Genomic DNA, 71,930 nt, shown 5'->3' on the forward strand with positions numbered 1-71,930 from the left:
GAGATCCGCCTGTCTCTGCCTCCCGAGTGCTGGGATTAAAGGCGTGTGCCACCACCGCCTGGCCCAGCTTTTTTTTTTTTTTTTTTTTTCGGCCCAGCTTCTTTTTATTTATGCCCTGAAGTCTTATTACCAGTTTTGAGGAAGAGTGTGTAGAGGCCTGTTTCATACATAGGTAGTCTTGAGACTGCCCCAGCTTAACTTCCATATTTAGAGTTGCCTGGTGTCATTTCAACTTGAGTATTCTGGGCTTCCCACAATGCAATTCAAGTCACTTTTCTGTACTTTGGGATTCATCTTTATTTTGTACTTATTACCTTTTATCTGCAGTAGGCTTTCACTTTTCCAAAATTTTCTCATACTCAAAAAGGAATAGAGGCAGTTGCTTACGCCCCCCCCCCCCCCAAAAGACCCTCTTAACAAATTCCTTACTTGGCTTCAATTTTGAATTCCTGGTCTTTCTGCTTCTGTCTTCAAGGTCATAGGCAAGTGTTACAAAACCTGTCTTCTACTATTCTTTTGTAACTATTTTTAGGAAGTTTTAGCATGGTTTTGGTTTGTGTGTATGTGTGTAAATTTGTTTAGCTACTCTTGTGGCAATTTTTTTTGAATCTCTAGACACATTAAATTTGAGACAGTATTTCATTTCGTCCAGGTTGTCCTGGAGCTTTCTTTGTAGCCATTGTGACCCTGAATGGATCTGCCTCCATCTCCCTAGAGACTAGTATAAGGCCATAAATATATATATGGTGGTATACATATATAAAAGCAAGCACACGTACACACATAAATGAGCGCTGATACTCTGCCTGAACCTAGTTTTTCCAGGTGATGACACTGCATTCAGTAATTTAGGAAACTCATGGGTCTTTTGATTTCAGAACGCAGACAGGAAATTACAAAGAAATGGGAAATGACATAAAAACTTGTTTTCATCACGAGTCCTTTAATGTCATGGTTTAAAACTTCACATATAAACATTTGCAGGCGTTTCACCCTTCACATCTGACAGATTTTGTGGAGATGCAAAGCTAGCACAAAGTTTCAGTTTGCACCTAAGTCCTTTCCCTGAGAGTCGACATTTCTCACTTTATCCCAGGCTTTCTGCATGCTTACCAACTACTCTGGTAACTACTCTGTGATTATGCTGCATGTTTTCTCTTAATATTTATTGTACTACTCTACCCAGCTCCTCTTTTTTTTTTAAAATATTTATTTATTTATTATGTATACAACATTCCTTCCATACCTGCCTGCATGCCAGAAGAGGGCACCAGATCTCATTATAGATGGTTGTGAGCCACCATGTGGTTGCTGGGAATTGAACTCAGGACCTTTGGAAGAGCAGGCAATGCTCTTAACCTCTGAGCCATCTCTCCAGCCCCCTATCCAGCTCCTCTTTAAGACAGAATCATGCTCTTTGACTCAGGCTGACAAACCTGAAGCAGTTCCCTACCCCAACCTTCATTGGCTGTCATTACAAGCTAGTCACCACAAAGAGTGGGTCTAGCTGGCTATCTCTTGCCTGAGGTTTCAAGTGTGGTATTAGAGGTGTGGGCCAGCATGTTCGTTTAAGAATTGGAAAGCTAGTAAAACTAGGCAAATGGTTTTCCTACAGACAGGTTGGGCTCAACTAGTTTTGGAACTTGTGCAGGTAAAACTGGTGATCCTGACTGGACTGTAAACTCCAAATGCTATCTTTGTCCTGCCCCCTCGTACTTGAGGCTGTGTGGTCATTTTTATTTATTTATTTTTTGGTTTTTTGAGACAGGGTTTCTCTGTGGTTTTGGAGCCTGTCCTGGAACTAGCTCTTGTAGACCAGGCTGGTCTCGAACTCACAGAGATCCGCCTGCCTCTGCCTCCCGAGTGCTGGGATTAAAGGCGTGCGCCACCACCGCCCGGCTGTGTGGTCATTTCTAAAACTATTTCGTTTTTTGTTTGTCTGAGAAGACTAACTCTGCATAACCCGGGCTGGACTTTAACTATTTTCTTGCCTTGCATACGCCTTCCAAATTCTAGGTTTACAAGTATACACCACCACACCCGGCTTTCCTTCATATATATATATATTTGGATCAATTCTACAAGTAGTTGCTAGCTTCTAAACTGAATATTAAGTAAGGGTACCGCAGTCTAGCATTTACAGAGCACTTTGTGGCGCTCAGTTTGAGCCTCACAAGTTCTTCCTAGCAGGGGCCCCGAGGTCACGAGCTGGTCTGTTTAGGTAGTTAACGGTGCAACCCTTGCAGGCTCAGAGCAGCAAGGAACCCAGTCTTTGGCCTGTGCCCAACTGACGCTCACTCGGTCTGGATGGAGGATTCGGCGCCTCTCTGGAGCAACGTAAGGCGTCCAGCGGAGCACATTCCCGATGCCATTTCACTCTGGGACTCAGATCAATTCTCATCGAGGTGCTCAATACCAAACTCGTCTGCGAGTGTCTTGGACTGGGCAGGGCCAGTGCTAGAAAGGACAGCCTCTTCCGGGTCGGTCTACTGAAGTTGCTCTTCTGCAGAGCTAGGGATAGGACAACGCGCGCCGGCCCGCTTTACGGCAAAGGTGTGCGCGTTTGCGACAGGATGACGCAAGCAAGTTTTGGCGGGAAAAGCTCTGCATTTGGATTCCCGTGGCAGCTGGCAAAGGACTGCTTGTTGACAAGAGCGCCCCGAACGGTGGAAGAGGACTCCAGAGAAGGACTCAGAGGTCTTGATTAGTGTGGACGGGCACGGTGAGGGAGTGGTCATGACGACGGGAGAGATGGGAGGGCCTCCCGAAGTGCGGGGTCGAGCTGGTGGCCCGCAGCTCTCCGGGGTAAAGGGACCAGAGCCTCCGGGGTTCGCACACCTTTCCGGCTCTAGGGGTCCCTGCCTTCCGCTACTCTCAACAGTTTGGCCCCGCCCCCTTCCCTCTGGGTCCTGGGGACTCGTGCCGTTGGGGTGGGAATTGGAAGTGAGCGGGTAGGAGGAGGGGCTGCCCCGGCGGTAATTACTGTAAGTTACTCACACTTCTCCCCCTCCCCCCAACCCCGCGCTCCCGGCCGCAACTCCAACTCCCGGTCCTTCACCGGGAAGCCTTTGTCTCAGCCTCCGATCCCAGCAAGTATTCAGTTTTGCATAAAGGCGGAGGACAAACGTGGCTGAACAGGGATTGTGATATACTGGACAAAATGCCTAAATTTAGGATTGTGACTTGGGTAGAAACGGATGAGATGTAAGGGGAAACCACAAAGTCTTGCGGAATCATGGTAGGAGGCATGGCTCAGTGGCATTACAAGTGATGAGAGTTTACACTCACCCCCCTTCATTTTCTGGGATCCTACATTTTGCAGCCGCTGTCCTGGGAGCCATGGCAGTGCCTTTTGTGGAAGACTGGGACTTGGTGCAAACTTTGGGAGAAGGTGCTTATGGAGAGTAAGTTTGAGCCCTCATTTAAATCTTTTATTACATTTATTAGAGCGTGTGGAGGTACTAGGATAACGTGTGGGAGTTGGTTTTCATTAGAGTTCGGAAAACTGAACTTAGATCAAGCTTGACCGCAGGTGGCTTTACCTGCTTAGCCGTCTTGAAGGCCTCCGTAGTTTAAATTTTACCTTCCATCCGCTGTGAATAATAAATAAAAAATCCTTTATTTCTAGTGGCAAAGGGGATAGATGTTTGCATTTGTAAATCAAGGCTCTTAGCAAGTGAATTTACAGATCCACACCCACCCCGCCTTTCTTCCGACTGGGGATTGAACCTCGGGCGTCCACACACTTGCCGCGTGAATGCTCAGTCCTTGGAACCGTCCTTGACCTTAAAAACAACAACAATAAAAATACCCAGATTTCTTCTTTTGTTTTTGTTCAGACCAAAATCTTGTTAAGTTGCCAGGTTTGCCTTGCGCTGCTGCCTCCCTGGTAGGGTAGGTGTTATAAGGCTGCATTAACCCAGCTTTTTTTTTTTTTTTTTTTTTTTTTTTTTTTTTTTTTTTTTTTTTTTTTTAAGATTTATTTATTTATTATGTATACAACATTCTGCCTCGATATATGCCTGCACACCAGAGGAGGGCGCCAGATCTCCGTACAGATGGTTGTGAGCCATCATGTGGTTGCTGGGAATTGAACTCAGGACCTCTGGAAGAGCAGCCAGTGCTCTTAACCTCTGAGCCATCTCTCCAGCCCCAACCCAGCTTTTTTAAAAACTTTCTTTTCCTTGAATTGTAAGAGTTAAGTTAGTTTTTTCTCTATCAAACCACGCATCTTAGAATTTAAATGAGATAATGAAAAGTCCCTGGAGACATCCTGACTTATTTCATTCATCACACTTGTAGTTCCTGGCTGTGTTTTGTGTCCTTGAGCAAGCTTTATTTGCTTACCTACCCTGCAGCTCACTAGGTAAGGACTTTTTGGAGTATTTTTGGAATTAACTGTAGTAATTCACATTTCCTTTCATTTCTTTTGAGAACAAGGCAGAACCCATCTCACTGTCCTCAATGAAGAAAATGTTGAAGGAAAAAAATATTTTGGAAAGTTATATTTAACCTTTTAAAGATTTCTCTTTTTAAGATTTATGTGTGTGTATATATATATATATATATATATATATATATATATGCATGTATGTATGTATATATATGAGTGTTCACATGTTAGTGTACTACATGTGTATAGTGCCGACAGAGGCCAAAAGAAGGTGGGATCCTTCTCAAATGGAATTACAGATGGCTGTGACCATGTGGGTGCCAGGAATTGTGCCCAGAACAGAAGCAAGTGCCCCTAACTGCTGAGCAGTCTCCAGCCATGTACCTCCACCTTTTTGTTTTTTGCATCAAACTTCGAAGAGTTCTGCCTATCTCTGTTTCTCAGTGCTGGGATCAAAGACATGTTGCCACACCTTGCCTGTTCTGTTTTTTTTTTTTTTTTAAATAAAGAATTTCTTGAACTTGGATCTTTTGCTCTTGTCTCCAGAATGCTGGAATTATAGGCACGCATCACTAATCTTTTGAAGTTTTAGGAGAAATAGAATTCAGGTGTGAAAATGTTTTAACTCTCTCCTTTTCTTTTTAAGAGTTCAACTTGCTGTGAATAGAATAACCGAAGAAGCTGTTGCAGTGAAAATTGTAGACATGAAGCGGGCCATAGACTGCCCAGAGAATATTAAGAAAGAAATCTGCATCAATAAGATGTTAAATCATGAGAATGTAGTGAAATTCTATGGCCACAGGAGAGAAGGCAATATCCAGTATCTATTTCTGGAATACTGTAGTGGAGGAGAGCTTTTTGATAGAATAGGTATGGAAAAGATTTAAGATAATTATTTTACTGAACAAGTTTATAAATCGCATGTGTGTGTGTGTTTGTGTGTGTGTGTGTGCGCGCGCACACACGAGTGTGAGTACATGCTCTAGTAGCGTGTATTGCTAGATAGAAAACCCTGGGTCTTTCTGTAGACCCTTCAAGTGGTTCACTACTAAGCCACATTCAGTTGTACTTCATTTTATTATTTGTTAACTAATTAAGTTTTTCAAGACTGTTATTTTATGTGCATTGGTGTCTCTTCTGTCTCATATGTGTGGGGGTTTTAGATCCTCTGGAACAGGAGTTACAGTTACAGCTGCCATGTGGGTGCTGGCAGTTGAACCTGGGTCTTCCGGAAGAGCAGCTGCTCTTCTTAACCACTGAGCTATCACTGGAGCCTTCCGTTGTAGTTTTTGGTGGTGTGTTTTTTCAAACGACGTTTCTCTGTGTAGTCCTGCTTGTCCTGGAACTCACTTTCCAGACCAGGCTGGCCTTGAACGCAGAGGCCTGCCTGCCTCTGCCTCCGGAGTGCTGGGATTAAAGGCTGCCACCGCCCAACTATCTCACCTTATTTTAATGTTAGATAGCTATTTGATCAGTTTTATTTCTACGTTGATTATGCAACAATAAAACATGACCAATAAGAGGTATTCTTGAGTCTGTAATATGAGAATTTTATGATTTAAATTTGTTAAGTAGTGAAATTGTACTAGATTTCCTTGTTGGTAGTTGTACTGAAATATTGAGGAAAACAGGAACTGTTTACAGTTTGTTTATTTACCTTAGGATGTTCTATAGTTTGTGTACTCCGCATGCATGATGCTGTAAGAGGCCTGAAGAGGCACTGGATCCCCTGGAGCCATGTGGGTGCTGAGAATCAAATCCTGGTCTTCTGAAAGAGCAGCTAGTACTCTGAACTGTTAAGCCATCTCTCCAGCCCTGAGTTTTGTGTTTAGAAGAAGTAGAGGGAAATGTGAAGGAAACCAATCATTGGAGTTGGTATAAGATTAAAATACTTTGTTGTTTTTATGATTTTCCTACGATGTTAGCTAATTTTAGCTATTTAGCAGCTAGATGGATTTGAGTCATTTAGTAATATATTTGTTATTAGGCTTGAATCTTTTGTTAGTATAAGTTTGTTTGCTTTAGTACAATATAAATGAGATGAGGAGTAAAAGCCTTAGTATATGTTTTCAGTAGACTATCAATGATTGTTTCTTCCAGAGCCAGACATAGGCATGCCTGAACAAGATGCTCAGAGGTTCTTCCATCAGCTCATGGCAGGAGTGGTAGGTACCATAGCTTCTTATACTGTGCTCAAAATTAACAGCAGTCATAGGTGAGTTGCTGAGTTCTGTTTCTACCCCTACTCAGGTCTATCTGCATGGAATTGGAATAACTCACAGGGATATTAAACCAGAAAACCTCCTCTTGGATGAAAGGGGTAAGAGTCCACATTGTTAATGTTATTTATTAAGTTAGTTGTATAGGCCTGATCAAGGTTTCCACATTACTGAAATCCTGGAACCCCTCCCCACTTCAAGAAAAGTCTAAGAATTTATGGGAATCAGGGAGACTTCCTGTATTTGGACTTCAGAAGTCTAATGTTATAGTTGTAGATGAGGTAGACAAATACCCGGAATAACGGATGGCTCTTACAGTCCTTCTGCAATGGTCCATGAATGTCTTATAAATGTATCCATTGGGACTGGGCTCTACAACTCTGCCCTTTGGTTTTCCATAATGGTCTTATTCTGTTGTATAGGGAAATATCCTTGATGAGAGGTGAGGCCACACTTACCTTTGGGTAGTAGTTAGGGATTATGCTGGCTTAGGAAAGTGGCAATTGTAGGCTCTCCTCCAAGATCCGTGGTTTCCCTAACCCCGTGTAGTTCACAAGGTTTCCACTCCTGGGCATGATTTCTCTCTTGTTGAATGGGTCTGAAGTCCAATTTGAGCGTCAGGGTAGCTATACCATGACTGCACTCTTAGGGTTATTGTGCTCTGCTGGTGGTGGCTGTGGTTCATAGGCATCATAGCTGGGTAGAACTGTCTGCTGCTTCCCTCCTTTGGAAGCTTGCATAGTGCCAATAAAGGCCTTCCACAGGATTTAGGTTGCTTCCAGCTCAAGGGCCTCAGGGCCCTGTGCCTTGTGTATTTAGCCACAAGGACTTGCTTATCTCCTACCTCTGGGGACTTGCTTATCTCCTACCTCTGGGGAGCATCTAAGGGCAGGAGTAGTAGCAGTAGCTTGTGATGTTTTGGGAGTCTCTTGGATACCCTGACTAACAAAACTCCAAAGAGGGTTGGAGTTTTGCTGGATGGTCTTTGGCTCCTAGAAGGAGAATACCACATTTTTTATACCACATTTGTGTTATCAGTTTGTTGGTTATTTGCTGAGAGCCTTGTTCTAAACGGGTCTGATGACCTGGGATGGATGTTTGAAGTTGGCAAAAGAAGAAAAGTCTGACCACCTGTTTCAAACAAGTGGCCCCGGGTAGTCTGAGCCACTTTTATTGATACAGTTTCAATAGTTTGCATGAACAGTTTTACAATCATATTTGTTTCCTTAAGTTTCTAATAATAATTACAATAGTTGCCAGTTTGTTCTTATTGTCTTCCCTTTTAGTCCCTAGATTTCCCCACCAGTAATAGTTACCTACTTGATTGGTAGCCTCGATAGTAGAAGCATAAGCAGTATAGTAAGCAACAAAGGAAGTTTTCTAACCAGGCACACCTACAGGTGGAACAGTGTGCTCAGTTGGCAGCATTTGCGGTTACAGCATCATGCAAAGTGAGGGAAAGTTTTGCCTCTAATGGTTAATGTTTACCTTTAATTAAACTTAAACTCTGCCAATCAACTCATCAGCCGAGGATGAATCACTGCATTCTGTATCTTACACTACTCTATCTCCTGTAGGGGATATACCTGATTTCTTTATCATCCTGAAACTCCACAACTAAAAGGCTTACTCTTAACGTTGTTCTCATATCCCCTTCCTCTCAGCTTCCTATGGCATTGGCACAGCTATAAAAATAAGGGCATTATGACTTTCTATGATTCCACTTCATTCCCTGTTCTTGGACTTTTCTATTAACGCTTGGTATTATCTTTATTTGCATTACTATTAGACTCCTTTGTTTAGAATCATTCTCTCCAGGACAATTCTGCAAATGTGTAATGTCCTGAATTACTGTGACTCTTTCAAATTCGTCACAAGGTACAATGGAAAGGCAGCATCCTGTTGAGAATCCTGAATTCATAGTCACACTTGAAATATCAAAGGTTTTAAGAGGTGAATCAGATCCACTGTATATTTTTAACAACATCCCCCCACCCCCACCCCCAGCTCACCCAGAGGAGAATCATCAAGGTAAAGTTTTCCTAATAGAATAGCCATTTTATGTATGGCCCTAAGTCTGTGTAAGGAAAGCGAGGAGAGCAGGCAGCACATATGCTCTGGGGTCATGCCCAGAATTAGACAGCAAACTACCTATCGGCCTTGCCAGAAATGGGTTAAATTTTCCAGGCCTTGCCAAAAAGAGAACTTTTGGGGGGTGGGGGAGAATGGGTTTTTCTCAGTCTTTGTTTCCTGAGGTTTTTATGTATTCTGGATATTAATTCTCTGTTGATTATGATTGTATATTTTCAGACACCCTTGTTGTTATTTAAGCATCTTACCCTTTTTGAAGTTTTCTTCTTCCTAGTCTCTGTGTGGGTTTTCTCTTTACCCAGCTGACTGTTTCTTCACTTCTGCAGAAGCTTTTCAGTTTTATGAAGTCCCACTTTTCAATTATTAGCCTTAATTCCCGGGCAAATGGAGATGGATTCAGAAAGTCCTGCATCTGGGTTGCAGAGGGTAGGCACTGCCTATGTTTTCTTCTAGCAGTTTCAGTGTTTGGGGTTTCACATTTAGGTCTTTGATCTATTTGGAGTTAGTTTTTGTGCAAGGTGATAAATAGTCCCATTTTTCTGCACGTGAACATCTAGTTTCCCCAGCACCATTTTTTTGGTGATACTTTGTTTCTTCAGGGTATGTTTTTGGCGTCTTGTCAAATACTAAATGACTGAAGCTCATTTTTATGTTCAGGACTTGGGTTTTGTTATGTTGGTCCACATGTCTGTTTTGATCACTACAGCTCTGTAATACAGCTCGAGACCTGTAGCTTCAAATCCTCGAGCATTGTTCTTTCTGCTTGGGATTATTTTGACTATCCAGAGTCTTTTATGATTACATATGAATTTTAGGATAGTTTTCTCTATTTCTGTGAAGAATGAGATGGTGACTTACATTGTAATTGCATTGAATCTGTAAATAGATTTTGGTAAAATGGTCATTTTCATAATATTCTACCAATCCACGAGCATGGAATGTCTTTCCATTTTCTTTTTTCTTTTTTTTTTTGGATTTTCTAGACAGGGTTTCTCTGTAGCTTTTGGTTCCTGTCCTGGAACTAGCTCCTGTAGACCAGGCTGGCCTCGAACTCACAGAGATCCGCCTGCCTCTGCCTCCCGAGTGCTGGGATCAAAGGCCTGCGCCACCACCGCTGGGCTTATCTTCCCATTTTCTAGTCTTTCTTCATCTCTTTGTTCAGGGATTTAAGGATTTTATTATAGAAGTCTTTTACTTCCAGCCAGGTGGTAGTGGCACACGCCTTTAATCCCAGCCCTTGGAAGGCAGAGGCAGGTGGATCTCTGTAAGTTCAAGGCCAGGGTGGTCTACAGAGTAAGTTCCAGGAGACACTCCAAAGCTACAGAGAAACCCTTTCTTGAAAAAGCAAAAACAAAGCAATGACAACAAAAATGTTTTTCACTTCTTTGGTTATTAGTCAGGTTTTTCTAAGAAACAATGATAGAATGAAATAGTGTATATTTGTATATTAATAAGGGATTCATTACCGTGGCTTCACGCTAATGAACTGTGTGTGGTTCAGCAGTTCAGTAATGGCTGTATTCTGATGGAATGACTCATATCCAGTAGTTGTTGATCCACAAGACTTGAAGTCTCAGCAGCCTCAGTTTGGTGTTAGAGTCCCAGGGAGGGCCTAGAGAGCTGCCAGTTTTCAGTTCATGTTGGAATCCCGTTCTAACACCAGCTAAAGAACGGCTTAGGATAGATGAGCTCTGAAAGGCAAAGGCGTATGTGTGTGGTGTTTTCCTGCATCGTGTCTGCACCACGTGCCGGCAGTGCTAGTGGGGAACAGAAGAACTGCAGTACAGAGGCGCGTTAGCTGCCATGTGGATGCTGGCATTTGAATTAGAATTTTTTGGAAGAGCAGTCAGTGATTTAACCACGGAACCATCTCTTTAACCCTGTTCTTTTTTTTCTTTCTTCTTTCCCTCCCTCCCTGTCTGCCTCCCTTTTTCCCTGTCTCCCTCCCTAGTTTATTTATTTATTGGTTTGTTTGTTTTGGGTTTCTCTGTAGCCCTCCCGCAATTTGCTCTGTAGACCAAGTTGGCCTTGAATGCAGAGATCTACCTGCCTCCGTCTCCCAAGTGCTTGGATTAAGCACCATTCAGCTATTTTGTTTTTAAATATAACTTTATTAATTTAAGAATTTCATATAAATGTTAAGCTGAATGTCTGGTAAGTGCATCTTGATTGTGCTGTTATTCTTGTATATTTATTTTGTTTCTACTTAGTATTTGTTAGTAAGTTAAAGAAACAAAATCCCATCATAATCTAAAATCTTCCCTTCTGTTCTTTCCTTCACAGACATGTTATATCTCTAAATCACATCTCTAAATTTAATTCATTTCTGTTGTTTTTAATTAATTAAATGAATTAAATTTTTAATTCATTTCTGTAGTTTCTAACTTAATATTATGTTACAGACACGATGAAACAACCAAACTCAAAAGATGCTATGGTAAACCATTAGTATTCAAAACGACTGCTACTTAGAAGTAGTTTGAAGTTGTAATCTCAGTGGTTGGTCTAGATTTTATCATATATAATTATTAAAAAGATGTAATTACAACCTATATCTCTCAAAGCTAAATATAGGTAACAAATACACTGGCTATAAGTTATGTGGTATGGACATTTGTTTGTAACTTAAAATAGAAGAAAAACTCAATACAAAAATACTTAAAATGAGATTTGTTATGCTACTAGCCTTTTCTTAGATATCTGATTCTGTATGAATGCCCAGACCTTGTTTTGTTAAGTATTTCCATAGTTTTCATTGTATGAATGTATTTTAAGATCTTGTTACTTATTTAGTGATGGATATTTATAATTAATATTATTACAATTATTCTTACAGTTGTGAATTTGTGGAATTTCTCCTGTAGGTAGATATGGTTTTAGCAGTGAGAATTGTTAGTTAAAAAAGTGAATGTTTCACAGTTTGTGACACCTTGGCCACGCTTCTTTCAGCAAGGTTGTATCTATTGATAATCTTTCATAATAGGTAGGCTTCTCTAACTCCTTAGTTAGACCCTTTGCTATGGCATTCTATGATGTTTGATTTTCATAGCCTGTATACCATGGTTTATTATCAGTCTTTCTCAATGATTTCATCTACCATTTGCATTACTAACATAGAACCTATTACTTGCATGCAGTGGATATTCATCAGTATGTTAAAACAGAAAGTTTTGTGCTGTTTGTGTGTGATAAAGATGGGAGGATAGAGTAGAAGCTTGTTCTTCTGGCTTGTTTTGACACGAAGTTTCTGCTTGTATTCTCAGATTTGATGCTTTGACATGTTCTTATGGCTTCTCAGTTTTTAGTTTAGTTACATACATACATACACACACACACACACACACACACACACACACACACACACACACACACATATTTGCCAACTGACATCATTTGCCATTGAGAAAGCTTTGCTGATGACTTCTTACCTTCCACAGCTGTCTGTGAAGAATTTTGCTCTACCCTCTTTCTAGATTTGTTTTCCAGGAGGGCAGCCACAATATCTTTATTTAACCTGGTGCAAACTGGTTTTTGTGTTGATGATATTTCTTTGTTTAATAAGAAGATGAGATCTTTGCCAAGTTTAGTATAAATGATGGTGCCTTTTTTTTCTTTTACACATACATAGATTTGCTGATTTTTCAGATGGAGAAATTCTATAAGCCTTAAGGGAAACCAGTGTTATTTCAAGTAATTCCTATACATTTACAGATTATTTTAAACGGTGCTGGTCTTATTTTCTTTTGTCTTAGATAACCTCAAAATCTCTGACTTTGGCTTGGCAACAGTGTTTCGGCATAATAATCGCGAACGCTTACTGAACAAGATGTGTGGTACTTTACCTTATGTTGCTCCCGAACTTCTAAAGAGAAAAGAATTTCATGCAGAACCAGTTGATGTTTGGTCCTGTGGAATAGTACTTACTGCAATGTTGGCTGGAGGTAAGGCTATCTAATTATGAGAAACTTTTTTCTGAAAAATCAGATTTCTTATACCAAAATAAAAATGAAATAACCTAAGGCAATCTAATTCTGTAATAGAAAGGATGTGAGCCCAGCCTTTAACGGCAGAGCTCTGCAATAGTATTGTTAGTGTTAATTACTTTGGGCTACAGTAACAGTACCATACAGTGAGTGCGTTGTGCACAGCAGACTTATCTATTTCATACAGATCATGAAGGCTTGAGGTCTGAGTGATGAAGGTGCAAGCATGGCCATATCCTGAGGCCCTCTTTCTTTTTTTTTTTTTTTTTTTTTTTTTTGGTTTTTCGAGACAGGGTTTCTCTGCGGCTTTGGAGCCTGTCCTGGAACTAGCTCTCTAGACCAGGCTGGTCTCGAACTCACAGAGATCCGCCTGCCTCTGCCTCCCTAGTGCTGGGATTAAAGGCGTGCGCCACCACCGCCCGGCCTGAGGCCCTCTTTCTTGGAGTTGACCATCTCACTGATGTGTCTTCATAAGGAACCAAATCTCACTTTTTATCTTTTTAAGACTTTATTATGTAGACATTGTTCTGCCTGCATGTATGTCTAACACTAGAAGAGGGCACCAGATCTCATTATAGATGGCTGCAAGCCATCATGTGGTTGCTGGGAATTGAACTCAGGACCTCTAAAAGAGAGGCCAGTGCTCTTAGCCTCTGAGTCATTTCTCCAGCCCCCCAAATCCCACTTTTGAGGGCTTTCCTTCTCATCCTATCACCCATCTCTGGGAGTGTGAGAGTGAGTGATTGGCTGCAGCATCTTTCCTTTGTTGATCTCTGGCTGGCTAGGTTGGTGTTGCCTTCCTCTTCTGAAGTGGACTGGGTTGAAGAGGACCACTTCTCTTGAGGAGAGTCAGCCTTCAGTCAAGTGTATATGAGTAGCTGCCGTCCCCTGCTAGAACCTCCAATCAAGCTCTCACATACGTTATCTTGGGGGTTAGGATTTCAGGAAAACATTTAGAGGGGAAACATGCATTTAACCTGTTATAGTTAGCATATTATTTAACTACCTTGAAACTTGTAACCGAGAGAGAGATTCATTTTCATGAGGTATAGCTATTCAATGAAAATCAACACTTCTTTTAGGGTTGCCAGAGATTGAACCCAGAACCTAACACCTATCAGACACGTACTCTGTCATTAAATAAATCTCTAGCCTTCATGTGAAAGAGTAGGTTCCTATGAACTTAGCATGAAAACCTTATTGAATCACTGTGGAAGAAACTTGTATTCTTTTTATGTATTGTTCATTTATTCTTTTGTGTGATTGTTTTTCCTTGAAATCTTTATTACATAATTTTGTGAACACTCAGAAAACTTAATCTTGTTTTATTTTTAGAGTTGCCGTGGGACCAGCCCAGTGACAGCTGTCAGGAATATTCTGATTGGAAAGAAAAAAAAACGTATCTCAATCCTTGGAAAAAAATTGATTCTGCTCCTCTGGGTAACTGGTTGTTAGACTGAAAGTATTGATTTTGTGGGTAATAAAGTCTCTCATGCTAGCTGATTTTACTCTCCCTGCCCTGCCCTGCCCTCCCCTTCCCTCTCCTTCCTTTCTTCCCTTCTTCTTCTTTTTTTCTTTAATGTAAGTGACCCATAGTCCTTTTAGCTAACTTAGAAAATGTAAGTAAAACTTAAGAAAAAAATGGTTGGGTGTAGTGGCACACATCTTTAATCCCAGCATTCAGGAAGCAGAGGCAGGTGAATTTCTGTGAGCCTGCCTAGCCTACATAGGGAGTTCCAAGCCAGCCAGGACTGCATAGTGAAAAACCTCACCTCAAGAAAGCGGGAAGGAGGAAGGAAACAACTCTAATTGTGGCATTGGAAATATCTTTAAAGGTATTCTGATATATATGCCTATACTTTTATGTGAAAAAAAAAATATAGCAAATGTATACTATATATGTATATATTAGTTATAAGTATATACTTTTGCAAAAATTAAACCATAGTACTTATATTTTATAACTCAGTTTTGATATTTAGCATTTCCCATAACAGTAACTACTTTGATTATAAGTCTTGATTATACTTTTAAAGGCTGATGGTATTCATTATATGGACATGTCTTCCTCATCCAGTTTAGAGATTAGGGTTTGTTTATTTTATTTATTTTTGTTTGTTTTTTGTTTTTGTTTTGTTTTGTTTCTTTTTTTTTCCTCCAAGACAGGGTTTCTCTGTATGACAGCTCTGGCTGTCTTGGAACTTATTCTATAGACCAGGCTGGCCTCGAACTCACAGAGATTCGCCTGCCTTTGCCTCCTGAGTGCTGGGAGCCACCACCACCCTGTGAGATTTAGATTTTTTCCTTTAATTTTATTTTTAGTGAAGAGGTATGATAAGCATCATGTTACTTGATGCTTGTGTATATCCTTTATTTATATAAAAATTTTTCCTTCTTTCACAAGCAGAACTGTACAGTTCAGAGAGTATGTATGTTTTTAAGTGTTATTGGCTTATTTTACAAATATACTTTTTAAAAAGTTTGTGCCATTTTATTATTTATTTACATTACTTTTTCATTGTTATATTTTGAAACACTGGGTTTCACTATGTATCCCTGACTGGCCTGGAATTCGCTGCATTGACCAGGCTGACTTTCATATTCACGGAGCTTAGGATTACATTGTATGCCGCTGTGCCTGGGGAAAGTAATTGTTTTTAACCAATAAATCTGTAACTGATATTGCTTCCTAAGTTTTATTTTAAACTTAATAGTGCGTTATTAACTTTATCAGTTTGCTTAGTTTTTCTTAATCCTTTGGGGGTTTTTCCAAAAAGGCATTAATATTATTTGACCATTGTGTTATTTACAGTATTTCCTTGAACTTGTCATTTATTTTGATTGTGCTGCTTATTTTAATATGCAGATGTCTTAAATTTTTCATTATCTAAAATCTTGTCATTGTGGTTTCTGGCTTATATTGCCAGGTTTAGAAAAGTCTTTTAAACTCTGAGTGTGTGTGTGTGTGTGTGTGTGTGTGTGTGTGTGTGTGTGTGTGCGCGCGCGCGCGCGCATGTATGTTTCTGTCTATATTTTATTGTTGTTGACCTTGGTTTTGAAATGGTTTTATTCAGCCCAGGCTAATTTCTGAGCTCAACTGTGTCATTATGACCCGGATCCTCCAGTCTCTACCTTTACATACTGGCATTCAGATGCTAACATCTGATAATAAGATGCCTTTTGTTTTTGGAGACAAGGTCTATGTCAGCCCATGCCGGCCTGAACGGCCTGAACCTGACTGTGGCAGTCCTCTCAGTCTCCTGAGTGCTGGGACTTGATGTTGGGAATGGTATGAGTTCTTTTTAAAATTAATCTATATGTCCCAGGCTGGCTTCATTCTTAAACATCCTGCCTGTGTATCTCAAGTGTGCCATGTGCCTAACATTTAGGTTTGGTCTCATCTGCTTAACTCTTTTACAAATGCTGTCTTGTTTTGTTTTCAGCTTTGCTTCATAAAATTCTAGTGGAGAATCCATCAGCAAGGATTACCATCCCAGACATTAAGAAAGACAGATGGTACAACAAGCCACTTAACAGAGGTAAAAGATTAAAAAAATATGCTCATTTTTCTCTGTGAAACATGCTTAGCAAAATACCACAAACCCATATCTTAACTCTGGTTTGCTGAAAGAAAGATTTTAATATCTAATAGGAAAAGCAAATTCAAAATTTTGTTCATTAACACCTAAGAAGAATGCTATAGCTCAATGCTTTGACACAGTCTCATGAAACAAGGAAGACTTTTCTTCATAAGGAAATGACATGAAGTCTAAATTTTGAAGATTAAAAGGAGCTAACAGGCGAGGCGTTTTTGTTTAGTTTTGTTTTTCAAGATAGGGTTTCTCTGTAGCCTGTCCTGGAACTAGCTCTTGTTATCTAGGCTGGCCTCGAACTCCACAGAGATCCGCCTGCCTCTGCCTCCCAAGTGCTACCATTAAAGGCGTGGGCCACTACCATGTTTGATTCTGTGCAGAAGCAGCAGCATTTGGACATATCTTAGATTTTGTACTTTGAGTGTATTTGAAGAACTTGAAAAAGGTCAGCTTGCTGTGACATGACCTTGTGTTTGTTCTTTTTTTTTTGGAGCTGAGTAAACTTTCCAAGCGTGTGTGTGTGTGTGTGTGTGTGTGTGTGTGTGTGTGTGTGTGTGAACTAAGCTTCAGATACCAATTATGGGGAACTTAAACCATATTAAGCTAAGTGTGAGGAATGCTATTTAGATGGAAAGTGGAAATGAAGAAACAGAAAAAGAACCGAAAGGTGGATGAAACATTTGTAGAAGTGAGTTATTAGAGACTAGGAATGTTCCATTACGTAGAGGTTCTGTTGGATGGGTTTAACCTTTCCATTGGAGTCTATGATCTGGTAGTGATCTTTTTTTTTTTTAAATATTTATTTATTATGTATACAATATTCTGTCTGTGTATGCCTGCAGGCCAGAAGAGGGCACCAGACCCCTTTACAGATGGTTGTGAGCCACCATGTGGTTGCTGGGAATTGAACTCAGGACCTTTGGAAGAGCAGGCAATGCTCTCAACCTCTGAGCCATTTCTCCAGCCCCTGGTAGTGATCTTGGTAGACAGCTTTCATGGAGAGTATTGAGTGATTTCTAGACTCCACAATCCAGTGATGATGCTGTAATAGACCAAGAATCAAAGAAAATTGTGTTAGACAGTGCCAGTAAAATGTTCTACTGAGTAGAGGGAGAGAGGACCGTAGTCTACAGTCGAATGAGGAATTTATCTTTAGTTCTTCTGTGAATTTTTTTTTTCTTACACCTTGCTCTGTTTGAAATCCAGTTCATCCAGAGGATGTTGTGGATGTTTTCTTTCCCTCACCTTCATGCCCTCGGGTCAGGAAGAGGGGCAGGTAGACGTCTCCCTGATGGTTCACTCTCACTTTGTTTATCTTCCGTTCATCTGAAGTTCTTTCACCTCCAGGAAAGATCTCATCATAGTGTGCTACCCACAGTTCCTACATGATTCCAGTCATTAAAATACCATCGTCTCCCCACTGGATTGTTGTAGGAGCCCCTGAGTGCTAAAATTAGAGGCCTGTGCCTGTGCTTCCGTGCCACAATACTAAATGTTCATGGAGCTTGGCAAGTGAAATATTCATTTAGATGATCTTTTCAGTATCCTGATTTCGTAAATCCCTGAGGTTTCTTCCTTTAGTCATCTTTAGACACTTTACTGTGGTTGCCACTCTAGATTATTTCTGTTCTCCCCTCCACCCCTTTTTCCTCCCCATGACTTCAACAATCCATTGACTGTTAACTGGAATCTATGAATCTATTAATTCTGTCATTTGACTGGTTGTTATCTCCCTGAATGCTCAGTGGTGAGATTCTGGAATGGTTTTTACTTTTTGTGTTTTGTTTTTCTTTTCTTCTTTTTTTTTTTTAAATATTTATTTATTATGTATACAATATTCTGTCTGTGTGTATGTCTGCAGGCCAGAAGAGGGCACCAGACCTCATTACAGATGGTTGTGAGCCACCATGTGGTTGCCGGGAATTGAACTCAGGACCTTTGGAAGAGCAGGCAATGCTCTTAACCACTGAGCCATCTCTCCAGCCCCTTGTGTTTTGTTTTTCGAGACAGGGTTTTGCTATAGCTATCGAGCCTGTTCTGGGCCTAGCTCTTATAGACCAGGCTGGACTTGAACTCACAGAGATCCACCTGCCTCTGCCTCCTGAGTGCTGAGATTATGGGTGTGTGACACCACTGCCCAGTTTGAAAGACATACTTTTTAATTTACTTGAAAGGGGAGTGAGTAAAAGAGTATCAGGATTAGGGTTTCTGAGGAAGATGTGTGTGTGTGTGCACGTGTGCGTTTACACGTGCATGTGCATGCATGTGTGTGTCTGTGTTTTGAGGAAGGGATAATGGACCCATAATACAAGTATCAAGCTTAATATTTGAGGGGAGGATGCAACGAGAACTAGAGGCTTAAACAAGTCTATTTGTAGATTTGATAGTGTCATACTGAGTTACTTTAGGTCTATAGCATTTTTTTCTAAAAGGAGGATAATATATCATGCTAAATAATGATGAAATGGAGTGTAGTATTGATAATTCAGAAGAGAAGTTTTGAAATAATCCTTTTTGAGGAAATGGGCATAAGAAGTGGCATGGACTGTCACAGCCCAGCTGAGGAATGGGAGTTTAAAGTGGCTTCATTTTCTGTGTCGCGACTGTTCTTGGTAAAGCGTCTTCAAAGGAAGAGAATATCGGAACAGATTTAGTATTTGCTGTCATAATCATGAGTTATTTAAAAATTTTAAAAGTTCTAGTTATTTAGCTAGTCCTTTGTTGACTATCGTGTTACAACCATTAAAGATGTCATTAAAATTATGGCCTCAGTGAAACACTAATGTAACATTTCTTATAAAATTGTTTAAGAAAAGACTTTATATTATTTTATGTTCAGTAAATGGGTTTAGATGTGGCTTTAATGGGTTTAAATGGGTTTAGATGTGCCAGTTGGGTTAGTTAATACTTTCATAGAAGATTTGTGTTTATTCCTTTTTAGGAGCAAAGAGGCCCCGAGCCACTTCAGGTGGTATGTCAGAGTCATTCTCTAAGCACATCCATTCCAATTTGGACTTTTCTCCAGTAAATAGTGCTTCCAGGTAAGAATTACTAAAGTTCAGTAATTTTTTTGTTTTTGAGATAGGGTCTTACTTGACTGAACTAGAACTCGGAGGTGCAAACTGGTTTGAACCTGTACTAATGCTCCTGTGTCTGCTTCCTAAGGGCTGAGATTTCAGGGGTGCACCACCATGCATTGGCAGATTAAGCTTTTTTTCTAAACATGTAATTATTTCCAATAATGAATAAAACGTATATATTTAGCTTAATAATACAAGTAATTTCACTAAAATGGGAATGAGTGTGTGGTATAAGACAGGCCTGGTGGACTTTCTTTAAAGACATTTTTAGGCTAACACTGTAGCACACATCCAGTCAAAGATAACTGCTAATTGAGAGGCTGAGGTAGGAGGAGGGACAGTTCCAGGCCAGTCTAAGTAGCAAGATGCAGTCTTGTCTCAAATAAAACAAAACAAAAAATGCCCACCAAGTAAATAGTTAAAAAGAATGAAATGACCTTAAAAACAGAGAATTAAAGACTTGCTTTTCTTTTTTTGTCTTATTGTCACAGTGAAGAAAACGTGAAATACTCTAGTTCGCAGCCAGAGCCACCAACAGGGCTTTCCTTGTGGGACACCAGTTCCTCCTATGTTGACAAACTGGTACAAGGCATCAGCTTTTCCCAGCCCACGTGTCCTGATCATATGCTTGTAAACAGTCAGTTACTTGGTACCCCTGGCTCCTCACAGGTAAGGAACTTAATCTTTCAGATAAATAACTGTTGCCTTTTATTTTTATTGTCTTAAATCTTAGGTATATGGGATTAATACATTTAGTGATATATATTATTTGGATAAGGAAGAAATAATTAGAGGAGGCCTTTATGAGAGTCCCAAGTGAAGGAGAAGCATTTCAGACTAACTGCTGTAAACTGGTCACATGGGATCTAATGAACTTTCTTTGTTGTAGAATCCCTGGCAACGCTTGGTCAAAAGAATGACACGCTTCTTCACCAAACTGGATGCAGACAAATCCTACCAGTGCCTGAAAGAGACTTTTGAGAAGTTGGGCTATCAGTGGAAGAAGAGTTGTATGAATCAGGTATGTTTTGTTTGTTTTCAGTCTTTTTTCAAACCATAAAAAATTAAATATTTGAGTAAAAGATATCAGTCAATGAGTATTTTGAAAATGCAAGTAATAAATTTAAAAAAGAAACAGTTGAAGGTTTTAGATTTTTTTTTTTCTTTCTAAAACCTCTAAAGTTGGTATTTTTATATTTAAGCTGCAGCTGACAAATGTTCTTACCAACATGTTTGGGTCTTTGCTGGCTTTGGCCGTGGGTTTTCTTTCACACCAGTCATCTTGCCCCAGCGTCTTTCTAGTCTGTGGGCTGGGGACTGAAGTGGGAGTTGTCATATCTCCAGACTGTCACTATCCTCTCATTGTTATTACAACTTTCCAGCCTAGATACAGCTTTTTGTTTTGTTTTCTTTCTCGTATGTGAGATTGATTGATTGACTGCCTTGTACATGTTGGGCTGCACCCCCAGTCTTCATTATATTCCTGTTTCTTTTAATTGTTTCTTTAAGTTCTGCTTTGCTTTTATAAGATTTATTTGCGCTTATGAGTACATGCGTGTGTCTGTGTGCAAGTGTATGTCATTTTCTGTGGAGGCATCAGCTGCTCTGGAGCTAGAATTATAGGTGATTGGGAGCCTCCTGACATGGGTGCTGGGAATGGAACTCAGGTCCTGGAAGAATGAGTGTCAAGTGCTCTTAACCTGCACTCGCTCTCTAGCCTTGTAATTTATAGTGTTCTTCATGCCTCTCTTGTCGTGCAAGGATTGTAGTATGACCTGTTGATTTAGAGGTTTTGTTAAGAATATTTTTTACTCATGCATACATGTAGCTTGAACTTATTATTACTGCCTTAGGTTACTGTATCAACAACTGATAGAAGAAACAATAAGTTGATTTTCAAAATAAATTTGGTAGAAATGGATGAGAAGATACTGGTTGACTTCCGACTTTCAAAGGTATTTCTTATATGTTTTACTTATAGTATTTCCTATTAGTATGGAACTATTTCTGTGGGTTTTTAAATGGTTTTATGATTTTATTTTTAAATGCAGCAGTCCACCCCTCAGCACTTCTGCTTCTTGGGGTTTTTTAGGTTCAGCACAGTTCTGATTAGCTTAATGAGTTCTTAAGTAGTCTTCCCCTATTTCCCAACTAGGACCTCAATTTTCCTTTTGCCTAGAGTAAATATGCACATGTTTTTGTTCAGGCTATATATATATTACTGGCCTAATACTAATTTTGGCTTTAATATTGACTGTCAGTATTTCATGCTTTTTATATGGGGGTCATAGTTATTTAGTAATGGCTCCAAAGTATAAAGGTCATAATGCTGGCAGTTTTATTCTAGAATATTGTTACAGTTGTTCTATTTTACTACTAACTGTGTTCCTTTTACTATGCTATATTTACATATTAAACTATATCATAGTTGTGTATACGAAGGGATGCACATGGTATATAGGCCATGTAAAATTGAATTCTGTGTGGTTTCAGACCCGCACAGAAAGTTTTGAAGTATAGCCACATGAATATGTGACTAGTTATTTGGCATTTATAAATATTCTGTAACTTGCTTATTTTTATTTAGTGTTATAAGCTTTGACTTTTGCCATCTATTTTTCTAATATATCCTTTGATTGTTTCTCTTTTTCCTGACACCTTCCTTAGTATAAGAATCTTGAGGGACTGGTGTAGTGGAATTTCATTTGTATTTTTAATAAATAAAACTTGATTCAGCATCAGAAAAGTAAAACAACCACACTGGCCAGTCTTACAGATCAGGCAGCAATGACACATGCCTTTAATCCCAGTAGCCACACTAGCTTGCCTTAGAAACCAGACGGTTGTGGTGCACGCCTTTAATCTCAGAACTAGAGAGGATAAGACAGGCTCAGTCTCATTCTGAGATTCCTGGAGGCAGGATAACCATTTTTCCGACTGAGGTTGAGGTAAGAGCCAGGGGCTGGCTGGTTTGCGTTTCTATTCTTCAGATTGAACCCCAGTTTCTGTTCTGAGCTTTTATTAATCGTGCTTCAGACTGGGGAAGTAGTGCAGGTTTTAGGGTGCTTGCTTGGCGTGCACTCTCAATTGGATCACCAGCACCGGACAGAGCTATATGTGGCCGTGGATGCTTGTTTTCCCAGCACCCAGTAGGGGGAGGACCCGAAATTCACTGCCATCTGTGGCTACACGGCTAGTGTGAGGCCAGCCCTCCATGGAACTTTGTTCCCCCTGAAAAACTGTTTTTACTTTTTTGGTAGTGTACAGAAAAGTAAAGAGTAAAAGAATAAAGAGTAAAGAAAATAATTATACTTCCCAATAGTTATCATTCATACTGCTTTGGAATACTCAGATTATTTTGATTAATATATAGTATCTCTGTTTAATAAAAGTTATGACTTTTAAAAGCTTGCACATTATAATGTAGTGGAACTCATTAACTTTGTGATAAATATTATGATTTTACTCACATATTATTTTTAGTTTTAAAGCCTATTCTTTGTAAAGCCAAATCAGTATAATGTATGTTTATATGTGGCTCAAGAGGTGGTTGAAGAATAATTCACATTCTTTATATTGGAAATAAGTTGTAGTATTCTTTTCTAGATTCTTGGTATGTAATTAAATTATGAAGGCTTCTCCTCTATTGAAACTGTTGTCATGACCGAGTTTAGTGGCATTTTTGTGATAAAACTGTGACAGGACTTGAGTGTGGCTTTTTAGTTCACAAACTCTACTGCTTATGGAAAGCAACTGGTGTAGGTCCAAAGGTACTAACCCTTGAAACAGCAAAAAAACTATTCTACTTTCTCTGCTCAGTTTGATGAGAAAGTGAAGAGCACATAAGCAGGTGAGAGTTACTTATGTAGCCATTTCCACCATAATATTTGGTCTTCACAAGTGACTGGACTCAGGTTACATTTAATAAATTACTAATGAAGAACCCATAGATTTATATAATAGCTTGCTTGAATAAGTCAAAATGCTACAGATTTATGTGGAATGCTAAGCTGGAATTGTGCATATCTGCAGTCCAGTATTCTCAGAAGACAGGAGGAGGGAATAAAAGACTTGAGGGACACCTCAGATATGCCTGATCTAGACATATCTGAGGGTGTTTGTTTCTAGTGACCAGGACTGAGAATATGATCTTTTGACAAAATCTTTTTTTATATTTTTAAAATATTATTCCTAAAATAGGGTGATGGATTAGAGTTCAAGAGACACTTCCTGAAGATTAAAGGGAAGCTCAGTGACATTGTGAGCAGCCAGAAGGTTTGGTTTCCTGCTACATGATGAAGCTGTCAGCCCTGGGCATTCCTGGTGAATATAGTGCTGCTATGTTGACATTATTCTTCCTAGAGAAGATTATCCGATTCTGCAAACTGCAAACAATAGATTTTGAAGAGTTCTCTTCCTATTACCCAACATCTTCCAATTCTTAGTATGTTTTGCATATAGATAATACTGTATTTTAATTGTATGTAATACTTTGGGGAAAAGATGGATCAAGTTCATTAGGTATTTCTCCGTCTGTGTTTAAGTTGTGTGAATTTGAAACCTATCTGGTAGAAACCAAGTTTTGGGATACATGAGTTTCACTTCTGAAAAAAAAAATTAGAACATTTTGTTTCATCCTAAGAAAACATATTTTCTCTGCTATTTAATTTTAAGGATGAATAAACAAAGACCACGTATAGTTGGTTGGTCCATGAAGTGAGGCCTGCTACAAAAATTGTATCCCAAGATATGTTCTATATTTTCAGTTTGGGTGTATGTGCTGCACAAGGGCTTGGCCTATTCCAGTTACTTAAAACTGTTTTGAATTATAATGATTAAAATTACAAGCTTTTTATTTTTTTTCCCCCTGGTATAGCTAGTCTAATATAAAGTACTGGTTGGTCTTTCAAGCAGTTGAACATAAGCTCTAGTGTTTATCTTACTTTAAAAATTACATACATTTTTTTTTAACACACAACCACATTTTTACTGTACTCTAGAAATAAGTTCTATTTTCAAAATTACTATCTAACTTAGTAAACTTATTGGCCATCGGGATTTTAGATGACACTGGCTAAAAAGGGGATGGCGAGTAAGGAAACACAAGAATAGGCCTGATTCTTGTTCCTCGCCTTTTAGATTCACTAAAACTTTGTTTTCTTCATAAAATGTGCATTAAAATATGAATTATATGATTGGGGTCCTATATTCTTTTTGTAAATAAATTACAATCTTAATTAGTCTGAAGCTAAGAACACTTAAAATTTTATGGCCAAAGTGTATTACATATTGGTATATGCTGACATGCTTGCCTCTCCTATACACAGATGTAAATCTGAGCCTAATTTATTCAGCCTACTGCTTTCCACTTTGGTTAAAACAGGTCATCTTTTTAAGACTGTCATTTGTTCCTTGGTAGTTTTCTAGAAAAGCTGTCAGAATTATCCTCCTAAAGTATAACTTAGATCCCAGTCCCACTCCCAATCGTTCAACTTTTCATCATGCTTAAGATTCCAAGTTTGCTCTGAGCCATACAGGTCTTTGTGATTGTCTTCTTCCTGTGACTCCAGAGCCTGTGTCTATCAAATCATGACTCTACTCCCTGCTGGCCCTTTGTACCCGCCATTTTGCTTTTTGTCTCCATTAATTTGAATTGTTCTGTATTTCACATAGAATTGTTTATTTTTATGCTTTATCTATGTTATGACATAAATCAGGTTTTATTCCTTTCTATGACTAATATTCCACTGTGCACGTGTGTTCATATGTGTGCGAGTGTGTGCACACATAGTAGCTCTTTCATATCATGTATGTGGATTGTTGCCACCTTTTACCCACTGTAAAAGACACTGGTGTGAACATGAATATATAAATATCTGCTCAAGTCTGTTTTTAATTCTTTTGTGTGTATTGAGAGGTAGAATTACTAGGTCATGTGATAATTGTGTTTCCATTATTTTCAGGCACTGTAATATTGTTTGCCATAGAGTAGCTTTGTAAAGTTGAACAATCTGTATAATATTTTGGGGGGGAGGTTTTCAGAGACAAGGTTTCTCTATATAACAGTTCTGGTTGCTCTGGAACTCTGTAGACCAGGCTGGCCTTGAACTCACAGAGTTCTGCCTGCCTGAGTGTCCCAAGTGCTGGGATTAAAGGCGTAAGCCAGCACCACCTGACAATCTATTTAAAATTAATAACAGCTATTTTTTTTTAAGAGATAAGTTCTCACCATATAGCTCAGACTGGCCTTTGCCTTTGAACTCACTGTTTGTCTTAGATTGGCTCTTTTCCCCTCCTGCTTTAGTGGCCCAAGCACTGGGATATTGTAGTATACCTAGCCTAACTTGATTGCAACAGAACAGCTATATTTATAGCTGCATTGTCCTTCCCTTGTAATTTTATTAATATAGAAATTCTATCTTTAAATGTTGTATGCACACTACAATAGATCTGTTTTGTTTATTATTTTTTTTGTTCTTTTGAAGCAGGGTTTCATGTAATCTAGGCTGACCTTTAATTTGCTCTATGTGAACACATGACTTTGAATTCCTCATCTTCCTGTCTCCAGCTCCCAAGAGCTGGGATTACAGATGTATGGTACCATGCTTGCTTTTACAGATCAACATCTTCTACATACTTGGCTTTTAAAAAATTGTTGTTACATTTTTGTTGTTGTTGGTATCCAACCTAGGGCCACATTCAAGCCAGGTAAGCATTTTATCATTGAATTGTATCCTTAAACTCGGATTCTTATAGTTATCTTTCCAGAGGTCTTTCTATCATGGTTCCTTACTGTTGTCTAGTATCCTTTCATTTCAGATTGAAGGGCCATTTTCCGCATTCCTTACATAGCAGGTATAGTTATAATTCGCTTCTTTAGTCCATCCTCTGTGAATGTTAATTTGCCTTCATTTCCAAGGGACAGTTTTGTTTTATCAGACACTGAATTTTCAGTTGATAGTCTTCAGTCATTTTTTTCTTTCAGTGATGTATATATTACCTCCCTGCCTTTTGACCTGCAAGGTTTCTGCTGGAAAATAATGATATTTTTTTAAAAAATCATTTTTGAGGCAGGGCACTATGAGGCCCATGGTGACCTGGGCCTCACTTGATAGTTCATGCCCACACTAAACTTGCAATTCTTCTGCCTCAGCTTCCAGTGTATACCACCATATCCAGCTCTTCTTACCCACCTCCCCCTGCCCTGAACTTCAAACTTCAGTCCTTTATTGTAAATTTTACACAAAGAAAATTATTCTTTTTTTCTTGTCACAGGTTCATCATTACATGGGCAAAGCAGTTCACAAGAAGTATAAAGATTCTTTGAAATCAGAACATCATTTATTATATTTTTCAGTTCCCAAGCCCCATGCCAGCCACTATATTCTTACTTCTTAGCTGAGTTAATCATAAAACAACTTCTGAGGCTCTCACCTCAGAGGCTAACCACCTGCAGTTTACAGAAGCATAGTTCAGTGGGCTTTACTCCATTGTCCTACCTTTCCCATTGTTGTTCCTCACAATTCAGATGTTGATTTATGAGGCCATAGGCTGGCAGCCCTAAAGCCCTAGGTTCTCAGAAACTTTATTCATCATTGCTACATTCCTTTCTGTTTCAGTATAGTTCTTTTGCCAAATTTTAGAAGCAAGCAAAGAACAATTTTTCATTTTCCCCAAATTTCCCCAGTTCTTTCATCAGCCAGGTTTTTTTCTCATAACCTGCTTTATAGCTTCAGTGCCAGCCCGCTCTATCAGATCAGGAGGACTCATATCATCATACAGCGCATCCGTATTTCCAGAAGTCACTGGTTCGGAAAGAGAAAAAGAACATGAAGACAAGTATACTAGTAGAATTGCTATAACCAGAATCATCTGTAACATTGCCAAATGGGGCACATAGGTGTTTCCTCACTGGCCCTCAAGTAACACGCTCATTTAGCTGCCACTGGGTTGCCTGGAGGGAATTGCTTCCTGCATCTCAGGAACCACTGGAGGGCGCTATGCTTTGCCATCTCCAGCACAGGACTCCTCTTTTCTCCCTTGTCTTTATTTTTTGATAGTATTTTGACAGTATATGTGTCTTGGTTTGGTTCTCCTGGGTTATTCTCCCTAGAGTTCTTTGAGTTCCCTGTGTTTGTAGCTCCATGTCTGTCTTCTGATTTGGAAGAATTTCATTCAAATGCTTTCTGTCCATCGTTAGTTGCCTGTGGGATTCCACAATACTAATAATTGCTTGACAGTGTCTTTTAAGTCAGTTCAGTTGTTTACTTCAGCCTTTTCCCAATTCCTTAGATGCAATTTTAAGTGGCCTGTCTTCAGAGTTGCCGATGATGAGATAGGAACGTGGGTCAGTGGTGGAACACCTGCCTAACGACGGAAGCCTTAGACTTAATCCCCAGAACTGAAGAAGTTGCTGATTCTTAATTCTTAATGTTGACCACTTATAGCTCTGATATTGTTTCTTTATGTACTGTTTTCTGATTACTCTTGACTGACATTCGTTGTTCTTTGAACACTCTTGATTTAAAATTTGTTGTCACTCACCACTCACCCCCAGCCTTTTTTTTTTTTTTTTTTTTTTTTTGAGGCCGGGTTCTCCGTGTATCCCTGCCTGTCTGGGAACTTGCTCTGTAGACCCGGTTGACCTCATACTCAGAGATCTGCCTTTCTCTGGCTCTCCAGTGCTGGGATTAGAGGTGTTTGCCACCACTGCCTGGATATAATCTGTTTCTTTAGAGATTGTTTTAGCACAGCCAGTTTTCTGCTCTGTGTGCACTTGTATTCAAGTGCACATACTCATCCATACATACCCATACCCATAATTACAAAATAATAAAAATAAATCTTTACAATTTGTTGTTTGCTTGAAAAACAAACAGTTCAAGTTGCTTTGTCTAAAGCAGACCCCCATCATAGCAAGGCATGTTTTGAGTCTTCAGATCAAGCTGCTGTGAAGGGTTAGTGTCTTCTGGTCTCTCCTTACTATCTTTCCTTTGTGTATATTTTCTCAATTCCTCTGTGTTTTGCTTGCCTTTCATGTGTGTGTACATTTGTAGGTAATTATGGGGGATACAGGCATACACAGGGCTGGCATTTTTTCATGGGTGCTGGGCATTGAATTCAGGTCCTTATGTTTAAGGGGCAGACACTTCACCAGTCTCAGAAGATAGCTTCTCCTGTAGCCTAGATTGGCCTAGAATTCCTGATTGACTTGCCTTCATTTCCCAAGTATTGGAGTTAGAAGTGTTTCTATCATGCCAAGCTGGAGTTACATATTCCTCTGGGCATAACCTCATGTCCAGTTATGTACCTATCTTTAGTCCCTTTCTAGCTTTGTTTGTTGTTTCCCATGGTTTTCTCCCCAACTTGTTTGTCCCTGAGTGAACTCTTAAATTAGGAGAAATAGACCTATCAGCAGCTTCCCAAAGAACTAGAAGGTTGCAAATAAGATCTGTTCCCACAATTGAAGAGCAGGTTTTGACAACCGGACTTTTGCTCCTAAGTATGGCTTGCTGCCTTGTGGGTGGTGCGAAAGCCAGTAAAAAAAAGTATTTTTACTGTTGTGTGCCTTCTACTTACCTTGCTATGAATTGGTAACTTCATTCTTTATCCAATATGAGAAAATTCTAGCTGTTACTTAAATGCGGAAGTGTTGGTAACAATTTAACTTTTGAAGCTTTTCCCTCCTTTTTTTCCCAATTGGATACTTACTGATTTATCTTCCTCACACTGAGTGATGTCTTAATGTGGGCCCCAATACCCTGTTAAAATCATCTAGTTATATATTTTTTCCAGTTATTGTACTCAGCTGTTTGTTTTATTTTGTTTCAGTCTTAAGTTCCTGCCCCACAAATAAGACTCATGACCTTGTCTTGATTCACTGCCTTTTTTCTCCCTTGGCTACTTGTTATATAGTTCCTTGCCTTTTCTATGCCTAATAAGTTATGTAGTAGTTGCTGAATTGTAGAGATTCTGGACACTGTTTTCCTGTGAAGAGTGCTGGTTTTTGCTTTAGTGGGACATAAGAATGGAGGTCTTGTACGACACAGCAGTCTTTTCTGTTCTGTTAGCTTTCAGATACTATTGTTATTGGGCTTCTAGGAATTCAGACGGTCAGTCAAGAATTTGGTCAGAGTAGATTCTCAGTTGGGTTTCTCTCCTGTGACTTTTTTTTTTCCCAGTTCTTCCAATTTACAAGGAACTTGGCCAGCCCTAGCCAGTATTCACTTGAAGCATCTGGTCACTGACTGTTTGTTTATTGCCATCCTGTAATGCGTGGATTGCAAGTTAACCATGCAGAAGTCTAGCAGATCTCACTCAGTGCTATTTTTGTTTATAGTGACTTTTCTCTTTCAGGAGAAATTTTGAAGATTTTAAATTCTTTTTTTTATTGAGTATCTGATATGTATAATTGTGATAGGTTTGGTCTCCATAGGTATAAGCCAGAACTCTCTTAGCTTCAAATATTCAAATAACATATTTGAATTTTTATTTTCCAAATGTCTATAGCTAGTAGATCTTTATACCCTCCTCTCAAAGAAACCTGTTGTGTCAACTCTGTTATCAGGTGTTCATTTTCCTTCTTGTTTCTCTGTAAACCATGTGTCAAATTGCGAATTCTACATTTTAGTTTCAGGCCATAATTTTTAAATTCTGTTTTATCTAAAGATGGGATTATATGTTCAAAAATTCTTTCAGCCTATATTTGTTGTCAGTGGAAACTTATTCAGATGTTTTTTGAGAGGGGCCATTTGTATGAGTGTGTATGTGTGTTCGGGTATGTGTGCATTTACATGTTCTATAATGGACAATTTTATAATGTACAAGAGTTCTTATGCATAGTAGCTCATACTTATGATCCCAGCACATGAGAAGCTGAGCCAGGAGAATTGCTGCAAATTTGAGACCAGCCTTTAACTACACAGTGAAGTTTAGACTAGCCTGAACTAGAGTAAGATATTTTAAAAAAATCATGATACCAAAAAGTTTTAATATTTAAAAAGTGGTAAATTATTTTATTGAAATTAAAGTCTGTTGCTTTGCAATGTGCATTAAGACCAGCAGCAGCTCGTGAGCCTTTAAACATGTGGAAGTGATGGATAAAAGGAGATGAACGTGTGGAGAGAAGAGAGGACTTTTTTGAAAAACCGCCCTGGCTTTATGATGTTTAATGTGAAGACTCACGTTGAGGTCATTCATATTTGGTTTTGGAATCCAGCTGTGGGTCTCACTAAGTCTGTACCCTTAGTCAATTTGTAATAATGTGGAGTCTAAATAAATAATAAACCATATGTGTCACATTTCCTTATTTGTAGAGTAAGGATGATGCTCTTTCCTAACTTTACCCTCTAGCTCTTTCCCTAAGAGTAAGGAGCAATCATACATGTGAAAACACCTTGAGGTGAAGGACTGTTCGTTATTCCACCTGCTCGCTATGACTGAGTAGATGATCCTCTGAAAATGGTTTAAGTATTATGGATTGCTTAAATGAAAAGGGGTATTTTGTTCCCATTACGTTAATAGTGGACCATTAAAGACTGAAAGGCTCATAAAAATGCTGAGTTGTGTGTATTACAAATGGAAGGGTTTAGGGGACAGACCTACATACTGCTTATGATCTACATAAGATTAATTTGTACATCTCTGTTGTATCTAACCCAGGAGACCTCTTCAGCTTCCATAAACAATTGTTCAAAACATTGACTTTATTTGGTCATGGAAAGAAACAACTTTGCAATTAGACTGATGGAAAACAATCTGAAGTCTGTTCTTTAACATAGGAATGTATTGCAAGAGGAAATCTGGGGAAGGAGAGGAGGTAGGAAGGCAGAGACATAGGCAATGGGTCGAGCTTCTTGTCTGATCAGGCAGAGACAGATGTGATTAGTTGAAGATGAATATCAATTGAGCCAAGTATAGTGGAGTGAAGCTGCCTGAGTCAGCGCAAGAAGTGGAGCGCAGGCTTCTAGGTCTTGTTGCAGAGAGGTTCATTCTGACAGCATATAATTTCTATTCTTGTTCCGTGAGAGATGAGGTTCATAGGTGGGCACATGGTCTCACACCCTTGAACCATGAACTGGAGTTTTCCACCTGAAAGAAGAATCAGACTGGCCTTAACAGAAAGCTGTTTTCTCCCGGCCTTATCCTTTATCCACGGTCCTGTGTTCCCATACAGTGATGACTAGGACTTATGTGTGTAGTTTTCCTGTTCCCTGCTTTCTGTCTGCTTTATCAGCTGCCCATTCCTCTTGTTTATATCTTCATTCCCTTCCTCTCATTGTAACGCTTTACCAAGCTCGTTATTTTCTCTTGACTGTGCTACTCTGCTGCCATTATCCTTTCTCTGCAAACCTCTAGCGAGCTGGCTAGCCTCAACTTCTCATTCACCTCTGAACCCCAGGTGCTCAGAATTTAAACTTTGCTCCCAAAGATGCAGTAGAAAAATTCTCTAGCCCTTTCCCATGCCTTCCCCCCTACCATTTCTGCATGAACTTGATACTCCTTTCTTGACCTTCCTCTGGCAAGGTTTCCCCTAATTTTCTGTCTTCTATTTTCTGAGTCCAGTTATCTCTACTGACCCAAGTCAGGTCCTCTTTCCACTTAAGTCATGATCATCTCCGTGCAGATAATACAGCTAAAATTGACCTGTCCCAAATGGAACTCTGCCATCCTCCCTGTACCTATTGCTTTCCTGATTAACCTTACTTGGCCTTTGAGAGTCTTGGATAATTTTGCTTTGGCCAATCAGCGTTTCTCTGTTTTCTTCTACCTCTTGACTTGCCAAACCCCAAAGAACTGTTGTGTTTCCTGTCTACATCCTGTATTTCTGATTTGACTTGGTGTTCGTTTTTAGCCTGTCTCTGCAGAATGACCCAATCAGTAGTTCTCTTCATTTCTGGTATTTCATTGGTTCAAAGTGAACATTAAAATTTTTATTTAGTATTGTTAACATTGTGTGTGTGTGTGGCCGTGTGCTTATGAAGCTCAGAAGACAACTTGTAAGAATTGGTCTCCTGCCATGTGGGTTGCTGTGATATAATTCAGGTCCTAGGTAGGCTTAGTGGGCAAGCACCTTTACTTACTGAGCTGTCTTGTGGGTTCAGAGCATTAGGAGTTTAAAAGCTGCTCAGGTGATTCTAATGTGTAGCCAAAACTGGGTAGTGGATTTTACATTTTTTTTTTTTAATGACCCTCTCCTCTCCAGACTTACCTGTTTTCCTTTACCTTCTAGCACTCTGTGCTTTGTCCCCTTTTATTTCTTTAAACATGGTTTTGCTATATAGCCCAGGCTGGTCTTTTGAACTTAATTCTCCTACCTTAGTCCCTCAAGTACTGAGAAAAGACACACATCATCTTGCCACTTTTCTCTGTAATATGTTAAGACCACAGTCTTTCTGTACACTTGTTTTTGATGCATCCTTCTGAAAGGCTTGCTTGTGATCTTTGGTGTTGATGTTTATATTCAGTGATGATTAACTGTACAATTATAGAAACATAGGGAGACTATTTCTTTCAATGGATTGGACAAACCAGAGCCAGGCAGTCCGGTTCATGGAATGGAAGTAACCAAGATCCCTTGTTTTGGAGATGAATCCTAAGTATAAGGTTTGAGAGATGTGAGAATATATACTCAGCTTTGTTAGCCTGTGTACATTGGTCTGTAGACAGTTGTTGAATAGTTTAGTGTCTACATTGTGCTGTGTCCTAGGAATATATAGTCATGAACAAACTAAACAGTTCTGACTGTAGTCAGTATAGAAGTAGCTTAAGGAAACAACTTAAAGGTTTCTTTATTTTGAAAAAAGCCTTTTCTCAGTTTCCCTTTTTTCTTCCCTCAAGAGTCTTACACTCATCAGTACCTAGAATTCTGCTCAGTCCTTGAACGAATGAAGTCTTCTGAACTCCCAAGTTCATTGATCCCTATTGCCCCCTCCCCCCAACGCCACCCCATTTTTATTTAAAAGATAATTGCTGTGCTCTCTGGTAGTTTTATCCCTACTACCTTCAAAGATCTTCTTTAACATGCACTGCTGGGAAGTTTGAGTGGTGCATATTCCGTCTCCATGAAGACATTTTCCATCATCATTCATATAGGAACATGTGTGGCAATTTATTGCTACTCCTGAAATTTGAAAAAAAAGCCTATGAAATTTCCCGACAGACCACTTAGTTGAGTCACACATATAGGCAGTGTGCAAAAAGTACACATATTTCTTAGTTCTTTTGGGCAGTACTGGGGATTGAACCTCTATTGCCTTATAAAAGTGCTCTGCCATTGAGCTATAACCCCAGTCTCTCTCCCCCTATTAACTCCACCCTCTCCTTTTGGTTATTGGAGACAAAGTCTTGCTAAATTGCCCAGTGATGAGATTACAAGTGTGGACTATCAGGTTCCCTTTCTGAGTAAGAAGAAATACTTTTACTTTGTAAACTTGTTACTGATGAATACTAAATTTATCTGAGTGACTTTTACTTTATAATCCCGTTGGCTTCTTGAATTTATTGGCTTCTTGAATTATAATGCCTTTCTATCATGTTTTACTTCATAAAAGAAAACTAAGTAACTGAATGTCATACTCTCCTGCATCCCAAGACAAACACACTTGCAGCCAATTTAACTAGTAAGTAAGCCATACTAGAATGCTAGAATGTTGCCAGCCCTGTAGAGTTCATTTTCTTCCCCTCCCTCCCTTCTTCCCTCCTTCCTTCCCCCTCCTTACCTCTCTTCTTCTTTCTCCCTTCCCCTTTCTCCCTCCCTCCCCTCCCTCCTTTCCTTCCTTTTGTATGTGTATTTGAGACAGAGTTTGAGTATTTAGCCCAGTCTGACCTCAACCTCAGCTTCAAAAGTACTGAAATGACAGACATGAACCATTGGGCACAGTTTGTATTTTCAGACTTATCTTGGTCAGTGACAACATTCTGAAATGCTCTGTGTCCTTATACTACCTCTAGTGCTAAGTCCCTAGCAAAAAGCATAAAGAAGCAGAGCAAAGAAAGCAGGAGCTTTAAGCAGACCTAAGGTTAACTTACTACTTTCTCGAAATGTGACTGACATTGGGATAATAGTTTCACCTTACTTTACGCATCTAAAATTTTAGAGTAATTAACATAATTGGGTGAAATGAAATATTTGTATTGAATAGTAATTTGAGACATCAAACTTTAGATTTTTCTTATGTTTCTACTGTGAATGGGGCATATATGGAGGTCGGAGGTCAATTGGGAATCAGTTTTCCATAATATGGGCCTTGGCTATTGATTGAACTTAGATTGCCAAACTTGGTCATAGATGTCACCACTGAGCCATCTTGCTGATCATAAGTTCTTATGAACTATGGGGTTGGAGAGTCCAGTAGCATTTTATATTGGTGATATTTTTCTTAAAAGTTCTCTAGGGGTTGGAGAGATGGCTCAGCGGTTAGGAGCCCTGGCTGCTCTTCCAGAGGTCCTGAGTTCAATTCCCAACAACCACATGGTGACTCACAACCATCTGTAATAAGATCTGATGCCCTCTTCTGGCCTGCAGGCAGAACACTGTACACTTAATAAATAAATAGTTTTTTTTTTTAAAAAAAAGGTTCTCCAAATTGTGTTACATTTAAGGCCTCATGGAACCTGGAGAATGCTCCCTGATACTGTGAAGAAGCAGAGTCTTTGACAGAGCCGTTTGTGATATATTAATGATTCTTTTACACTGCTTCTCTAAAACTGAGTTCCTTACATGTTCCCCCTCACCACCTCTCTTCCGTACTGGAGATGGTGTTGATCAGTTAGTTGCCTAGGCTTTTGTTGAATTATGTAGCCCGGGTTGGCCTCAACCTCTAGTCTAAGACGAATACCGTTCCATTGTGACTTACCTAAAGATGAGCTTGGAAATGGTGTGCTCATACCCTGTTCGTTCTTTTCACCTGAAGTTGCCTCGGCAGCCGACTGTTCACCCACCTCTTCAGTCTTTTCTCCTTGTTCAGCTGAAGACACTTCTGAAGCCTGTTCGCTTGACTGTTCTGAACCTTCGCTTGAAGTGTGCTCGCCCAAAGTGTGCTCGCCCGAAGTGTGCTCTCCTGAAGTGTGCTCGCCTGAAGTGTGCTCGCCCGAAGTGTGCTCTCCTGTAATATGCTCGCTTGACATGTGCTCACCTGAAACATGTTCTGAAGACTGTTCTCCCGAACTGTGCTCACTTGAAACATGTTCGCCTGTAGAATGCTCACTTGATTCATGTTCGCTTGAACTATGATGGATCAGAGTTTTCTCACCTGAGGGGGTTTCGTATAGAGATTCGGCATCTGACGGGTTTGTGAGTGAGAAATACTCACTTGAAAGTTGCTGGACAGAAGCTTGACGGTCTACAGACTCAAAAAGCTCATTAGGCTGACCTGGTGGTGCTCCTAGGAGGGAGAAGAGAGGAGAGCGGGATCAAGACTGATTTCCTGTGGAGCCAGACGAAAGGGATGTTTTCTGGGGAGTCTAGATGAGACACTTAAAGATAGTTTAGATGTTGGAGCAAACCATCTAATTACTCCAGGATATCAGGAAAGACAAAAGTGTTTAAACAAAAGTTTGGAGACCACTTCTGAGACTTAAGGACACAAGAAGTACATGTGGGATTCTCTTACCTAAGCATGACAAACACAAAGGGAAGTGAATGTCGCTACCGAACAGAACCTGAATCAGAAATCATCCCTCCCTCATGGCCTCAGTAGTCAGCCACCAACCTTTCCTCCGGTTCCTCTATGCTCAAAGACAAGGAAACCAGAAACAGGGAGGGAGAGAGAAGGCAAATAGTCCATCTACTCCACAACCGGGTCTGGGTGTGAGATCCTGGCTGGCTTCATACTGCAGAAATTTTCTTGCTTCCTCTTCTTGAGTGCTGGAGTTAGAGGTGCCACAACTGCCCTGCATAGGTAGCTTTCAGTACCGAGTAATTCCATCCTAAATTGAGGTTAGGTCCTTTTCTGGTGCTCGTGATAGGACGCAAGAGTTTCACTCTACAGTAGAAAACTTTAAACTTTGGGTAGGGTAAACTTTAAACTAGAAAGTTTAAAGCACAAAGTTAATCTACCAAGATTACCGGATGGGATTTGAGTTATACTGGTAAAGTGCCATCTCAGCAGTCGTAAATGCTGAAGGAAGCCGAAGCACGTTAGGCCAGTGGGCCCGTTTACCCGTACATCTGTAGCTAGGAGAGATCAGTTGATAGAGGAGTCCTCAGAACTGCTCTTGTTTAGTTAACTCTTGATTCCAAGTCAGGTTGATTTGGGTAACTAAGACTAGCCTTTCTTGGGGGAAAAAAAGCCCTCTTCGCTATCCACCCAGGATTTGTGTTTAAAAAGAACTCTTACCTTTAGCAAATCCAAGCAGATAAAGACTCAGGAGGATTAATTTCTTCATTTTGATTGAGAAAAAGAGAACTCTCTAGTGTGACACACTCAAGAGCTGAGAAGAAACTGAACAGACACTCCCAATGTTGAATCAGAACCAGAACCTCTGGGAGTTCTAGAATTGAAGAAACAACCTGCGAGTCCTCACAATGGGTGTGACTTAAGTTAATGTTGAGAGAGGCTGGAAAGTAACCATAGCGATGCTACTAGTGCAGGAAGGGCAATGAGTATTTTCTCTGTGTAGGATGGTGTTAGGGGCAGCTTCAAACACACACACATGTTTAAAAGGTAGTACTTTTTTTTTTCTTGAGGGTTGTCAATTGTGTACTGTAGTGGCCTGGTCAATTTCACTTTGTCTAAGTAAACATTTCATGGCTCTGGGCTGTACTCTGGAAGACTGATCTCCACTGAGATTAGCTGGGTACAGTGCCATAGGCTGAGTGATTCCACGTCAGAGGTCTTCTTGGGTATCCTTTCTCCCATGACCCCAACTTTGACTAGGTCATAGTAACACGTTTTTGCTCTTCCTACTTCAGTTTAGGGATAATAGTGATTTCCAGCTTCTAAGGTCTACATGCCCCAACTTTCCTTTGTAAATTTTCTGTGATATCATGCACTTCTGAGAATAGTCTTTGCAAATGTACTTGTAAAGGTGTGATTTATAGGAATCACATGGGCAATTCAAATGGTAAGAACTTAGAAGAGTATAATGATCAAGGGATGCTTAAGTTGACCTGTGACTTTATCTAGGGGCTTGCCAGGATGAATAGATGTGAAGAGACATCGGCTTGCTATAAAACTACAACTCAGGGTGGTGAGATCCTCTAGCCACCATCCCATGCCCTTCCCTGTCCCACTTTTTGGAGCCACTCTGTTCCATGTACCCCTGAATGTTGGGCCTATAATTAGGTCCATTTCTGTTATAATTGTTTCTTTCCCACATTGGACTTTAAGCTCTCTGTAAGTAGGAACCCTCACCATTGTAGTCTTAGTACCCAGAAGCATATTGGTTACATACTAGGTATATAATAAATTTTGAGTGAAAGAATGGATACCTTAGCTTTTCTGGATCTTCCTCTGCTTCATAGAGGAGAATCTACAAAGAACTAGATAGGCCAGTTTGTAACCTGGATCATCTGAAGAAAATGGTCCTTCTGGGGTCAAACCATTTCGAAGGTAAATCAAGGAGGCATGTTCTATCTCATCATCTGTCTTTGTTCCAACTCCCTAGAAGTAACGAGCTATGGAGAGTTCAGCTATGTGGTAATTTAGGCTAAGTATGCCCTACCTTGCTTGAGTTGTAAGTCCAAATTAGGATTTTTGAGCTTCAGACTAGATTCCTTTAGAGAAAGTGTGAAAGAACGTATCAGTAGCTCCATTATTTCACGGGGAATAGGCTACTTTTATTGATAAAAACTGTAGAAATTAGTGAAAGGTGCTATTAGTACTACCCACCAGTTTATGATTGCCAGCACCTGCTCTTTGGTAGTTATCTGCATCTTCTAGAACATCCTTACTTGTCCCTTTCCTGCCTCTTAAGGTCAGCTTCACAGCACCAATGTCAGTGTCCTTCAGATTGGTTTTCCCTAGCCTCCCACTTTCCATACTTTCTCCCTGTGCCTAGCAGTCTGGTGCTTTAAAACCAAACCTCTGAGCATGGAGGCACACCACATATAAGGGAAGACACATCATGGTGGAACTTAGGCATCTAGAGGTGGTGCAGTTCCTGACTCTTTCCATCACCAGCCCCATTTCATACAGAGAGGCTGATGTTCTAGTTTCTAAAGCCTCTAAATGGATGAAAAAAGTCAGCTATTTTTTTGTAGTGCTAGTTTGTAGCTTCCCTCTTTTGTCACCAACACCATGCTCACATTCCCATCTTTCTCCTTTCCCCTTGAGAACAATAGCTTTTTTTCTCAGAACATTTTTTTTTATTTATTGCTGCTGCCAAAAGTGTTTACAAAACTAAATTTACTTATGTGTAAGAGTGTTTTGCCAGTCAGGTGTGGCGGGACACACCTTCAATTCCAATGCTTGGGAGGGAGAGGCAGGCAGATCTCTGTGAGATCGAGGCCAGCCTGGTCTATAAAGTGAGTTCCAGGACTGGAACAGAACCTTGGCAAAGAGCTTGCAGTAATTTTTTGGGAGAGATTAATAACAAATATTCCAAAGCAGGAGACTTCGGTTTATAAAGAGAACTAATTGGATCCAGGCTGTAAAGAACCCATTTGCTGGATACCTTATTAATAACTCTTAGATCTGTCACTAGTGTCTATTTTCCAGATTTCTTTTTAGTGACAATATATAGGAGAATTCCAAGGACTGGCCGATTCTTCAGTATGTTGAACATTTAGCTACTTCTGTACCAGGCGTTCTATTTTCTTAAAAAATATTTATTTATTTATTTATTTATTATGTTTACAATATTCTGTCTACATGTATGCCTGAAGGCCAGAAGAGGGCACCAGACCTCATTATAGATGGTTGTGAGCCATCATGTGGTTGCTGGGAATAGAACTCAGGACCTTTGGAAGAGCAGGCAATGCTCTTAACCTCTGAGCCATCTCTCCAGCCCTGTACCAGGTGTTCTAATACCTGTAATTTTGTATGGGGAAAACCAATTTCTGGAGCCTGTACATTCTATACTGATGCAAACAAATCAGGAAAGGTTTTAAGTCAGGACATTTAAGTAAAATGGCTCAAAGCCCTGATGTTTCTGTTCATAAGCCAGAGTTATATACTACTACTTGTGGTATTATTAGATTTTCTAGAACCTCTTAATATGGTTTCTGACTCTCAATATGAAGAAAAAGTCCTTTTTCATACTAAAACCGCTAAATTCATTCCAGATGATTCAGAATTAACTTATTCAACTACAAGTAATCAGAAATAGAAATCATTCCTTCCCATATGGGTCTTCTAGCACAAAGAAATGATGAGATTGATCAGACATTGGTTGGAAATGTGCTAGAAGCCTTAGGATTTAATAAGTAACATCATGTTACACAGAGAAACCCTGTTTCTTAAAACAAGAAGCCAAAGTGTACTTTGTAGTTGAAAGTGAGGCTGCTACTGCTTCCCACTGGTTGATCTGACAGGAAACAGACCACAGCTTGCACTACTCTTGAAGGAGAAACAGATAAATGTATGCTCACAATTATTCATACAGACGGGCATGTGATAAGTATCTGAAGGGATGAATAGATATTGATACTTGATTTACTCTGTATTGTGGATTAGCTATAGTTTATTTTTATTGTGTTTTTGTTTTTCAGTATTTTTGAGATACTGTCTGATTATACAGCCCAAGAAGGCCTCAAGCTCACTTCTCTCTTGCTGACGCCACTCCAGACATCAATATGTTATCAACCTTAGGAAGGGAAGAGCAGACTGGATATACATTTATTAGTGTTTTGAAGCTACATTTATTCATTATTTTTTTCTGGCCTTGAGGTTAAAGCCCAGAGCCTTGAGCATGCTAACAAGTGGTGTACCGCCTGAGCTTCAAGCTCCTCAGCTCTACGGTGTGACACGTGAAAGGAATGAGAGCCAACAGCTTTAGCATGTACAAGGGAAAATCTCTGTGCTTGGGGATTGGCGACACATCAAGAGATGTACCCTGTAGCTAATCAGAATATGTGGGTTGCTACAAATAAAAATGCTGCTCAAAAGTATGACTTCTTGGCCTATCCACCGGACCCAAATAACTGTTTTAGGTATTCCCAACCCCCCCTTTTCCTTAAAAGAGGTATGTTATTTGGTGAAGGGTCTAGTGCACGGAGCACAAGGTATAGGGTTAGGAGCAATATAAGACATATTGACATCTGGAGGATTGCATATATTTTTTTTATTGAAAAAATGATTGCATATATTTTAATACTGAATCGGGGCAATTCCATTTTCTTTCCTTCCCAACTTCTTGAATACTCGTGGGCTGGCCCTACCAACACATACCTTTTGAGAAATTGAGTTGTTCCAGAGGAAAAATCCTTTAGAATTTGGCATTTGACTAAATTCCAGTTTAGTAACTGCTTGTTAGCCTGGTGTGAAGCTTGACCATCACCCGCCCTGTCCCCAGTGGCTCTTCAGAGCAAGTATCCAGTGGGAACACATGGTTGAGAACCACCACACAGTTAAGAACAGTCTCCAACATGAAAGAATCCAAAACACAGAAATTGTATCACAAACAGGTGAAAAGGTCTTCAAATACTATGTTATTAGTATGATTTCTTTATTTTGTTGAGAAAAAATTTCTGCCTCCTCCCTGCCTCCCATTTCCCTCTTCTCCCCCCCTCCCCCCACCCTTCTTCCCCTCCCCCTACTCCATTCCTCCTCCCTCTCCAGTCTGAAGAGCAGTCCGGATTCCCTGCCCTGTGGGAAGTCCAAGGTCCTCTCCCCTCCATCCAGGTCCAGGAAGGTGAGCATCCAAACAGGCTAGGCTCCCACAAAGCCAGTACGTGCAGTAGGATCAAAACCCAGTGCCATTGTCCTTAGCTTCTCATCAGCCTTCATTGTTCTTAGTATGATTTCTAACCACAAGAGATAAAAGAGGCTCTGAAAAGTTTACAGAAAAGAAAGAAGTAATAGCACTACACTTCTCAAAAGAACATAGGAAAATAGACAGAGAATAGCTTTTAGGAAACTTTTTTTTGGGGGAAATTATAAACCAAATTTCTTTAGTCAGTTTAATTGGAAAAGAGAATAGTGGTCTTTTCAGAAAAACAAAGTCTCAAAACAAATGGGGTTGGGTGTTAAGAGGGACACCAGCCTCTTTGAAAGGGTAGGGTTTGTTCTCTCATATAGCTAGCCTGAGAGTAGGTATTTGCTGACACTGTCAGAGGCCTGGGTGTCTGAAAGCAAGTGTGTGACATTTTTCATCCTTCCACTTGTTCTTGTTCATAGTCAGCAGGTGGCAGCACCCACAGGGCGTCGAGTTTTTCTATTGCTGTGTAACAACTGCTCACAAGTTTAGCCACTTCAGGCAACCCCCAGTTACCTCACAGCTGTGCGGTAGGTTTTCCGCACACAGGCTGTGAAGCCAAAATGATGGTGTACAGGGATAAAGCACCGGGGCAAATGACCAGAAAATTAACTTGGGAGGGAGGAAAAGACCATGATCTTCATGTGCCTGAGGCCACACTCCCATCCCTCACAAAGCTCTGGTTTCAGAAGAGGTCTTAGGGATGAGTAATGTCTTCCTTGCTGTTCAAACTCTATTCATTCATCAGTCTCTACAGGATGATATTCTAAATGATGGCCTGATTACTCATCTTCATTTTAATATTTTATCCCCTTTTAGCAAATGAAGGATAAGAGATATTAAATATCCTGCCCAGAATTGCGAAGCGAATGAGGGATAGCTGTGAAACTCTATACACAAAATCAGAACTGACTTCAGAGCCCAAGGTATTTTCCTGTTTTATTTCTTTTTTAGTTAAGCCCTGTGTCCTCCTAAATGTTACTGGGATCTTACTCTTGCCGCCCCTGTGATCTCTGACAAATAAATTCAGATAAATCATAGAGAACACATTTTTTAAAAAAGAGATGTATTGGAGACCAAAGTGAGGCGTTCTCTAGGGAGGAGAATGGGGCCATGGCTTGGAAGGGCTCTTACTAAAGAAACACTATGAGAAGGGACAGTTGCCGAAGGGACCCTTGACTGTCTACGTGTTTAGTCAACTTTATACGTTCTTCTAAAGTCTCTGGACTCCTTTCTTTGCAATTCTCCAGTATTTGGTTCCCATTAACACTGTCAATTTTGCAAGAGAAAAAAGTGGTTGACAAAAGGAGGAGGGAGTGTCACTGAAGGTCTCCTTGGACTATAGGGCACCATGGGAAAGGGTGGGTTGTTACAGAAGATGAGGAAGATGAGTTTGTTTTTGTTGAAAAAGCCCAGGGAAGGAAACGTTCTTCTTTCCTAGTAAGTCCTGAATGTTTTTTATAAATTTAATATTTGTTTCTCTTTGATAGTTTTTTTGTTCTGTTAACATTATTATGTCCCTAAACCCCAAAGGCCTCCAATTCTCCAATGGCTTAGGGAGCTACCACTCAGAAATCACTGTGGATCCAGGAATCAGGATTTGTGTCACTTGAATTCACATTTATAGAGACTGAACTTCTTTTTTTTTTTAATTTATTTATTATGTATATAGTACTGTGGGATGTACGCTTACATGCCAGAACAGGGCACCAGATCTCATTACAAATGGTTGTGAGCCACCATGTGGTTGCTGGGAATTGAACTCTGGACCTCTGGAAGAGCAGCCAGTGATCTTAACCTCTGAGCCATCTCCCCAGCCCTGAGACTGAACTTCTTGTGTGGGAAGTGTAAGTGCCATTGCAGAAGAGGCCTCCTTAGGGAGCTGCAGCCCCAGCTCTGGCAAAAGGAGAGAAACTGTGTTTCTATACACATGAAGGTACTGAAAACCGAGGACTGCATGTTGAGGACACACTGGATCATCAGCAGGCCAGAAGAAGGTGGTGGAGAGCAGTTGCACGGGCAGAGCATCACTGGCATGAGTGGACACCCAGCTGTGTGTGTTGGGGGGGTCCCTTGTTGCTGAGCCCTTAGATTCAAAAGCTCAATACCTTGGTTTTCCTATATTCTTGAGATAATAGGAAATAGAAATTGGTAAAGAAAGTGGATTATTTACGGTTTGGCCAAAGGAGAGGCTGGGTGGGGAGGGAATGCATTTAGGCAGTTTATGTCTTTGGCCATCTTACAGTTTATAGAAAGCCATGAGACAGACTGGTAAGTGCTTGTCTAGCATGCACAACACCTTGGGTTTAATCCCAGCACCACATAAAATAAGTCAAATAAATTTACAATGGAAATCATCACTAGTTGTTTATCTTAGAAAAATGAATATTGTCTTGAAGACAAGATTGAGGAAATGTTGCATTCAGACAGCGATAAAGCATGCCTGTAATGACAGCACTTGAGAAGTAGAGCTAGGAGGATCAGAAGTTCAAGGTTATATACTCTGGTACACAGGGACTAAAGGCCCTGATTAATAATAATCATAATATAAAGAAAAGCAATCAAAAGCACATTTCATAAAATGTGAGATATGATCAAGAAACCAAACCTGAGAATCCATAGAGTAGAGGGACTTGAGATACAAAAAGGCATCAAAGACATACTTAATGAAATTATAGCAGGAAACTTCCCAAACTTAAAGAATATGAACAGGTAAATACTTGAAGCATTTAGAACTCCAAATAGACATAAGCACACAAAAAGCCTCTTCATGATACATCATAGTTCAGATGCCAAGGGTATAGACCAAAGAAAGAAAATTAAAAGTTGTAAGAGAAGACTATAACTTAGAAAAGCAAGCTCATTGGAATTATATCTGAGTTTTCTGCAGAAATCCCCAAACCAAGGAAAACATGGAATAATGGATAAAGTCCCCGAGAATAAATAACTGCCAACTAAGGTGACTATGTCCACCAAAGCGAACATTTAAAATTGGAGAATCCTTCCTCTGCATCCTGCAGCAAATTCTACCCGTGTGCACCACCACACTTCCAACAGTTGCCGGACAGTAACCATGTCTCATTGCCTATAGCCCTATCATTAGAGTTCTGACAGATTTTTAATTAGCCAGGTATTATGTTCTCAGGCCCTCTCTTCTGGCCAAAAGTATTAAGAAGTATGTAGCATACATAATAAAAACTCAGAGACAGGAAAAATATTAATAAAATTGGAGAATTGATGAACTCTCACAATAGCAGAACCTATAGCAACTCCTGACTACTATGCCAGCATTAAAGGAGACACTTAAAGGAATCCTGCATAAGGAGCTCAGGAAAGAATCCATTTCATGAGAGGAATAAATCAATAATAATTAGAAATAATCTGTGTCTTAGTTAGGGTATCTATTGCTGTGACCAACACAATGACTGAAAAGCAAGTTGGGGAGGTAAGCATTTATTTGGCTTACATTTCAACATTGCTTTTCACATTGAAGGAAGTCAGGATAGGACCTCAAACAGGGCAGGAACCTGGAGGCAGGAATGTTGATGGAGCTATGGGCGGGCTGTGTTCCTGCAGCACGGCTCGTGGCCGCCTGGCTAGCTTATGCCGCAAAATAACAACACACCAGAGTGGTGAGTGCCTGCCTACCAGGCAGGCCTAAGGGCTCCCTGTAAGGGAGCCGGGCACCTTCAGCTCTGGCGCCAGGCTTCCTGCGTGCTCCTGGATACCATCCCCCCCTTGCTCCATTCATCCTGTTGGCCCTGGTTCATTGGGCTACTGGCGGCCCTGTTTAGTTGCTGAGGAATCCCATCAGGACGGATGAGTGTTTGCTATCCAGGGGCAGACTGTCCCGGAAGAGAGCACAAACCCCCTCCCCCAGCTCCTTCTGCAGGGCTGTCTTTCTTTTGCACGACCCAGCCCCCCCAGCCCCCAGCACCCCTCCCCAACCCTGCCCTGCTGTATGCTAGGACCAGTGCTCAAGTACAGTTTTAAGCTCCTAAACTAAGGCGACCCACCCAGAGCGGTGAGTGCCTGCCTACCGGGCAGGCCTAAGGGCTCCCTGTAAGGGAGCCGGACACCTTCAGCTCTGGTGCTAGGCTTCCTGCGCGCTCCTGGATACCATCCCCCCCTTGCTCCATTCATCCTGTGTAGCGGCGTAAACGAATGCAGACAGTTTGTAAAAATATATATAGTTTTAATGTAGAAATAGACTTACAGAACCACCGTTCCCGCGGAGACCAGGAAAGTAGAAGAGACAGCTCGGAGCACGCTCGCCAAATTTATAGGCGGACATTAGCCCGAGGCGAACACGCCCCCTAAGGGGCGGGACTTATCCCTACATCTCCCCTTTTTGTCTAAATAAGACAGAACTAAACCAAATACAACTACATACAATAACAACAAATAATAAATATAACAATATTGAGAACAAAAGCTTTGCTAAACATTCTATCTCAAGGAGTCCAAATAATGTAAAGAGTAACTACAATTATATAATCTTCAACTCAGTCAAAGATCTGAGAAGGGAATAAACACTACTCAACAAACGAGATATATCCAAAATGTGCAACAATTGACAGAGACAACTGACTACCTGGGCAATCACCCAAAGTCTCGTTTGCAATGTTGAGTCAACCAATTTTGGCTAAGGCCTAACATAACTGACATACCATTATTAAAGGCAAGGAACTTTTCAAAACTATCTTACCCTGTCTTGGCAGGATAGGACAGTCCTGTTTTATCCATTGATGCACGCTCTGTATCTGTGTCAGTGGTTGAGGTATAGGCATTTCTTTGCCCAAAGGCCAGTTCTGCCAAATAGAAAGGCTCCAGGTGGAGTGTCTTTGGTGCTCAACATTCTCTCGGGAATGGAGTGGTGTTGCCAGGAGCAATTGTGTCTCACTATCACGAAACTCTGAGTTAGATTAAAGGCCATTTTCTACAGCTCTTTGAAGAGGTTGAAGATTATCTATCTATACTGAGTATAATCTCTATATATCTAAAGAACCTGATTAGTCTGATTATAAATGACAAACTTAGATGACTATTTATCTATATAATTCTCAATATCTATCTAACTTAAAGACTAAGACAATAAACAACTGTGTAACAAATGAGGATAATGACCTCCAAATATAAACACAGTACAAATATACATTGCAATATGGTAAATATATATCAATACACAAACATTATATAAGTATCTTAATCAGAGGTAGAAATGTACATTGCAATATGGTAAATGTATACAATATATATATCAATACAATATATGTCAATACATAAAAATGTTTTAAACAGACATAGAAACATGCATGCATACAATAGTCAATATAATTTAACTTTGTTTCAATATACAAGAATTGATACCAATATATTTGTCTAAAAGCAGTAACTCACAATTATAAATCTATAATCCCATCATTCCCTCTTTTTTTTTTTTTCAAAATGATCCCTGAGCTTATAAAATTCCTCCCCCAACCTCCCAACCCCTAAATGATGTCCCTAAACCCAGGGGTAAACTTTACTGGGAGAGGGGACGTCGTCCTCTAGAATTACTTCCAGCTGTCATGGGGGCGACGTTCTTTCTGGGGGATCCTGTGAAAGTAAAATGATGGTTAAATTTCAAGATCAATGTCTTTTAAAATTGCAAATAGTCTCTGAGTATTTTGTGGAGGTCTGGCCAGAATGTTGTACAAGATGTGCACCATTTCAGCTAACCAAGTTGGGATCGTCTTGTGCAGCTGGTATCCAAAACAGGTCTTGTAGTAGCGCTATCAGTATCATGACGTCATATCAACCAGGTAGAGTTGTTGTTGTGGGGCCCCATCTTCTTCCTGGAAATCTCAAATGTCACTTCGGGGAAAACTCATTGTTCATTGTGAAAAACTTAAACATTAATCATATAGACATATATATACATACATATATATATTCAATAAAAGGCATGATATATATATATATTCAATGAAAAGTATGATAGATATGAAGAAAAGCAAGGATGTTTTCTAAACTCATATTTCTTTCTGTCCCATATCATGGCTCTTGACATGAGACAGAAACTCCAGAAACTCTGGGTTTTTCTCTTACTAACAGGCTTGGAATTGGAGAGGGACTGAGCCAGAGTCCAACTTCAAAACCAGCTCTATATATTTATAAAGAAATGTTTAATAAGATATATAAATAAAAATTAATACTTACAAAATGTGTCCATCCATCAGTAATTAAATATTCAGTGTCCCTCAATTTCTTTGAAGATGAGTATTTTCCTGTGGAGATAAGAAAAGAACCCTGCCTCCCACCTATCTGTATTTCTTACCATCAGTATGTTCGCCATCCTTATGAAAGAATTGTTATTTATCTTTTCCAAGTGGCTTCTCTTCTTCAAACCGAACCTTTATTAATTTTGATGGTATCCACAATTTTTCCTCACCTGTGGAGATAAGAGCAAAACCCCTTCCCCAACGTAGCACATATCCTGGCTTCCATTGTGAGGTCATCACATCCTTGAAATAAACTGGTTGATTTAGTTCAGTAGACTTTTCCATTATCCAATGTCTTTCTGCAGCCGTTGTTCCCTTCTCATTAGCGTTGAGAAAATTCAAGGTTAACAAAGCATTATGTAGCCTATTTCTGGGGGTGTTTTCCACCCCTTTCTGTTTGTTCAACATATCTTTTATAGTTCGATTTGATCTTTCTATGACTGCTTGACCTGTAGGATTGTATGGTATACCTGTAACATGCTTGATATTGTAATAATCAAAAAACCGTTTCATTTTCCTAGAAACATAAGCAGGACCATTGTCCGTTTTTATTTGTGTAGGTATACCCATGATAGCCATGACTTCTAATAAATGAGTGATTACTGAATCAGCTTTTTCTGAACTTAAAGCAGTTGCCCACTGAAAGCCTGAATAAGTGTCAATGGTGTGATGAACATATTTTAATTTGCCAAATTCTGCAAAGTGGAACACATCCATCTGCCAGATTTCATTCCTTTGGGTGCCCTTTGGATTAGCCCCTGCAGGCAGTGGCGTTTGGTTATAGAAACAGCAAGTAGGGCATTTCTTTACAATCTCCTTAGCTTGTTGCCATGTAATTGAAAACTCTTTCTTCAAACCTTTGCTATTAACATGATGTTTTTTATGAAATTCAGAGGCTTGTAGCACACTACCAATCAGTAATTGATCAATTTCTGCATTACCTTGTGCTAGAGGACCTGGCAGACCCGTATGGGATCGGATGTGTGTTATGTACATAGGGCAAAGCCTGTTCCTGATCAAATCTTGAACCTGGAGAAACAATGAGGTTAGTTCAGTATCATCAGGTATAAATTCAGCAGTTTCAATATGTAAAATAACTCTTTCTGCATATTGTGAATCTGTAACTATATTAATAGGTTCTTTAAAATCCCTTAGCACCATAAGAATGGCATATAATTCTGCCTTCTGGACAGAATTATACGGACTTTGTTCCACCTTATCCAAGTCTTCTGATTTGTAACCTGCCTTCCCTGATTTATTGGCATCAGTATAGAATGTACGGGCTCCAGTTATTGGAGCATCACGGACGATTCGAGGAAGAATCCAAGAAGTTCTCTTTATGAAGTTAAGCCGCTTGCTTTTTGGATAGTTGTTATTAATGTCTCCCAAAAAATTAGCACAAGCTCTTTGCCATGGTTCATTATCTTCCCATAATTTCTTTAGTTCATCAGCAGTGAAGGGCACTATAATTTCTGCTGGGTCTATGCCTGCTAGTTGACGAAGTCTCAGCTTGCCTTTTATAATTAACTCAGAGACTTTTTCCACATAAGTTTTCAATTTCTTACTTGGTTTATGTGGTAAAAAGATCCATTCCAAAATAATATCATCTCTCTGCATTAAAATTCCTGTAGGAGAAATTTTTGATGGTAGTATGACAAGAATACAATCGAGCTCTGGATTCACCCTGTCCACATGTGCCTGTTGTAATTTTTCCTCAATCATTGTCAGTTCCTTTTCTGCTTCAGCTGTTAATTCTCTGGGACTGTTTAAATCTTTATCACCATCCAAGGTTTTGTTCAAATGAATTATTAGATCAGGTGTTATTCCAATAGCTGGTCGTAGACTGGAAATGTCTCCTAACAGTCTTTGAAAGTCATTAAGAGTCCGTAGGCGATCTCTCCTAATTTGTGCTTTTTGTGTCTTAATTTTTTGCAAACCTATTTTATAACCTAAATAATTAACAGAATCTCCCTTCTGAATCTTTTCAGGAGCGATTTGCAATCCCCATTTAGGTAAAAGTATCTTTATTTCTTCAAACAGTCTGTTCAAGGTATCCATGTTTGAATCGGATAACAAGATGTCGTCCATGTAATGGTATACTATAGATTTGGGAAATTTCTTGCGTATTATTTGCAATGGTTGGTTCACAAAATATTGGCACAGGGAGGGGCTATTTAACATACCCTGGGGGAGAACGGTCCAGTGGTACCTCCTCGAAGGTTGAGAATTGTTATAAGTAGGCACTGTGAAGGCAAATTTTTCTCTATCTTCTTTTTGCAAAGGTATGGTGAAAAAACAATCCTTTAAATCAATAACTATGAGAGGCCATCCTTTTGGTAATAAAGAGGGCAAAGGAATTCCAGATTGCAGAGGGCCCATAGGTTGAATAACCTTGTTGATGGCCCTGAGATCTGTCACCATTCTCCATTTACCTGATTTTTTCTTAACCACAAATACAGGAGAATTCCAAGGGCTGGTAGATTCTTCTATATGTCCAGCATCTAATTGTTCTTGTACCAGCTGTTCTAAAGCCTGTAACTTTTCCTCAGCTAAAGGCCATTGCTTTGTCCATATTGGTTTCTCAGTCAACCATTTTAGAGGCAAGGCTGTTGGTATCTCTGAAGGGACATCAATTGCTTGTTCTTGTACAGCCCGAATGGCCGGTTTTCTCCGTTTGTAATATCTTTTAATATTATTCTCAGAACTATAGGCTCTAGAAGTAGCAGGAATGTTAATTTCGGTATTCCATTGTTGTAATAGGTCACGACCCCATAAATTCATTGCGATATTGGCTACATATGGCTTTAATTTTCCTATTTGTCCCTCTGGCCCTATACATTCAACCCATCTCGTGCTCTGCCTTACTCGAGATAGGGTTCCAATTCCCAGGAGCTGAACATTTACATTCTGAAGAGGCCAATACGGATGCCAAGATTCTGGGGTAATGATACTTACATCAGCACCTGTGTCCAGCAGGCCAGTAATAAAAATGCTATTTACACACACTCTCAGTTTAGGTCTTTGATCATTTATAGAAGTTTGCCAAAACACACGTAACTTATCTTTCTGATCATTATTGCTTGTAACAGTAGGCATGGGGCTTCCTAATTGTCCTGATGAGGCACGTTCTCTGCAGAAACTGGATATGACTGAACCATGTTTGCCATGGGGGCCTGTGAGGCCCCCCCTCTCACGTTTCCCGACTGTATCAGGTTGCCTTGTCTATCTCTTGTAGACCTGCATTCATTTGTCCAATGTCTGCCTTTTCCACATCTTCTACATAAACCTGAAGGCTGAGTCCTCCTATTTCTGTTATTTCTAGAAGATGCATTATTATTATTATTTCTGAAAGATGCATTATTATTATTATTATTTCTGAAAATCCGTTGTCTACAATTCCTTTTCATATGACCCATTTTGCCACAATTAAAACATTTGGTATTCTGGTGTCTCCTTTTACCATTGGAAATTGCTTCTTCTACCCATGCTTCAGTGCCATAATCAAATGTATCAACATTGAGTGTATGCAAGACCCATTCTTCCAAAGGCGCTGATCTGAGCTTTAAAGGCCCCAAAATCCTTTTGCATTCCACATTTGCATTTTCATAAGCCAAAGACTCAATCATTATACGTCTTGCTTCTGGGTCAGATATCCCTATTTGTACAGCCTTAGTTAATCTTTGTAAAAAGTCACTAAAGGGTTCTCTCTGACCCTGTTTAACTCTGACAAATGATTCTATTCTCTGTCCTGGGTCTTGTACCCTGTCCCAAGCCCTTAAGGCTGCTGTAGTACACATGGAGAGTGTGTTTTCATCCAAATTAGCTTGTTCCTGAGGGTCGGAAAAGAGCCCTTCACCTAGAATTTTATCTAGGGAAATGTCAATTCCCTTTGCTTTTTCCTGCTGTTCTAAGAGTTTAGCCTCTTGCCTGAATAAGCATTGCCATTTCAATTGTGGTCCACTCTCAAGTACTGCAGAGCTCAGCTGGAGCCAGTCCAAGGGGGTTGCTCTGTTTGTCCTGGCCCAAGATCTTAGCATCTCTTTAACAAAAGAGGCTTGCATCCCAAAAGTCATGACAGCCTGTTTAATTTCCTTGAGGTCATTCATACGGACAGGCTCCCATGTATCCTCCTTGATGACCCTAGGGTTTCTGGAACCAACCACCTTCTCTGTTGTTATTACTGGAAAGGCAGGTAGAGCTGTCGGTAGAGCTTTGTGGAAATTGTCCCGGAGAGATTTACCCACAGATGTAGTTAAAATTTGCCCTTCTACCCTTTGCTCTTCTTCATCAGAATTTAGAAATTCCTCAATCTTTTCAATTCTATTCACTATTGCCTTCTGCAATGTCTGAATCTCCTGTCCAGAATTATGTTCCAAAGCCTTCATTGAGGATTCTAAAGTATGAAGTTTGTCCGTTAGAGATAACATCTTATCTTTGGACATAATTTTTATGGCATAAACTGTGCCTTCTTGTATTGACACTCTTTCCATCAATTTGTCATAAGCTTTAGACAAAATCCTATTGTCACATTCAGCAGTTTTGATTCTCTCAGTTAATGTTTCATTTCCTACAGAAAGGGACTGAATCTTATTGTCCAAATCAGCTGTTCCCTCTTCCATAGTAATGAATTTCTCCTTAATATCAGCCTGGAGAACCTCAAACTGATTCTTGAGAAGATTGTTATCAGTCTGGAGAACTTCAAACTGATTCTTGAGAAGATTGTTATCAGTCTGGAGAACTTCAAACTGATTCTTGAGAAGATTGTTATCATTCTCAATTGTTTTTAAGCGTTCTATCTCTGCCTTAAGAATCCTGGATTCGTCTCGTAAAGACTTTATCATATTTCTATTATCAAACCATTTGGTGCCAATGAAAACTACGAATCCCAGAAGGATCCATAGGGGTGGCGTGATAGACACCTCTTGTAAAATCTCCCACATGGTACAATTAAAAAAACTGTTAAATTCTTGAACAGTAATGTGTTCAGACATTTTATTTATAAAAGAAAAATTTTTTTACCTGCAACGATCGGTTCCTGCCAATTGTTGGTCTCTGTGTTTTTGGAGCCTGTCCTAGAACTAGCTCTTGTAGATCAGGCTGGCCTCGAACTCACAGAGATCCACCTGTCTCTGCCTCCCAAGTGCTGGGATTAAAGGCGTGCACTACCACGGCCGGCAGGCCTCAAACTCACAGAGATCTGTCTGCCTCTGCTTCCCAAGTGCTGGGATTAAAGGCGTGTGCTACCACTGCCTGGCAGGCCTCAAACTCACAGAGATCTGTCTGCCTCTGCTTCCCAAGTGCTGGGATTAAAGGCGTGTGCTACCACTGCCTGGCAGGCCTCAAACTCACAGAGATCCGTCTGCCTCTGCTTCCCAAGTGCTGGGATTAAAGGCGTGTGCTACCACTGCCTGGCCGGCCTCAAACTCACAGAGATCCGCCGCCTGCCCTTGCCTCCCAAGTGCTGGTATCAAAAGCGTGCGCCACCACTGCCCTGCCAAGTCACTTTGTGTCAGACCAAATCTGCCGCTGTGGCAGCTTTTGTTGCAAAACCGCAGGTACTTGAGCTTCCGCTAATTCAGGCAGTGGGGTTCCGCTGTAAAACTTAGCCAAGGCAGTCAGAATGGGCCTGAGTGGCCAAGTATGTCTCGGACTCGGCGGAGTCACGAACTGAAAAACAGCACCCAGGAGGGTGCTGTGTTAGCTAGCGGGCTACCCGCTTGAGTCGGGGGCAAAATAGCCCGACGTTGGACGCCAAAATGTAGCGGCGTAAACGAATGCAGACAGTTTGTAAAAATATATATAGTTTTAATGTAGAAATAGACTTACAGAACCACCGTTCCCGCGGAGACCAGGAAAGTAGAAGAGACAGCTCGGAGCACGCTCGCCAAATTTATAGGCGGACATTAGCCCGAGGCGAACACGCCCCCTAAGGGGCGGGACTTATCCCTACAATCCTGTTGGCCCTGGATCATTGGGCTACTGGCGGCCCTGCTTAGTTGCTGAGGAATCCCATCAGGACGGATGAGTGTGTGCTATCCAGGGGCAGACTGTCCCGGAAGAGAGCACAAACCCCCTCCCCCAGCTCCTTCTGCAGGGCTGTCTTTCTTTTGCACGACCCAGCCCCCCCAGCCCCAAGCACCCCTCCCTAACCCTGCTCTGCTGTATGCTAGGACCAGTGCTCAAGTACAGTTTTAAGCTCCTAAACTAAGGCGACCCACCCAGAGCGGTGAGTGCCTGCCTACTGGGCAGGCCTCAGGGTCCCCTGTAAGGGAGCCGGGCACCTTCAGCTCTGGCGCCAGGCTTCCTGCGTGCTCCTGGTTACCACCCCCCGCCTTGCTCCATTCATCCTGTTGGCCCTGGATCATTGTGCTACTGGCGGCCCTGTTTAGTTGCTGAGTAATCCCATCGGGTCGGGAACGGTTCCTACTTCTACACTGAAGAGATATACCCAGAGAGTCAATCACAGCAAAGACTGGACCAAGAGACCAGGCCTCTCCTGGCTCCATTTGAAGGAAGAGATGGGAAGGCGCCAATACAAGAATTCCTCCAACAACCTGAAAGGCAACATGACACCACCAGAAACCAGGGATCCCGAAATAAGAAGAATTGTACACCCTACTCCTGAAGAAATAGAAGAAATCGACTCAAAAGTTAACTATATGAAAATAATAGAGGACCTTAAACAGGAGGTGAAAAACTGCCATAAACAATTAGAGATTACAAACAAAAAGGTAGAGGAAATGAATAAATCGCTCAAAGACACTCAAGAAAACCAAGAGAAACAAGAAAAAGCAATCAAACAGGTTAGGGAAGCGGTTCAAGACATAAAGAATGAAATGGAAGCAATGAAGAAAGCACAAACCGAGGGAAGATTGGAGATGGAAAATCTGGGTAAACGAACAGGAATGACAGAGACAGGTACTAACAACAGATTACAAGAGATAGAAGAGAGAATATCAGACACTGAAGATACCATAGAGAAAATAAACACACTGATCAAAGAAAACAGCAAAACCAACAAATTCTCATCACAAAACATTCAGGAAATTTGGGACACAATAAAAAGACCAAACCTAAGAATAATTGGAGTAGAAGAAGGAGAAGAAGTGCAGCTCAACGGTACAGAAAATATACTTAATAAAATTATAGAAGAAAACTTTCCCAACCTGAAGAAAGAGGTACCTATGAAGGTTCAAGAAGCATACAGAACACCAAATAGGCTGGATCAAAAGAAAACATCCCCTCGCCATATAATAATCCAAACACAAAATATACAGAATAAAGAAAGAATATTAAGAGCCGCAAAGGAAAAAGGCCAAGTTACTTATAAAGGTAAACCTATCAGACTTACACCTGACTTCTCTATGGAAACCATGAAAGCCAGAAGGTCCTGGATAGATGTACTGCAAAAACTAAGAGATCATGGATGCAAGCCTAGACTACTATACCCAGCCAAGCTTTCGTTCACTATAAATGGAGAAAACAAAATTTTCCAGGATAAAAACAAATTTAAACAATACGTAGCCACAAATCCAGCCTTACAGAAAATTATAGAAGGAAAATCACTAACCAAGGAGTCCAACAAAGCCCACAATAACTCAGTCATCTAGAGACCTTTCACCAGCGCATCTCAAAGAAGGGAAACACACAAACCCTACTACTAAAAAAGTGACCGGAGTTAACAACCACTGGTCATTAATATCACTTAATGTCAATGGGCTCAACTCACCTATAAAAAGGCACAGACTAAGGGATTGGATACGAAAACAGGATCCAACATTCTGCTGTCTACAAGAAACACACCTCAACCACAAAGACAGGCACCTACTCAGAGTAAAGGGCTGGGAAAAGGCCTATCAAGCAAATGGACCTAAGAAACAAGCAGGTGTGGCCATACTAATCTCTAACAAAGTTGACTTCAAACTTAAATCAATCAGAAGAGATGGAGAGGGACATTTTATACTCATAACAGGAACAATTCACCAGGATGAAGTCTCAATTCTGAATATCTACGCCCCTAATATAAAAGCACCCACGTATGTAAAAGAAACATTACTAAAACTCAAGGCAGCCATCAAACCACACACACTAATAGTAGGAGACTTCAACCCTCCTCTCTCACCAATGGACAGGTCAATCAAACAGAAACCTAACAGAGAAATTAGAGAATTAATGGAGGTAATGAAGCAAATGGACTTAACAGACATCTATAGATTATTCCACCCGAACAGGAAAGAATACACCTTCTTCTCTGCAGCTCATGGAACCTTCTCGAAAATTGACCACATACTCGGTAGCAAAGCTAACTTACACAGTTACAAAAAAATATTAGTAACCACCTGCGTCTTATCAGATCACCATGGATTAAAGTTAGAATTCAACAACAATGCTACCCCCAGAAAGCCTACAAACTCATGGAAACTGAACAGTCAACTACTGAACCATACCTGGATTAAGGAAGAAATAAAGAAAGAAATTAAAGTCTTCCTTGAATTCAATGAAAATAAAGAAACAACATACTCAAACTTATGGGACACTATGAAAGCAGTGCTAAGAGGAAAGTTCATAGCACTAAGTGCCCACTTAAAGAAAACAGAGAAAGCACATATTGAAGACTTAACAGCCCACCTGAAAGCTCTAGAAAAAAAAGAAACAGACTCACCTAGGAGGAGTAGATGATTGGAAATAATCAAACTGAGGGCTGAAATCAACAAAATAGAAACACAGAGAACAATCCAAAGAATCAATGAAACAAAAAGCTGGTTCCTGGAGAAAATCAACAAGATTGATAAACCCCTATCCAAACTAATCAAACGGCAGAGAGAGAACACGCAAATTAATAAGATCAGGAATGAAAAGGGGGACATAACCACAAACACAGAGGAAATTCAGAGAGTCATTAGATCTTACTACAAAAGCCTGTATGCCACTAAACTGGAAAATGTAAAAGAAATGGACACTTTTTTAGATAAATACCATTTACCAAAATTAAACCAGGACCAGGTGAACAATCTAAACAGACCTGTAAGTCGCGAAGAATTAGAAGCTGTTATCAAAAACCTCCCTACCAAAAAAAGCCCAGGGCCAGATGGGTTCAATGCGGAATTCTACCAGAACTTCCAAGAAGACCTAATTCCTATACTCCTCAATGTATTCCACAATATAGAAACAGAAGGGTCATTACCAAATTCCTTTTATGAAGCTACAGTTGTTCTGATACCAAAACCACACAAAGACTCAACCAGGAAAGAGAATTACAGGCCAATCTCACTCATGAATATCGACGCAAAAATCCTCAACAAAATACTGGCAAACCGAATCCAAGAACACATCCGAAAAATTATACATTATGATCAAGTAGGCTTCATTCCTGAGATGCAGGGCTGGTTCAACATACGAAAATCTATCAATGTAATCCATCATATAAATAAACTGAAAGAAAAAAACCATATGATCATTTCATTAGATGCTGAAAAAGCATTTGACAAAATTCAACATCCATTTATGTTAAAAGTTGGAGAGATTAGGGATACAAGGGTCATACCTAAATATAATAAAAGCTATATACAGCAAACCGACAGCTAACATCAAATTAAACAGAGAGAAACTCAAAGCCATCCCGCTTAACTCAGGAACACGACAATGCTGTCCACTTTCGCCATACCTCTTCAATATAGTGCTGGAAGTTCTAGCAATAGCAATAAGACAACATAATGGGATCAAGGGGATTCGAATTGGAAAGGAAGAAGTTAAACTTTCGTTATTCGCAGATGATATGATAGTGTACATAAGCGACCCCCAAAACTCCACCAAAGAACTTTTACAGCTGATAAACAGCTTTAGTAATGTGGCAGGATACAAGATCAACTCCAAAAAATCAGTCGCCCTCTTATACACAAAGGATATGGAAGCAGAGAGGGAAATCAGAGAAGCTTCTCCATTCACGATAGCCACAAACAGCATAAAATATCTTGGGGTAAATCTAACCAAGGAAGTGAAAGATCTATTTGACAAGAACTTTAAGGCATTGAAGAAAGAAATTGAGGAGGATACCAAAAAATGGAGGGACATCCCTTGCTCTTGGATTGGGAGGATCAACATAGTAAAAATGGCAATTCTACCAAAGGCAATTTATAGATTCAATGCAACCCCCATCAAGGTCCCATCAAAATTCTTCACAGATCTGGAGAGGACAATAATCAACTTTATATGGAAAAACAAAAAACCCAGGATAGCCAAAACAATCCTATACAATAAAGGATTGTCTGGAGGCATTACCATCCCTGACTTCAAACTCTATTACAGAGCTACAGTAATGAAAACAGGGTGGTACTGGCATAAAAACAGAGAAGTCGACCAATGGAATCGTATAGAAGACCCGGATTTAATCCCACAAACCTATGAACACCTCATTTTCGATAAAGGAGCTAAAAGTATACAATGGAAGAAAGAAAGCATCTTCAACAAATGGTGCTGGCACAACTGGATGTCAACCTGTAGAAGAATGAAAATAGACCCATATCTATCACCGTGAACAAAACTCACGTCCAAATGGGTTAAAGACCTCAATATCAGCCCGAAAACACTGAACCTGATAGAAGAGAAAGTGGGAAATACCCTACAACAGATGGGCACAGGTGATCGCTTCTTAGGTATAACCCTAGAAGCACAGACATTAAGGGCAACATTGAATAAATGGGACCTACTAAAACTGAGAAGCTTCTGTAAAGCAAAGGACACTGTCACTAAGACACAAAGGCAACCTACTGACTGGGAGAAGATCTTCACCAACCCTACAACAGACAAAGGTCTGATCGCCAAAATATATAGAGAACTCAAGAAACTAGACTTTAAAAGGCTAATTAACCCAATTAAAAAATGGGGCACTGAACTGAACAGAGAATTCTCAACAGAAGAAGTTCAAATGGCCAAAAGACACTTAAGGTCGTGCTCAATCTCCTTAGCAATCAGGGAAATGCAAATCAAAACAACTTTGAGATATCATCTTACACCTGTCAGAATGGCTAAAGTCAAAAACACCAAGGATAGCCTTTGCTGGAGAGGCTGTGGAGGAAGGGGTACACTCATCCATTGCTGGTGGGAATGCAATCTTGTGCAACCACTGTGGAAGTCAGCGTTTCGGTTTCTCAGGATATTCGGGATCAACCTACCCCTCGACCCAGCAATACCACTCTTGGGAATTTACCCAAGAGATGCTCTATCATATGTCAAAAGCATTTGTTCAACTATGTTCATAGCAGTATTATTTGTAATAGCCAGAGCCTGGAAACAACCTAGATGCCCTTCAATGGAAGAATGGATGAAGAAAGTATGGAATATATACACATTAGAGTACTACGCTGCGGTAAAAAACAATGACTTCTCGAATTTTGCATGCAAATGGATGGAAATAGAAAACACTATCCTGAGTGAGGTATCCCAGACCCAAAAAGATGAACATGGGATGTACTTACTCATAATTGGTTTCTAGCCATAAATAGGGGTCACGGAGTCTACAATAGGCGAATCTAAAGAAGCTAAGTAAGAAGGTGAACCCAAGGAAAAACATATAGTTATCCTCTTGGATAAGGTAAGTAGACAAAATTGCTGGGGAGAAAAGTGGGATGTTGGGGGTGGGGTGAGATGGGGGTAAGGGGAGATGAGGAGAGAAAAGGTAAAAGGAAAGGAGGGGGGACTTGGGGAAACAGGAGGATCGGGATAAAGGAAGGTTGGATAGGGGAGCACGGAACCCCATTTCTTAGTTAAAGGACCCACTTTAGGATGGGCAGGAGACTTGACCCTAGAAGGGCTCCCAGGTGCCCAAGCTGAGGCCCCCAGTTAGTTCCTTGGGCAGCTGAGGATAGGGAACCTGAAATGACCCTATCCTAGAGCAATACTGATGAATATCATGCATATCATCCTAGAACTTTCATCTGGCGATGGATGGAGATAGAGACAGAGACCCACACTGGAACACTGGATAGAGCTCCCAAGGTCCCAAGGAGGAGCAGAAGGAGGGAGAACATGAGCAAAGAAGTCGGGACCACGAGGGGTGCACCCACCCACTGAGACAGTGGAGCTGATCTACTGGGAGCTCACCAAGGCCAGCTGGACTGTTACCAAAAAAAAGCATGGGATAAAACTGGACTCTCTGAACATGACGAACAATGAGGGCTGATGAGACGCCAAGGACAATGGCACGCGGTTTTGATCCAACGCAATGTACTGACTTGGTGGGAGCCTAGCCAGTTTGGATGTTCACCTTCCTAGATAAGGACGGAGGGGGGAGGACCTAGGACTTACCACAGGGCAGGGAACCCTGACTGCTCTTTGGACTGGAGAGGGAGGGGGAGAAAAGTGGGGGGAAAGGGAGAGGGGTGGGAGGAGGGGGAGAAGAATGGGAGGAGGGGGAGGGAAATGGGAGGCTGGGAGGAGGTGGAAATTTGTTTTTTTTCTTTCTTTTCTTAATCTCCTTTTATCAATAAAAAAAAGAATTCAAGAAAAAAAAAGAATACCCATATAATGCCACATGTAAAAAAAATAACAACACACAAACTATATTCATGTAAACACAGCTTGGCCCATTATATCTAGCCTCTTCTTGGCTAACTCTCATATCTTGCTTAACCCATATCTAATAATCTGTGTAGCTTACCAGGAAGATTTTAGTGTACGTCCATCTTGGGCTGTCGCTTCATCTTGTCTGCCCAGGAGAGGAGAGACATGGCGTCTGCCTCACTTCTCTTCTTCCCAGCATTCTACTCTGTTTACTCTGCCTACCTAAGTTTCTGTCCTATCAGGCCAAGCAGTTTTCTTTATTGATTAACCAATGAAACAACAGATTGACAAATGACCTTCCCACATCACAGGAATTGATGCAGAGGCCATGGAGGGGTGTTGCTTACTGGCTTACTTCCCCAGACTTGCTCAGTCTGCTTTCTTATAGAACCCAGGACCTCCAACCCAGGGATGGCACCACTAACAATAGACTGGGCCCTCCTCCATTGATCACTAACTGAGAAAATGTCTTACAGCTGCATCTCATTGGAGGCCTTTCCTCAACAAAGGCTCCTTCCTCTCTGATGACTCTAGCTTGAGTCAAGTTGACACAAAACCAGCCAGTACAATTTAACATGGTCACCTCATTAAACCAGTAAACTCTTGAGAAAGGAAAGAAAAATTAAAATCAACAAGGAGAAGAATCACGGAATCAGCAAATACATCTCAGTAATAACCCCAACTTAAAAATGGTCTCAAGATATAAATGTAAATCTTCTGCAAGAAATTGACCCCCTGACACCTGTGAAAGGAGGGAAAATGAAGTCTCAAAGCAAGCAGGACTAGCCATATTTCTATCAGTCAAAGTAGACTTCAAGACAAAATTAGTTAAAAGAAATAAAGGTCATTGTTTTAGTTTCCTTTCCTGTTGCTGTGATAAAAACACTCTGATAAAAATTAATTTAAAGTTGCTGGAGAGATGGCTCAGCAGTTAAAAAGATTTGCTGTTCTTGCAGATGACCTAAGTTTGAATTCAACACTTGATAGCTAACAACTGTCTGTAACTCCAGGTCCAAGGGCTCTAAAGCCCTCTGTGTCCTGTTATGGCTTTCATGGGCATTGCATGCATGTGATACACAGACTTACGTGCAGGCACACACACAAAACTAAAATAAAGTAAAAAGGAACTTAAGGGAGGCAGGGCTCTATTCTGCCTCCCAGTTGTTGCCCAGCAAGGCGAGGAAGCCAGGGCAGCTGGAGCTTGAAGCCGTTGGTTGCATCACACCCACAGTCAGAAAGTGGAGAGCAATGAGTGACTGCTAGCACTCGTCTCATGCTCTGCATTTCATACAACCCAGGAGTTCCTGCTCAGGGAGTGGTCCACCTGCAGGTAGTTCTGTTCTTCCCACATTAGTTCTAATCAAGACGATCCCCTCTCAGCTATGCCCAAAGGTCCATCCTGCAGAGATTCTAATACTAAGAATGCTATATACTAAAAAACACAGGAGAGCATACGAATTGTAAACACACACACGGCAGATGTATACCATCAAATTTTTTACTGGTAAGAATACATACAGGGGACTGAAGAGAATGGCTTGGTGACTAAGTATTTTCAGTTCTTGCAGGGAAATTGAATTCGGTTCCCAGCACCTACATGGTGACTCACAACCCTCTATAATTTCAGTTTCAGGGGTTGTAATACCCTCTGCTGACCTCCACGAGCTCTTTATACATTCAGGCAAAATACTCAAACACATAAAAAAATAAATGTTTTAAAATACACACAGGACAGGAAGAGGGAAAGAGACAGTACTGTTATCCTGGCCTACTGCTTGCAGCTACATGGCCTCAGTTCTACCCCATGCAAGAACAGCTCTACTTGGACTAAGAGATTCAATATTGGCAATTTCTTCTTTCTGTCTGGGGCCTGTTGTGCCACAGTGAGGGTGGGAAACTGAATAATTTCATACAACAAATACAGATAAAAAGGACAGATAAGTTCAGATGTAGTTACCATGAGTAAGTTCAATACTGCACTTTCAGTATACTTTTTGAGAAAATAGAAAGTATCAACAAACCCTTAGCTGAATTAACTGAAAGAAAAGAGAGGAGCTAAGTTAGTAAATTTAGAGATGAGAAAATGTGAACTACATCACAAACCGTTGAATGTCAAGAACTAGAAAATGTTTTTAAAACTGTTGCAGTGATCACACACACACACGAATGCATATCTACACATATATGACCTTCCAATTTGAACCGAGATAATATAAGCAACCTTAAGACAAATTTGAAACAGTATCTTCCAACAAAGAAAAGCTCAAGGTGTGGTGGATTTACTTTTGAATTCTGTAAGACCTTTAAAGAAGGGCTATGTTCATAAAATAAGGGAATAGTGCTGCTAAATGTGGTCAGCATTACTCTAATGCCCAAAGCAGATAGAGCAAAGGGGTGGGAAATAGAAATAAGAGAGAGAAAAATAAGAAAACAAAAAAGCTAAATTATTTCCATTCACGTTAGGGCCATCCAAGAGTGGTGGCATATACCCTTAATACCAGCACTCCTGAGGCAGAGGCAGGAAGATCTCTGAGTTTGGAGGCCACCCTGATCTACATTCCAGACCAGACAAAGTTACATAGTGAGACCCCAACTCACACAGAACAAAGCAAAAATTAAACATCATAAAGTCTATACCAGGGAAGTTTTGAGATTTATATGTGTTGTGGAGATGTAAATTTAGCATATGAAAATCAGTGGCAGGGCTAGCAGGATGGCTCAGCCTGTAAAGGTGCTTGCTACCAAACCTGAAGACCTGAGTTCAAAAGTTCCGAAACCTGCGTGATGGCAGGAGAGAACTGACGCCTGCAGATTGTCTTCTGACTTCTATAGATGTGCTGTGATGTGTGTATACACACACACACACACACACACACACACAAACATAAACATACACACTCTCTGTCTCTCTCTCTCATTCAAGACGAGGCTGGCCTTGACCTCCTGCTTCTGGATCTGGGATTAAAGGTGTGTGCCACCACCGGTCGGTTCTGGGAAGGCTGGATTTTCACACGTAGAAAGATTAAACTAGATCCCTATCATCCTGTAGAATAACCAATTACAAATGATTGACAACCTTGTGTTTTCAAACTCCTAGAGGAAAATATGGAAAATACCTCAAGGCTTAAAGACTGGAAAGGACTTTCTAAGAGAGACTCCAATAACTCAGAAAATAGTAGCAATTAATTGACAAGCGGAATTACATGAAGTTAAAGTATAGCAAAGTAAACAACAAAGAAGAGACAGCCAGCCAAAGAGGAGAAAGTCTTGGCTAGCTACTCACCTGTTCAGGGATTAAAATCTAGAACCTATAAAGAGTTCACAACAGCAAACATCAAAAGAATACATTTTCCGATCAATGAATGAGGAAATTTAGTGAACAGATCTCAAGAAGAACATGAAAAAAATGTTCATTATTTTTGGTCATGGTGGAAATGCTGATTGAAATTCCATCTCACTTAAGTCAAAATGGCTGTCACCTAGGAAGCAAGCAGCAGTGAGTACAGGCAAGTAACTAGGGAGGCACAGAGAATCCTCATACGTCCTAGTGTGAATATAAATTAATACACTCAGTATGAAAGTTAGTAACTAGGGAGGCACAGATAATCCTCATACGTCCTAGTGTGAATATAAATTAATACACTCAGTATGAAAGTCAGCGTGGTGTTTCTTAATTAATAATAGAATTACCACATGATTAGCTATATCACAACTCCTCGGTATGTATCTAAAGGAATGTGGTTTTTTTTTGTTTGTTTTTTTGCGAATAATTAAGTCTGTATTTCCAGTTACTGTGACAAACAGACATCCACTAACCTCAAATCATCCATATTGTGCACACACTGCTATGAAATACTTGAACTAAGAGGGACAATGACTTCTGTGTACTGAAAGAGAGGCGTCTACACTATCATTTTTTTAAAGATTTATTTATTATTGAGTCACTGCTCAATGCTTGGTGACCCGAGGGCACCTCAAATCTTGACAAAACACAGCCTGTGTCAGAGCAGCATCTTCTGGCTAGGGAGCAAGACACTCCAAAGGTGGGAAGTAGCAGAGAGGAGTGGCCTGCTGGAGGGGAAGGAGTGCTGCCTTCCCCAGGAGCTGCCTTCATCTTTAGGTTCCAGTGTAGACCCCAAGGCTTCCACAGGCCTGTGGGTGTGACTGGGCCTCATGTGCAGGTCCTTGTGAGCCCTTACCACACCAGTGAACACTGACAGGTCAACTTCAGTGTGAGTGAGAACCAGAAACTTCAATGTGCAGCACGGGGAAAATTAAAGTCAGACTATAAAATTCAGATCATTTATGGATATCTGGGTTACAAATTATCCAAAATTTAACATTTTTATATGTAGACCATGTATTTTTCTAAAAACAACAACAACACACACACACAAACACCAAAACCAAAACCGAAACAAAACTAGGAACCTTAGAATTATTTGTTTGAAATGATGATTTTTAGGTTTTGGGCACAGCTCCGAAGCTGTGACTTTAAATCTCTTCTGAAATGCCTCGCCTGGATTAGAGATTGCCATCACTGAGGCGGTAAATGATTGCTTAGAACTGCATTACAACACGGACCACTCCAGAACACTCTAGAGAAGTCCCCTGAAGCTCACAACATGTAGTAATTAGGAGCGGCGGGGCTGCGCCCCCAGCACCCCGGCCGCCTGCTAGCTTATGCCTCGAAATAATTACACAGACACTGTATTCTTTTAAACACTGCTTGGCCCATTAACTCTAGCCCTTACAGGCTAATTCTCATATCCTGATCAACCCATCCCTAATAATCTATGTAGCATCAGTCTTACCGGAAAAGATTCTAGCCTACATCCATCCTGGGTCTGAGCTTCATGCATGTGCCTCAGAGAGCAGAGCTATCGCCTCTGTCCGGGAGAGGGGAGCATGGCGTCTCTGCTCCAGAGAGCAGAGCTGTCGAGTCTGAGCTCACTTCCTCTTCCTCCCAGCATTCTGTTCTGTTTATTCCTCCCACCTATGTTTTAACCTATCAGGGCCAAGCAGTTTCTTTATTGCTTAACCAATGAAATCAACAGATTGATATATGACACTCCCATATCAACAACATACAACATTCAGTGAAGAAAAAAACGTTTAGAAGAGTATGCTATGTAGCCTTACAGTACCAAAGCTGCTAACAACAAAAACTGTGCACATTTAAGATAGGGTTGTTTAACCGGGTGGTGGTGGTGCACGCCTTTAATCCCAGCACTTGGGAGGCAGAGGCAAGTGAATCTCTGTGAGGTCAGCCTGGTCTACAAGAGCTAGTTCCAGGACAGGTTCCAAAGCTGCAGAGAAACCCTGTCTCAAAAAACCTATATATAGATATATGTTTAAATAGGCTGAAATTAAATACCCCACCAACATCTTTTTGTGCCGCCATGCCGGGGAAAGATTTAAACGTGGTGCTTGGTCATGGGCTAGCCCTCTGGCACAGGAAGAGGACAGCCTCGCACTGGCTGTCTCTGGATGCTCTTCCTCCACTGGCAGCTGTTTTCATCATGGTGGGAGATGCAGCTTGGAAAGAGGTGAGCTGCACGTGCATACTGAATTTGTTGAGTAGCTCTTCGTGTATCAGCTTCTTTTTCTGTGATAAGTAAAAAATCTGATAAAAACAACTAAAGAAGGATTTGTTTGGGTTCACAGTTTGAGCATGCAGTCTTTGATTGCAGGGAAGCATGGCTGCAGAAACACGAAATTGTTCTTCACAGTGTATCTGCAGTCAGGAAACAGGTGAGTGCTGCTGCCCAGGTTGCTTCCTCCTTTATCCTCACACTAGGTACCTAGCTTATAGAATGGTGCCACCCATTTTTAGGGCTGGGTCTTCCCACTTCAAAAAAGTTTCAAAACTTCCTCAAAGATATGCCCAAAGATTTCCTATTTGATTCTAGACCCTGCTATGTTAACAGTCAGTAATAGCCATGACAAGGCTACCCCTTGTCAATTTGACTTGCAAAAATCATCTTTAAAAGTCACAACATTCCACCCCTTGTTGTTGTACACTCAAGACCATCTCATCATATCAGAATGTGTTCAATTAGAATTCAAAGTCCTCATAGTCGTTAGGGTAAATGCAATCTATTTTGAGACTTAGGCAGTCTTTTAACGGTGAGCCCCTATAACATTAAAAAGCAAGTTACATTCCTCAAACACAGCACAGTGTAAACATTTCCATTGCAGAAAATGGAAATGTGCTCACAGCAAGGAAACATTTGGGCAGAGCAGGACTGAACCCTAGCATGGGGAAACCATTTCCTGCATCTGTGTTTCTGGCTTTCTGAACTCCAAAGGACTTAACTCTGGTCCCTGAAACACACAGCTCTTTATGTGTTCTCGGGCCAACTTCAGTACATCTCTGTAGATTTCCTCTGCAGCTGTCACATGGTCTGGTACCTCAGACTAACTGGGGTCTCCACTAAAATTTAGGCTCTACTGTCACAGCTCCACATTGTATCCTTTCAGGGCCTCTTTGTAGGAACTTTGAATCTGTCATACATTACTTAGGTTTTTTTTTTAAATATTGTTGACAGATGCCACTCTCTTTTATTTTATTTATTTTATTTTTTGAATTATTTATTTATTTATTAAAGATTTCTGTCTCTTCCCCGCCACCGCCTCCCATTTCCCTCCCCCTCTCCCAACCAAATCCCCCTCCCTCATCAGCCCGAAGAGCAGTCAGGGTTCCCTGCCCTGTGGGGAGTCTAAGGACCTCCCACCTCCTTCCAGGTCTAGTAAGGTGAGCATCCAAACTGCCTAGGCTCCCACAAAGCCAGTACGTGCAGTAGGATCAAAACCCATTGCCATTGTTCTTGACTTCTCAGCAGTCCTCATTGTCCGCTATGTTCAGCAAGTCCGGTTTTATCCCATGTTTTTTCAGACCCAGTCCAGCTGGCCTTGGTGAGTTCCCCATAGAACATCCCCGTTGTCTCAGTGTGTGGGTGCACCCCTCGCGGTCCTGAGTTCCTTGCTCGTGCTCTCTCTCCACCTGCTCCTGATTTGGACCTTGAGATTTCAGTCCGGTGCTCCAATGTGGGACTCTGTTTCTGTCTCCTTTCATCGCCTGATGAAGGTTAATATCCAGGAGGATAACTATATGTTTTTCTTTGGGTTCACCTTCTTATTTAGCTTCTCTAGGATCATGAATTATAGGCTCAATGTCCTTTGTTTATGGCTAGAAACCAATTATGAGTGAGTACATCCCGTGTTCCTCTTTTTGGGTCTGGCTTACCTCACTCAGGATAGTGTTTTCTATTTCCGTCCATTTACATGCAAAATTCAAGAAGTCATTGTTTTTTACTGCTGAGTAGTACTCTAATATGTATATATTCCATACTTTCTTCATCCATTCTTCCATTGAAGGGCATCTAGGTTGTTTCCAGGTTCTGGCTATCACAAACAATGCTGCTATGAACATAGTTGAGCATATACTTTTGTTGTATGATAGGGCATCTCTTGGGTATATTCCCAAGAGTGGTATTGCTGGATCCAGGGGTAGGTTGATCCCGAATTTCCTGAGAAACCGCCACACTGCTTTTCAAAGTGGTTGCACAGTTTGCATTCCCACCAGCAATGGATAAGTGTACCCCTTACTCCACAACCTCTCCAGCAAAAGCTATCATTGGTGTTTTTGATTTTAGCCATTCTGACAGGTGAAAGATGGTATCTTAAAGTTGTTTTGATTTGCATTTCCCTGATCGCTAAGGAAGTTAAGCATGACCTTAAGTGTCTTTTGGCCATTTGAACTTTTTCTGTTGACTTAGTTTTTTTCCTCTGCAGCTGTCACATGGTCTGGTACCTCAGACTAACTGGGGTCTCCACTAAAATTTAGGCTCTACTGTCACAGCTCCACATAGTATCCTTTCAGGGCCTCTTTGTAGGAACTTTGAATCTGTCATACATTACTTAGTTGTTTTTTTTAATATTTTACTTAACTTTATTTATATACATTGGTGTGAGGGTGTCAAAAGCTCTGAAACTAGAGATAGAGACAGTTGTGAGTTGCCATGTGGGTGCTGGGAACTGAACCCTGGGTCCTCTAGAAGAGCAGCCAGTGCTCTTAACAGCTGAGCCATCTCTCCAGCCCCATATTACCTAGTCTTGGTGGACATCTGGAACTGTAGTGCAAGGCTACACAACCTGTCCCCTTCCCCAAACGCCCTCCCCGTGTCTCTCTCTTTTTTTTCCCTTTGGTTTTTTTGAGATAGGGTTTCTCTGTAGCTTTGGTGCCTGTCCTGGAACTAGCTCTTGTAGACCAGGCTGGCCTCGAACTCACAGAGATCTGCCTGCCCTTCTTCCCAAGTGCTGGGATTAAAAAGGTGTGCACCACCACCGCCTGCCTACATTTAACAGTTTTATATTAAGACTATTTTGAAAAAGGAATCATATGATGTTTCTGTTTTCTATGACTATTATACAAGTAAAATAGTTTGTAATTAATATGTGTTTATTTAGAAACTGTTTTAGTTTTTTTCTTTTTTTCGAGACAGGGTTTTTCTGTGGCTTTGGAGCCTGTCCTGGAACTAGCAGACCAGGCTGGTCTCGAACTCACAGAGATCCGCCTGCCTCTGCCTCCCGAGTGCTGGGATTAAAGGTGTGCGCCACCATTGCCCTGCTAGAAACTGTTTTAGAAGGAAATCTTTACATACATATATTTAAAGATATAAACATGTACCTAAATTGTATAACTTAATAAAATCTTATGAGTAATGAATGCTGTTTATATAAACAATTAGCATTTTAAGATTTTTATGGAAAATTTAGTGGAACTAAAAACATTACTTTAATAGATTTTAAGATGTTCAGAGCACACAAGTCTGTACGTATCAGCTCTTTTAATACATCATCAATACATTCACATTTGTAAATCTGCACACGTGCATTTTATTTAGGAATGCCAAAGAAGTCATAACTTAGCACACTGTAAAATGAATAGTAACTAAAAAATTGATGTGGTTCATTTTTTCTTTAAACAAATAACACATAAAAACAGTTATACACACAAATGTCATAATTACCTGAATCCTGGGTGCAGCCAATAAGAAAGGTGGAAAGTTTATATCTCTTTCTCTTTAAAGTGTGAGAAAGAGGTCTGGAGAGATGGCTCAGCGGTTAAGAGCATTGCCTGCTCCTCTAAAGGTCCTGAGTTCAATTCCCAGCAACCACATGTTGGTCCACAAACATCTGTTTTGAGGTCTGGTGCCCTCTTCTGGCTAACTGCATACTAAATAAATAAATAAATATTTAAAAAAAAGAAAAAAAAATAAAGTGTGAGAAAGTCTTAGTAACACAAAGATCAGAAGGCGAAGTCTGTCATGCAGACTTAAGGTAATGTCTTTTCTTCTTTTAAAGACTAAGTAGCTGAGGAGGAGATGCCTCTACCAATAAAAATGTTTCCCTCAATATTACCTTTGACCAAAGTTTGTTTGCTTTTGACTCTTTTATAGTAAGTCTAAATCATATTTCCCATGCTTGTGTTTATATCTGAAATGAGCAGAAGAATACATTCTTTCCTGTGTTGTTTAGATCAGGCACCATCTGCTGGGCTAGTGTCACTTGTAATATAGTCCGTTCCTCGATCTGGCAATGCTGGCCTGTGTCATAATTTGGATTAGACAACACAGTTTGTCCCAGACAGCTATGTCCCTAGTATTGGCCATTACTAACGTTCAAGTGACTACTTTTTCTCTAGGCATTCCTAGAGGCCCTTCGATCATAAATGCTTTTGTGCAGTGTAAAGTTGAAAGGCACGGATGCATACAATAGCTATTTGTTTTAAATTTCTCATAAAATGAGAGCATACAGAGTTTAAACATGTCTATCTTGATCTGGGAAGTTATAGAAGCCAACCTCTCCTTCAGAACACTGTAGGGAAGGAGGCCCGCAGAGTTCCCTGTCTAAGTTTTTGCTTTCCAGAGAGCAGAGGAGACAGACAGGAAAGCAAGGAGCAGTGTCGGGTTGAAAGAACGTATAGGAGCAATTCTTTGGAGAACAGCTGTCCACTGTGCTTTGGATTATTCTCTAGAGGCAAGAGACTGGCTTAGGACATGTGGGAGATTAAATCTTGTGATGGTGTCTTCCAGGAAAACTATGTGCTGTCCCGTATGATCCAGGAATGAATTTTGGATAAATCTAGGGTTTTTATTTTAGGTGAACAAACACTAAGTAGATCCCTGGCCAGGAAAGCAAAGAAACCCAAGAATCATGCTTAGCAGGGAGAAGAAGAAGGGAATGCTTGCAGATGGATCCCAGCATGAAGCCCTAGGGATGGGGGTAGTGAGAAGGCAAACAGCTTTTGTGTGTGCACTCTCAGAAGCCTGAGGAGCTCCCTTAAGCTTCCAGGACCTCAGCTCAGGTGAAATTTGGATGCAGGGCTTCAGTGCTGACAGGAATTTTAGAACCAGCGTATGCAAGGGAGACATTTTTATGTAGGCTGAATGAAGCACGAGGATGCAAAAGTAAAGAGCTGCTCTGTAGTAATAAGGGCAGCGGGGCTGCGTCCCCAGCACCCCGGCCGCCTGCTCGGCTAGCTTATGCCCAAAATAACAACACACAAACTGTATTCATTTAATTACTGCTTGGCCCATTCTCTTCTAGGCTAATTCTCACATATTAATTTAGCCCATTTCTAATCATCTGTGTATAGCACCCCAAGGTACGCTTACCGGGAAGATTCTAGCCTATGTCCATCCTGGGTCGGAGCTTCATCGCGTGTGTCTGCCCGGGAGCGGAGCATGGCATCTCTCTGAGGCGTCTGCTCCCGAGAGGAGAGCTGTGGAGTCTCAGCTCACTTCCTCTTCCTCCCAGCGTTCTGTTCTGTTTACTCCTCCCACCTATCTTCTAACCAATGAGGGCCAAGCAGTTTCTTTTTATTTAACCAATGATCTTCCTCCATCACTGCTCAATGAAAAATATAAGATTACCCAAGTGTGAGCGGAACTTCCCAAGGGAAAGCAGCGTTGTCACCCGGGGATGTAACATCTCAACATGTACCCCAATCCTTTCCTTTGCTATGGAATTTGGCTCTTTGGTATTTAAGAATGAAGAAGACAAGTCAGAGACAGAGAGTAGAGAGTTATTTTCAGAAGTTATTGTTGTTAATTCCTGGCTACAAGGTAAAAGGCGAAGGCAATTACGCGAGGAAAAGACACAGACACGCGGTGGTCCCATGTGGGTGCACTTTAATGGGGGGGGCAATCGGCAGGTGAAGGTGTGTGATACACTAGGAAAAGCGGAAGAGGAAGGGACGAACTCGTAAAGACCTTCGCTTTTAACGGGGAATGCAAAGGCTTCTGGGAAATGTCCGTATCCAGGAGAATGCTGGGAACTGTAGTTCGGCAAAAGAACAACATTACACCCTTTTGGTTTGATTAAAAAAAAATTGGGGAACCTTGAGGGGTAGGGAATGGGGGCGTAGTCCGGTCTCTCATGGCTGCTTCCTGCTGGCTTTGGGCGTTGAGGGGTCCAGGGAATGTTTGATTATTTTGGCGATGTCCCACTGGCCGCTGGTGTCTGAGGTCGCTGGTGTCTGACGTAGCTGGTGTCTGACTTCGCTGGTGTCTGAGGTCGCTGGTGTCTGACATAGCTGATTGAAGAGATCGGCTGTCATCTGAGGTAGCTGGTTGAAGAAATCTGTCTGGCTCTCCTGAGTAGCTGGGTCATTATTAAGATGCTGGAAGGCAAAAGTTGCATTAGTAAAAGGAAGAAAATTAAAAAAGTAAAAAAGAGGTTAAAAAGTGTGGGGGAGATACTTATCATTAATGGTCCGCTTGTGCTTGATTTGTTTGGGTAGGTTGGGCTGGCATCCTGGAGCTTAAAGAAACTGTCTTAAAAGAAATAGATTCTAACCATACATTTCTTAACATTTCAGGGGCC

At 40.6% G+C, this 71,930-nt stretch overlaps 2 protein-coding genes across 3 annotated transcripts; one reads left to right on the forward strand and one right to left on the reverse strand.

Moving 5' to 3' along the window:
- The first annotated feature begins 2,487 nt into the window (after positions 1–2,487).
- Chek1 (checkpoint kinase 1) lies at positions 2,488–25,241 on the forward strand. 2 transcript variants are annotated; one of them, XM_075966378.1, is made up of 13 exons: positions 2,488–2,697; positions 3,323–3,404; positions 5,040–5,263; positions 6,494–6,558; positions 6,644–6,713; positions 12,456–12,644; positions 14,022–14,126; positions 16,130–16,225; positions 19,221–19,320; positions 19,851–20,028; positions 20,249–20,380; positions 21,213–21,314; positions 23,560–25,241. In XM_075966378.1, the coding sequence occupies exons 1-13, from the start codon at positions 2,574–2,576 to the stop codon at positions 23,653–23,655; spliced, it is 1,563 nt and encodes a 520-aa protein (XP_075822493.1). In that variant the 5' UTR covers positions 2,488–2,573; the 3' UTR covers positions 23,656–25,241. The 2 variants fall into 2 exon arrangements, with proteins under 2 accessions (XP_075822493.1, XP_075822494.1); XM_075966379.1 differs by having other exon boundaries at positions 2,527–2,722.
- Positions 25,242–31,324: 6,083 nt separating this feature from the next.
- On the reverse strand, positions 31,325–36,747 carry Acrv1 (acrosomal vesicle protein 1). The gene is made up of 4 exons (XM_075967606.1): positions 36,699–36,747; positions 35,217–35,744; positions 33,362–33,481; positions 31,325–31,449 (listed from the first exon to the last, which is right to left on the reverse strand). The coding sequence occupies exons 1-4, from the start codon at positions 36,745–36,747 to the stop codon at positions 31,325–31,327; spliced, it is 822 nt and encodes a 273-aa protein (XP_075823721.1).
- Positions 36,748–71,930: the final 35,183 nt, after the last annotated feature.

The sequence above is a fragment of the Microtus pennsylvanicus genome, chromosome 3, assembly GCF_037038515.1.
Source record: "Microtus pennsylvanicus isolate mMicPen1 chromosome 3, mMicPen1.hap1, whole genome shotgun sequence".
Taxonomy (NCBI): Eukaryota; Metazoa; Chordata; class Mammalia; order Rodentia; family Cricetidae; genus Microtus; species Microtus pennsylvanicus.

What these genes read in the sequence shown, in the direction of transcription:
- Chek1 (XM_075966378.1), top strand. Translation starts at nt 2,574, where the DNA reads ATGACGCAAGCAAGTTTTGGCGGGAAAAGCTCTGCATTTGGATTCCCG. An exon ending in ATCAGCTCATGGCAGGAGTG is followed by an intron (nt 6,559 to 6,643) that starts GTAGGTACCATA and finishes ACCCCTACTCAG; the next exon opens with GTCTATCTGCATGGAATTGG. An exon ending in AATTGATTCTGCTCCTCTGG is followed by an intron (nt 14,127 to 16,129) that starts GTAACTGGTTGT and finishes TTTTGTTTTCAG; the next exon opens with CTTTGCTTCATAAAATTCTA.
- Acrv1 (XM_075967606.1), bottom strand. Translation starts at nt 36,747, where the DNA reads ATGAAGAAATTAATCCTCCTGAGTCTTTATCTGCTTGGATTTGCTAAA. An exon ending in ATTTCCAAGCTCATCTTTAG is followed by an intron (nt 33,482 to 35,216) that starts GTAAGTCACAAT and finishes TTCAAATTTCAG; the next exon opens with GAGTAGCAATAAATTGCCAC. An exon ending in GTTAAAGAAGATCTTTGAAG is followed by an intron (nt 31,450 to 33,361) that starts GTAGTAGGGATA and finishes TTCTTCTTTCAG; the next exon opens with GTGGAAAACTCCAGTTCATG.